The 72,089-nt window shown below is 39.0% G+C and overlaps 1 protein-coding gene across 1 annotated transcript; it reads left to right on the top strand.

Moving 5' to 3' along the window:
• Window positions 1–41,472: 41,472 nt before the first annotated feature.
• LOC100436300 (olfactory receptor 5AN1) lies at window positions 41,473–54,311 on the top strand. Its single transcript, XM_054526179.1, has 2 exons — window positions 41,473–41,850; window positions 47,029–54,311. Exon 2 carries the CDS (start codon window positions 47,042–47,044, stop codon window positions 47,975–47,977), a length of 936 nt encoding a protein of 311 aa, XP_054382154.1. The 5' UTR covers window positions 41,473–41,850; window positions 47,029–47,041; the 3' UTR covers window positions 47,978–54,311.
• The last annotated feature ends 17,778 nt before the right edge of the window (window positions 54,312–72,089 follow it).

Here is a 72,089-nt window from a genome sequence, read left to right as displayed (position 1 = left end):
TGGGTGTGGGACCCATTGAGCCAGGCACAGGATATAATCTCCTGGTGTGCCATTTGCTAAGACCATTGGAAAAGCACAGTGTTTAGGTGGCAGTGTCCCAATTTTCCTGGTACAGTCTGTCACAGCTCCCCTTGGCTAGGAAAGGGAAATCCCCAACCCCTCACACTTCCCAAGGGAGGTGATGCCCCACCCTTCTTCGGCTCGCCCTCCATGGGCTGCACACACTTTCCAACCAGTCCCAATGAGATGAACCAGGTATCTCAGTTGGAAATGCAGAAATCACCCATCTTCTGCATCAATCACACTGGGAGCTACACACCGGAGCTCTTCCTATTCAGCCATCTTGGAATGGAACCCTAACTTTTAAACATTAAGAAATATCAGGTTATACTTGGATTTTATTTAAATTTTTTAACTTTATTTTCAAAAATAATCAAATACAGAAAACAGCATTAAAATATTCAGCTTAATGAGTTATGAGGAACATATGCTTCACATCTAACAGTAGCCACTATTCTGATCTTGTGATAATTATTTCCTTACTTTTCCTTATAGCTTTATCACTCAAATGTACATACCTAAATGTCAAGTTGCTAAGACTAGTTTTGGCTTTTTAAAATGTGTCAGTTTTCTCCCTCTCTACCTCCCTCCCTGCCTGTCTCTCTCTCAAATCTATTTGTTTTTCCTTTGGAGTGTCTCACAATCTGAATTTTGCTGATTCTCTCCCTGTAGTAGTTTAATCTGATTTTCTGTCTTCCATATTTCCTATAAATTGGCAGTTGGATTTCCCTTTTTTTGTTTTTTGTTTTTTGAGACAGGGTCTCATTCTGTCACCCAGACTGCAGTGCAGTGGTGCTATCACAGTTCACTGCAACCTCAACTTGCTGGGCTCAAGTGATCCTCCCGCCTCAGCCTCCCAAGTAGCTGGGACCACAGATGCATGCCACCATGCCTGGCTAATTTTTGTATTTTTAGTAGATATGGGGTTGCATCATGCTGCCCAGGCTGGTCTCAAACTTCTGGGCTCAAGCAATCCTGCCTTGGCCTCCTGAAGTGCTGGAATTACAGGCAGGAGCCACCACACCTGACCTGGATATACTTAATATGATTCACTTTCGATATTTTTAGCAAGACTCTCTCATAGGTGATATTGCATACTTGTTTTTAATATCCAAATTTAGAAGATGCATGCCTCCACCTGTGTCAGTTTACAAGCCTGGCGCTTTGCTTGGATCCCCTTTCCGAGAGCCTATGGGAAGCCATGAGAAACGATCACAAGTCCTGTAGATTCATAGGTGGCTGTTAAATGTCATTCAGTGGATTTTTAAAAGCCTTTCTCTGCTTCTATTTTCCTCACCAGTAAGTACATTTCATAGGGGCTTATTCTGATTATTTAAATATATCTTCTGGCTTTAAACTTGTGCATCTTTCATGTGAGTGATGACTTTTCTTTCTCTCTCTCTCTCTTTTTTTTTTTTTTTTTCTGTGAGACGGAGTCTCACTCTGTCACCCAGGCTGGAGTGCAGTGGCATGATCTCAGCTCACTGCAACCTCTACCTCCTGGGTCCAAGCGATTCTCCTGCCTCAGCCCCCCGAGTAGCTGGGACTACAGGTGCATACCACCATGCCCGGCTAAGTATTTTTTTTAGTAGAGATGGGGTTTCACCATGTTAGCCAGGATGGTCTTGATCTCCTGACCTTGTGATCCACCCACCTCGGCCCCCCAAAGACTTTTCTCTCTTTCATTACCCTAGCATTGTTCATTGCTATGCGATGAGATGGTTTTGATTAGAGAATGTGTGCTGACCTGTTCAAATATTTCAGAACAATTAAGAGAAAAAGGAAAAAAGTAGGTGGGTTTTTTTTTCTTCTAGATTAGAGATACAGTTAATATTTTGTGTGGAATGAGGAGCAATCATGAGGCAACATATTGCCAGGCAGCATCTGAATGAAGAGTTAGAAGGTTCACAGATTGGGTGCCACATCAATAGCTGGGGCTACAACCAAAATTCTCAGACATAGGTGAGGCTCAGATGATCTGACAAGGTGGGTAAGAAGTATCCACCCTTTGTACCATTGAGACCCATTTACAGCCTCCCATTGTATCAGACTCCAATGCTACAGTATGGAGTTTCCATTTTTGCAAAAACTAGATGTCCTCACTTCTTCCCCAAAAGGTGAGGTACAATGAATTGGCTAGTTAAGCAGGTTATCATCCTTGCTATAGCAGGTGGTTCTGAGGTCAGAACTGATTAATCTTAACCCTCTCCACCACTGATTTCAGATTTCCCTCATTCTTAGCGATTGCTTAACCTGGTCTAGATTGTCTAGATTGTCTAGATGGTTAATCCAGACCCCACACCCCTGAAGAATCTGATCCCTTAGTTGCCTTGCTCTTAATAGTTACTGGTTGCTGCAATTTCTAATTAAATATTTGCCCCAAGCACCGAAATGTCCCAGGATATTCCAGTTAATCCTCTGGGCTCCAGACATGTTCTAGTCCCTTTGCATAAAAGCAACCTCAACTTCTCAAGTCAATTATACCCACCATACAGGAAGTCCTTTATTTGCCTGCTAGCCTGTTAGCATCAGGTGGAAGTCTCAGTTTCATGTTTACTGGAATCCTACTGTGTTGCCTGGAAGATGTTTTTGCCCCTGAAATCTAGAACCTCTAACTTAATGGAATCTAAATCTGTGGGGAGAGAAAGCACAAGCCATAGAAGTGAGTCATTGAGAATGACAGTCAAGGAGTAAAAATCTTGCTTGCATTCTTTGGTTCCTAGCTGCATATATTCTAGTTATTGTGGGAACAGCATCATATATTAACTGATTAGTGCACATACAGCTTCCTGGAGAATACTGTCTTAACCACAAATGTATGTTTTCTCTAGCTGACACCTTAATTGGGCTGTCAAGCCAGATACTTCTGGATAATAATATACAATATAAGATCAGTGGATCACATGGCTACATTGGCACACCAACACATCTGTAAATAAGTCCTGAATTATTTCTATACCTTTCAGTTGGTCATAGGTAATTGGCCTAGATGAGGCCATAGGTAGAATTGAAAGAGGTGACATCAGAGCTTGGGCCACTTATTCCTGTAATGTACATAAGCCTTCTGGACTTGCTTGGGTCAAAGCCTAAATATGAGCCCAGTTCCAAGTTCCATTCCACTACCAGCTTTATTATACAGAAGATAACCATCCCCAAGCTTCTCAAAGATGCATGAATACCCCACACCCATGCATTATTTAGTACCTTACAGAAAAAAGTATCCTCTGAAAACATACTGAGGTGGTGGGTTCTCAGCCGTTACCTGGTAAATTCATGCTGTCTTTGCTACTACTTTGGGCCTTGTGACCTATTTCTCAACACTATCCTATGAAACTTCAGGCATTTCTACCTCATGCATGTAAGCCATCAGATTGTCTAAATTCATTAAGCCATTTCTATTTTTTCTTTTTTTTTTTTTTCCAACTTTTAGTTTAGATTCAGGAGTACATGTGCAGGTTTGTTGCCTGGGTATATTTCATGATGCTCAGGTTTGGGGTATGGATCCCATCACCAAGGCAGTGAGCATAGAACCCAATAGGTAGGTTTTTAACCCTTGCCCCACCTCTCCCTTCCCAGTGCCTATTGTTGCCATATTTATGTCCATGAGTACCCAACGATTAGCTCCCACTTATAAGTGAAAATATATAGTATCTGATTTTCTGTTTCTGCATTAATTCATTCAGGATAATGGCCTCCAGGTCCATCCATACGGCTGCAAATGACATTTGTTTTTATGGCTGCATAGTATTCAGTGGTAGATGTATACCACATTTTCTTGATCCAGTCTACCATTGATTGATCACTAGGTTGATTTCATGGAGCCCTTTCTAATAGGCTATTAGCATCACTTCCAGGTGTATTTGTCAAAATATTGAATCCTGTCCATAAATTTTCCACTGATATTATATTCCATGCACCATGGTCCAGCATCTTCAAGATTTTCTTTCTTGTGATCACATATTTTCCATGTACTCCAAAACGTTTTGTATGTAATTTATTTCCTCTTAGATTTGGACTATTTATCCATTTGGGTGGTGATGAAAACTGACTATGGTTATTAACCTATAAGTAATGAGAGAGGGCGCAGCATATCTCAACATCAACAAGTGCCATTTTACAAGGCAGTTTCCTTAGATTGAAGTTATTGCTTGGAAAGCAGGCAAGGGGTGGCAACTCTTTTCCTTTAAAAAGAAAAGGCCAGCTTCTGCTAGAGGGTTCAGCAAAATCCGGGGGATCAGTACTGTTAGGCTCATATCCACAATTTTCCCCAAAGTGTTTTAAAGTACCAGTCTTTTCTGAAAGTACCCTGATGTTGATATAGAAGACTTAAGGCTGTTCTTTCAGTCTTCTTTGCAGCTCTGCTACTCTCAAAAATAGACTATATTTCTATTAATAACAGAGTTTATGCTACAGTTATAGGAAGTAACAGTTTTTATAGAAGCCAGAGAGGTCCTCTGGCTTTCACAACATAGCTTGTGTATTTGTTCATTCTCACACTGCTAATAAAGACATACCTGCGACTGGGTAATTTATAAAGAAAATAGGTTTCATTGACTCACAGTTCAGCATGGCTGGGGAAGCCTCAGGAAGCTTACAATCATGGCAGAAGGGGAAGCAAACACATCCTTCTTCATATGGTGGAAGCAAGGAGAAGAATGAGAGCTAAGCAAAGGGGGAAGCCCCTTATAAGACCATTAGATCTCGTGAGAACTTACTAACCATCATGAGAATAGCATGGGAAAACCACCCCCATGATTCAACTACCGCCCACCACATCCCTCCCATGACACATGGAGAGTATATCAAGATGAGATTTGGGGACACAGCCAAACCATATCAGCTTGTGTTGGTAATTGCCTGCTCTGAGTTTGTTATTTTCTTTTTATGTTTCCATTGTCATTGATAAAAGTCAGTTCATTCAACAAATCTTCATAATTACCATTGCCTCCACACCACTTCAAACCACAGCCATTGCATATTCAAATACCTCATGTTTCACTCAAACCTCATCTCTGCTAGCTACATGAATTTTATTCCACTGCAAGCCAGGAGTTATCACCATCCTGCTTACAGTACCACTGGTCTTAGAATGCTTTAATCTGGGTTTCCTAGAACACAAAAGCTGAGACAAAGTTTTATGAACCACTACTTTTTAGGGAATGAGACAGGAAAAGGAAGGAAACCAATACAAAAGTGCATAATCAAGTTGCTTATTGCAATATACAACTAATTGGTTGATCTCAGAGGACTCCTCTCAAAAAAAGCTGCACAAAGCATGTTTCTGAACAATGTGCCCTGGAAAAGTAAGGTAGAAGACTTTATCCTTCAGTTTCTTCTCTTATTGCTCAAAGATTTGCCTCATTGTTAATTTATTCATATTTCCATGTTAAATATGCATGGGTATCAATTGATTGGTGGTGGTTATCTTGGAATTAACAGAGAAGTCTCTAGGAAGGAGTAGTGACAGGTGAAGTTAAAAGAGTATAAAGTAGCTTATAAAATGTGCACAATAGACCAAGCAAGGTGGCTCACGCCTGTAATCCCAACACTTTGGGAGGCCAAGGTGGGCAGATCATGAGGTCAGGAGATCGAGACCATCCTGGCTAACCCGGTGAAACCCCATCTCTACTAAAAATACAAAAAAATAGCCGGGCATGGTGGCACACACCTGTAGTCCCAGCTATTTGGGAGGCTGAGGCAGGAGAATCACTTGAACCTGGGAGGCAGAGGTTGCGGTGAGCTGAGATCATGCCATTGCACTCCAGCCTGGGTGACAGCGAAACTCCATCTCAAAAAAAAAAAGTGTGCAATATCTGAATGTCTGCTAGCCATAGTTCTTTTAAAATTTAAATTTTAAGTTGTAATTGACAGATAATAATTGTATATATTTATAGAGCTCAATGTGATTTTTCAATACAAGTATACATTGTGTATTAAGCAAATCTGGCTAATTAATATATCCATCATCTAACATACTTATTATTATTCTTGCTAAGAACATTTAAAATCCACTGTTTTAGCAGTTTTGAAATATGCAACACATTATTATTAACCACAGTCACCTTGCTGTGCAATAGATCACCAGAATTATTTCTCTTCTCTAACTGAAACTTTGTGTCCTTTGGCCAATAGTACACCTTTCCCTGACCACCACCTCCCCAGCCTCTGGAAAGCACCATTTTACTCTCTACTTCTATGAATCTGACTTTCTTAGATTTCACATGTGAGATCATGCTAGATCCATCTTTCAGCGTCTGGCTTATTTCACTTAGCAAAATGCTCCCCAGATTCATCCATGTTGTCAAAAATCAGAGAATGTTATTCTTTTTAAAGGCTGAATAGTATTGCATTCTGTATACCCCCATTTTAAAACCCACTTAGGTTGCTTCCATATCTTGCACATTGTGTATAATGCTGCAATGAACATGGGAGTGCAGACAGCTCTTCAACTCACTGGTTTTAATTTCTTTGGATATATGCCCACAAGTGGGATTGCTTGATCATATGGTAATTCTATTTGTAGTTTTCTGAGGAACCTCTGTACAGTTTTCCATAATGGCTGTGCTCATTTTCATCCCCACCAACAATGTACAAGGGTTCCCTTTTCTCCACATCCTTGCCAGTGCTTGTTATCTCTTATATTTGTAAATAGCCATTCTAACAGGTGTGAGGTGATATCTCTTTGTGGTTTTAATTTGCATTTCCCTGATAATCTGTGATGTTGAGGATTTTTTCATTTTTCATATATCTGTTGGCCATTTGAATGCCTCCTCTTGAGAAATGTCTATTAGGGTCCTTGCCCATTTCTAAGTTGGGTTATTTGTTTTCTTGTAGTTGAGTTGTTTGAGCTCCTTATGTATTTTGGATATAAGCCCTTTATCTGATGTCTGATTTGTAAATATTTTTCCCAGTCTGTGGGTTGTGTCTTCACTCTGTTTTTCTTTTCTCTACAGAAGCTTTTTAGTTTGATATAATCCCATTAGTCTATTTTTGCTTTTGTTGCCTATGCCTTTGAGGCGAGAAATCATTGCCCAGACTAATGTAATGTAGCTTTTCTCCTATGTTTTCTTTTAGTAGTCTTACAGTTTCAGGTCTCACATTTAAATCTTTACTCCATTTTGAGATGATTCTTGTACAAGGAGTGAGATGAGGATCCAATTTCCCTCTTCTGCATGTGTATAGCCAGTTTTCCAACATCATCTATTGAAGAGACTGTCCTTTTCTCACTGTATATTCTTGACAACCTTGTCAAAAATCAATCTACTATAGATTTGTGAGTTTATTTCTGGGCTCTCTATTCTATTCCATTGGTTGATGTGTCTGTTTCTATGTTGGTATCATGCTGTTTTGATACTACAACTTTGTAGTCTATTTTGAAATCAGGTAGTATGATGCCTACAGCTTTGTTTTTCTGTTGTTGTTGTTCAAGAATGCTTTGGCTATTTTAGGATTTTTTTTTCTATTTCTGGGAAGAATTACATTAAATTTTGATAGGGGTCACACTGAATTTGTAGGTTACTTTGGGAGGTATGGACATTTTCACAATATTGATTCCTTCAATCCATGAACACAGGATATATTTCCACTTATTTGTGTTATCTTCCATTTCCTTTGTCAACATTTTATAGTTTTCAGTATACTGATATTTTATCTCCTTGGTTAAATTTACTCCTAAGTATTTTTTTAAGGTTTTGATTCTATTGTAAATGAGATTGTTTTCTTAATTTCTTTTTTGTTGTTTATTTTCATCTTATTTTATTTTATTTGAGATGGAGTCTTGCTCTGTTGCCCAGGCTGGAGTGCAATGGCATGATCTCAGCTCACTGCAACATCCACCTCCCAGTTTCAGGTGATTCTCCTGCCTCAGCCTCCAGAATAGCTGGGATTACAGATGTGCACCACCATGCCTGGCTAATTTTTGTATTTTCAGTAGAGATGGGGTTTCACCATGTTGGCCAGGCTGGTCTAAAACTCCTGACCTCAGGCGATTGTTTGTTCAGATTGTTTGATCTGTAACAAACAATCTGAAAAAGTATTTTGCAGCTAGTCATATAAATATGTGGGCATTCATTGATTAGGCTTTCACTGGTTTAAGGTAAAAGAAATAGTTAGAACTCAGAATCCATAATGTTTAGCTTATCATGAGCTTACAGTGTCAGACCATATTAACACCAGTTGTGTATGCTTTAACACAGGCTTGGTTCTGCTACAGCAGCAAACAACCAAAAATCTCAGTAGCTCAGAACAACAAAGGAAGGATTTACTTCTTACTCACACTACATTCCATCAAGGTTTGGTTAATTTTATCTCATCTTCACACCATGACTGATAAAGCAACCACCATCTGCAACACTGCCAGTCCCCGGGGCAAAAAAAAATACAGAGGTTCTATATACTAACAACAAGTTAGTATATAGAACTGCCACTGATTTTTATATGTTAATTTTATAATCTGCAACTTCACTGAATTTATTTACCAGTTCCACCAGTTTGAAGTACAGTATTTAGAGCTTTCTATTGATGAGACTATGTCATTGGCAAAGAGAAAAAAAAAATAGCTTTTTCTTTTGGGATGCCTTTTATTTCCTTTTACTGCCTAATTTTTCTGGCAAGAACTTCCAGTCTATTTTCAATTAAAGTGGTGAGACTGAGCATCCTTGTCTTGTTCCTGAGCTTAGAGAAAAAGCCTCCAACTGTTCACTATTGGGTATTATATTAGCTGTGGGTAGACACAGCTCTAATGGCTTTGGGGAACATAGATCAAATCTAGATATGAAAAATGTATGTCCTCAAATTTATGGGTAAATACTTCCCCATAATTTTTTGCACTAAAAGTTATTCAGTAATATTTTTAGAAAACTTACTGAAAGAACTTACTCAAATAAGATCCAGAAAAAAATTGAATAATATCAGTAAAATCTGTAGTTGTGTTTTCAGGTAAGGATAGTTTAAAGTCTCTTCCTACATTCCAGGTAAATGATAAACTTATTGGAAAAGTCTCACCCTTGAGTTGTTGAGAATCCATTTATCTTATACTCCTTGATATATTCAAGCGTAGGATAATTGATGACTTCATGAAATTCTATTTGTCTTTCTCCAACTACTAAAAAGATATTATAAGAGGTATTTTGCAGCTAGTCATATAAATACGTGGGCATTCATTGATTAGGCTTTCATTGGTATAAGGTAAAAGAAATAGTTAGAACTCAGAATCCATGATGTTTAGCTTATCATGAGCTTACAGTGTCAGACCATATTAACTCCAATTGTGTATGCTTTAACACAGGCTTAGTTCTGCTATAGCAGAAAACAACCAAAAATCTCAGTAGCTGAAAACAACGAAGGTTTACTTCTTACTCACACTGCATTCCATCAAAGTTTAGTAAATTTTCTCTCACCTTCACACCATGACTGATAGAGCAACCACCATCTGCAACACTGCCAGTCCCCATGGCAAAAAAATAACACACACAGAGCAAAGGATGAACTATTTATTAAGCCTTCTGCCTAGAAGTCTGCATAACTATTGTTCCTACTTCGTTGGCCTAAAAAAGCCTCATGATCAAAAGTAAGTTTGATCATTTTCAAAGTATAACCCTATCCCACAAAAGAAAGGAAAGCAAATTGAGGGATAGTAGTACAATCTACTACCATTTATCCTTCTAACCACATAATATTTTATTTCTTCCTGCTCCCCCATGCAGAACCTACTTATGTCCTCTACAAAAGAGGCAGTCCAAACTCCCCTCAAATACTGCTTCATGCTCAGCATTCAGAATCTTTGAGGGACTTCTAGAAGTCTCATAATAATGCCTGTGTGGTTCTTCTTGGTTTGGAGACCTGTGGACTAAAAGACAAGTTATGTTTCTTCCACACACCCAAAATTCAGTAGTGAAATGTGAGTAGGATAATGGCAACAAATGCTCCTCTTTAGAAAGTTAAGAATCAAAGACATATGACACTCGATGGTCTAGAGCAATCCCAAAATCCTACCAGGCAGATCTTATGAGGAACCCTACACTGGAGGTGTGGATTATTCCATGATTAGGCACTGTTTTCATTTTCCCCAATCTATTCTTTCCCATGACATGTAGTTGTTTCCTCTGTCAAGTTCTTACTTGGGCATTTATCCTCTTTGACTACATTTGAAGAGGAACCTGAAGAATGTCTCCTCCTTGGAAGCCTGGTTAGCTGCCTCAGTCTGCTTCTTGGCCATTGAAGACTGATGGCCCAGGGATTCTTTAAGTCTCAAATAGTGAAATTTTTATTAGTCCAGATTAATAGTTCACTTCTTACCTACTTATTCAAGTAAACTGCATAAATCAATAGCCAGCCACATCCATAATTTTTTTCCAGATCTATCTCTCTTTCTCTCTGTGTGTCTCTCTCCATCTCTACCTCTACCTCTCTGCCTATCTCTGTCTCCATCATCATCTCTATCTCTATCTATAGCTATCTTCTTTTAATTTGAAATACCCCAAGGCTATCAGCCTTCTCTGGGACAATCACTCTACTTAAACTTATTTTCTGTAAGCCATTTTGTCAAACTTAAAATATTTACTTCTTTACATCATCTTCAACCATTTAGAGCTTTTATCAGAGTACTCAGATGACCATAATCTTTCTTTGCTCCTTGCCATAAGTCTGAGTTTTATTGGTCTTTTTTACTTCGACTGGGTGGAAATGAAAATCAGTTTTCTCTTCTAACTCTAAAAGTCCCCAAATTTCTCAACTCCTTCTATATTTTCTTTCATTCTTGTTTACAAAATGACCAGTTGTTTTGTGTGCTTTTGTAGAACCTTGTTATATGCATCTGTGAACCACTTAATGCTACAAGCATTCTGTTTTCTTACATAATCTCCCTTCCAAGTTATCACAGGTAACAGTTGTACCAAACGTTTTATTGTACCAAACATGAATTGCTATGTTTCCAGTTGGCAATAACAGATTCTTTGACACCTACTGCTTGCCCCCAAAGAAACTTACAAGTGTTAACACTTTTTTTTACAATAGCACACTACTACCTATACAAATTTCCTTAACAGTTGTAATAGAGTATGCTATAGTAGAAAACAATCCAAAATAGATTTATTTCTTGCTAACACTACGTGTCCATGCTGGGTCCTCTGGGAGAGCTTCTCCTGCATCATCATCATGTTCCTTATGAGTCAGTTATGAATGGGGGCATTGGGAAAGCAGAAGGTATAAAACACAGACATATAAAGCCTCTGCCTGGAAGTGAGATGTGTCACATATTCTTACATTTCTTTTTCCAGAGCAAGTCACATGGACTTCAAAGATATGAAGAACTACAGTAAAATCTCAGGGAGTGGAAGGGAAGCAGATTTTGATGCAGAGCTACATAGTCTATTCCAGGTTTCATAAGTCTTATTTCCATTTTTCATTCACTATTCTCTGTGTGTTATGTCTACAGCTCCAAAAGGCACCCTATAATCAATAAGGCCAGGAGAACATTCTCTTCATCCATCTCTTTAGGGTATCTTTGATTTACTTGTCACTCAGGCTGTAGATCAATGGATTCAACATGGGGATCACCACAGTGTATACAATAGAATCCACCTTATTTCTACTCAGAGAAGCATCAGAGTGAGAGCACAAATAGACAAAGATTCTTGAGCAATAGAAGAGAGTCACCGCTATCAGGGGAGAACCGCCAGTGTTGAAGACCTTAGACCTGCCTTCAGCTGAGATGATCTTCAGAATGGTAGCAATGACATAGCCATAAAATATCATGATAACTAAGACAGATGTGAGTCCAAATACCACTGTAAGCATGGAGGTCATGACTTGACAGAAAAAGGTGTCAGAGCAAGATAGGATCAAGGGTTGGGGCAGGTCACAGAAGAAATGGTTGCTATTTGGCCCACAGAAATGGAGCTGAAGCAAAGCACATAGGTGGATAAATGAGCCAAAGATAATAGTTATACAGGTTCCAGCCACTGTGTGCACACAGAGGTTGAGGACATGGATGGCCATGTAGAGCAGAGGGTCACAAATGGCAGCATATCAATTATAAGCCATAGCTTCCAGAAGACAGCACTCAGTCAGACCCAGGCTAGAGAAGAAGTATTACATGGTGCATCCCATAAAAGAGATGAATGTTGGCAATGATATAACCATAAGATATCATGATAACTAAGACAGAGGTGAGTATAAAGGTTACTGTGAGCACAGAGGTCATGACTTGAGAAAAAAAAAACAGTATGAGAACAGGATAGAATCAGCAGTTGGGGCAGGTCACAAAAGAAATGGCTGCTATTTGACTCACAGAAATGGAGCAGAAGCAAGGCACAGAGTTGGATAAATGAGGCAAAGAATCCAGTTGTACAAGATCCTGCCACCATTGGCATACAGAGGGCAGGTGACATGATGGCCGTGTAGAGCAGAGGATCACAAATGGCAGCATATCAATCATAAGCCATGGCTGTAAGAAGACAGCACTCAGTCAGATTCAGGCTAGAGAAGAAGTACTGCATGGTGCACCCCATGAAGGAAATGAATTTATGCTTCTTGAAAAAGTCTGAGGGCATCTTGGGGGCTACAGTGGAAACAGAGCAGCTGTCCAGAAAAGACAGATTACTAAGGAAAAAGTACACAGGTGCATGTAGATAGGAGTCCATCCTGGTAAGGGCGATGAGACTCACGTTTCAGGACATGGTCAGGAGGTATATCCCTAGGAATATTGAAAAGAGAAAAATAGTGGTCTTTGGATATTCAGAGAATCCCAAGAGAATGAACTTTGTAATTGTCATACTACTCCCTTCCACAGTCATTGCACTGGTGATTCTGGAATCTGTATAAATCTCTAAGTCGGTTGTTACCCCAATTTCTATTGAAATAAACCACCATGTATCCACACTGAACACAGAACCAAGTGAAATACTGATCCAAGTTAGAGGCAATAGCCCTGATTAATGCTCCCCACAAACACACATTAACAAGTCAGTCAACCTAAAAGTCTCAGCCCAGTGAAAGTAACTTGAAGAATGAAGGGAAATACAGCATGTTTTCGGACAGGCCAAACAGAGACACTGACAAAAGGCATTCTTGGAGAAGTTTGTACTTTGGGCAAAAGGAAAGTGATTTTAAATGGAAGCTTATGAGAAGTAGTAAGAGTGAAAAGCATAGGAAGTAGAAATATATAATAAAGTTTAAAAATACATATTATATAAAACTGGTAATAAGATATTTTATGTGGTGAGAAAATTATATGAAATTAAAATACAAATTAAAATCATACACAAATTCAGGGGTAATTAGAATTAAAAATTTCAAAAGTCCTTGAGTCACACAGGAAAATGATAAAAGTATTGATTAAAGTTAAAATTTGATAAGATATACACATAACTAAGTTTCTGTGGTAATCACTAAAGGAATAGAAATAGAATGTGCAAATTCAACAAGTAGAGGAGAAAATGTAAAAAGATTTTTAATCTATCCAAAAAGACCAAGAAATAATGAAAATAAAAACAAAATAAATCTTTATAAAATTCATCAAAAATAACAAAAGAAAAATAAGGGAACAACTAAAACAAATGGCAAATGAAGAAAATACACCTAAAAATTATTGTCCAATAGCTGATGAAAACAAGGTTTCTACATATTGCCATGAAATCAAAACAGTTAATTTTTTAAAACCTATAATGCAAAAGTTAAAACAGAGATATGAAAGCTTAAGACAGAAATGAAAAGATAACAGAAGAGGATGAAAAATGCACTGGCATAGCTCAGCTATGAAGGAGAAAAAATTACACCACAGAAATGCAAAAATGAAATTTGTGTGGGAGTAGCAATGAGGACAAAAATAAGCTGCTAAAAACAGCAAATGATGTAGAAAATAGGCTGCAAGAAAAGTGAGAAAAATGAAATTTGGAAAAAAGAAAGAGCTTTTAAAAATAGAGGGAAAGAGGAGGAGGAGATTTAAGATGGCTGACTAGAGGCATCTGTTACTCTCCTCCACCACAGAGAAGAACCAAAATAGCAAGTAGATAATCACACTTCAAGAAGATTGTCTAAGAAAGAACACTGGAATTCTACAGAGAAGTAACAGGAAACACCTATGGCAAGGAAGGAGAGGGAAGCAAGGCCGTCTGCTCAGCTGGGATCAGCTGGGAGCCTGCAGAGGCTCCCCAGTGTGAGCAAAGCATAAGTGAGAGAACCCCAGTGATCCACATTTCCACCAAGAACCCCTGCAATCTTAACCACAAGAGAACCATCAATCTATGTGGGTCCTAGACTAACCTAGAGAGCTGCCTGAAGACCATATTATGGCATTGCTGCAGAGAGGGAGCTCACACTGGATCCCACATACTCCCTGAGTCCTAAGCAGCTACAGCACAGTGCCACCTTAAAAGCCCAGCCCCTAACAGATTGCATCCTGCCCTGGGCACAACAGCCCATGCATCTCCACATCCCTGGAACCCCATGGACATACTCCACCCCCAGCTACTGCCTCTGCTAGCTGCTGCCACCGGGTCAAAGTGTGAGCCATTGGTAGTGACCTTGATGCCCCCAGCAGTGGGGCCACTGATATGGTTTAACTCTGTGTCCGTACCCAAATCTCAACTTGAATTGTAATCCCCACGTGTCAGAGGAGGCACCTGGTGGGAGATGACTGGGTCATGGGGGTAGATTTTTCCTTTGCTATTCTCCTGATAGAGAGTAAGTTCTCACGAGAGTTGACGGTTTTAAGGTGTGTCACCTCCCCTGGCTTGCTCTGTCTCCTGCCACCATGTCAGATGTGCCTTATTTCTCCTTCTGCCATGACTGTAAGTCCCTTGAGGCCTCCCCAGCCATGCTTCCTATACAGCCTGTGGAACTGTGAGCCAATTAAACCTCCTTTCTTTCTAAATTACCCAGTCTCCAGTATTTCTTTATAGCAGTGTGAGAACGGACTAATACACGAAGTGACCAATTGTTGACAACTGATTCTGAAATGTACATGGAAAGAGACTTTATTTCAAGTGTTGATTCTGAGAATATTCCCCAATAAATGTCCTGCAGGAAAATTTTGGCCTCACAGCTTGTTTTCTGGAGTTCCTACCTAGGACAGCAACTTTGCAAAACAGGAAAGCTGAAAATTCACACAACATGGTTATTCCTTATGACTCAGTAATTCTACTTCTCCAGAACAACATTGTATTAGTCTCAAATACCCATCAATGTGGACTGGATATGTAAATTTTGGTCTATACACTGAAATGCTATATAAAAATGAAACAAACTATGGTTGCACGATTACATGGAAGAAAGTTGTAACTATAACAGTAAGAGAAGCAAAACACAAAAGGATATTTAAATAGGATTGCAAAAATTTAAAACTTAGGAAGAAGCAAAACTAAACTACTCTGGTTGGTGATACATACATACATAGCAAAATTATAAAGTAAAGCAATAAATGGTTACATCAGATGTGGAAAGAGGCTTTTGTGATTCAGAAAGACACAGAGGGCCTCTGGGATGATGGTGTGCTGTATTTCCTGATGTTAGTTGTGGTTACACTAGTGTTTTTCTATGCCATTATACTGTACATTTATACTTTATATATTTTGTACGTGTCTAAAAATTTTACAATAAAAAGCAAAAACAAGAAAAATTTAAAAAATAAATGATTTAAGTAAGATAATTTCCTCATTGCATAAAGACCAGTTTTGAAACAAAAAATTCCAACAGAATAAAGGAAAATAACTCAACTCATTCCAAAAGGGACCCATGTTCATTCCTGTAAATTTCTGTGAACGCTTCCAATAGTTCAAATACTCTAGAGCAGAGGAGATGCGTTTTTGCAAGAATCAACAGACTCCATCAGGACCTACAAAGCTTTGTTTAGGTTGAACCATTCCAATCTAAACAAACGGAAAGAACAATGTTGGATTTTCTTATTGCTGGAAAATACTATCACCTTCCTGGTATTAATGGGAATTTTCAGATGTTGTTTTGTTCATCTTCCTGCCTTTGAACAGACATAAATTAACACCATCCAAGATTTTTCTGGAAAAATATACATATTAGACATTTTGGGGGTCCAATAATATGTGAGGTTTTGGCTTTTTAAAGTTAAAAAATAATGTAAGCGGTCAAAAGGGGTATGCAGGCCCAATATCAATTATTGGCAAGTCACCTCCTATATCAAGAATTACAATACTTATTAATTGCCAGAGCCTACGAAAATAGCAACAAGCCATTATCAATATTTCAAATGCTAAGGGAAATATGTAAATTTATTCTAAAATACACTCTACAGAGAAATTAAACCATTAAATTCCTTTGCTTTCTATGAGAATAACAGCACTTTACTGTGGTTTCTCTATGTCAGACTAAGAATATTTTATTGTCTTTAATGAATAAAAATGGAGAAATTTATTATTAAGAGGAAAGTTAAATTTCATTATTTGTTTATGGTATGATTTTAGCTAGATTACTTAATTCCTCTGAGCTTTATTTTAATCTTATATAAAGTGATAATAATGCCTACCTCACAGGGTCATTTAAAGCTCTTAGTTAAGACAGGAAATAGTACCTAATACAAGAGCAGGCTCTTGATTAATAGTTGTTACAGTAAGAGTTTATTATTTTACTATTATTGTTAATAATTATTATTATTGCTTAAATGGTGTTTTGAGGGTAAATCTTTCAAGGCTGGGGTTAATAATAGCAAAAAGGGGAATCATTTGGCAATGTGGAATTTGTAACCATGGTCCTACATGGTGTGGTCTCAGGAAATCTCTACTCTCCATTACCACTCCACATCCTGGGTAATGCTTATAATTCCACACAACAGGTTTCACTTCTAGCTAAGAGATCTTGGTGTCTACTAAAACAAAAGTAACTACTTTGGAGAAGTGAAGGTAGTATGACAAAACAACAAATAATAGGTATTGGAAAAGGGAAGATAGTTAGATAATAAGAGGGAGGAGCAAACATCGTTACTTGAAGCCCACCCGTGGGTTAGGAGAGCAAGACAGAAGAGGAAAGGGAAAAGCAAAGAACAGTGTGGAGCAAGTGTTGATGGTGAATTGGAGACACTGAAGACAAACTGTTCTTGGATGCCTCTGCCAACATTACTTACAAAGATATCCTTCACATTTCTGTGCCTAAGTGGAACCTGGGAGTATGGCTAACACCGCTGGTTTATCTTGGTGCTATACCTCAGCCTTGCCCTTGGTCCTCAGAATAGCGTAGAGTTATTTTTCAGGAGACATGCCTTCCACTAGAGATTCTCTTAAATGTTTCCTTAGGGAAACAAAAAGACAAAAGAAGAAGCAATTATCAGAAGACAGAATTTTCCATTAATTATTCTCAGGAGTGTTGGATAAGGAAAATGAGTGGGAAATGTTCTCAGCTGGTCCCATCCGACCGTCTTTTATGGGCCCTTCATGAACCAATTAAGAGTCGTGGGCCAGGCGCAGTGGCTCAAGCCTGTAATCCCAGCACTTTGGGAGGCTGAGGCGGGCAGATCACAAGGTCAGGAGATCAAGACCATCCTGGATAACACAGTGAAACCCCATCTCTACTAAAAATACAAAAAATTAGCTAGATGTGGTGGCACACCCCTGTAGTCCCAGCTACTCAGGAGGCTGAGGCAGGAGAATCACTTGAACTGAAGAAGTAGAGGTTGCAGTGAGCCAAGATCACACCACTGCACTCCAGCCTGGGCAACAGTGAGACTCCGTCTCAAAAAATAAATAAATAAATAAAAGAGTTGTGAAGCATATTGAGTAGATACATAGTAATGAAATTGTGAAATCAAATGGTAGATCTACTTTTAGTTCTTTAAGGACTCTCCACACTGTATTTCATAGTGGTTGTACTAGTTTACATTCCCACCAACAGTGTAAAAGTGTTACCTTTTCACCACATTTGTGCCAACAACTATTTTTTTTTATTATGGCTATTCTTGTAGGTGCAAGGTGGTATTGCATCGTGATTTTGATTTGCATTTCCCTAATAATTAGTGATGTTGAGCATTTTTTCATATGCTTGGTGGCCACTTGCATATCTTCTTTTGAGAATTGTCTATTCATGTCCTTAGCCCACTTTATGAGATTGTTTGCTTTTTCTTGCTGATTTGTTTGAGTTCTTTATGTATTCTGGATATTAGTCCTATGTCAGATGTATAGATTGTGAAGATTTTCTCTCATTCTGTGGGTTGTCTGTTTACTCTGTTGATGTATTCCTTTTGCTGTGCAGAGGCTTTTTTGTTTAATTAAGTCCCATCTATTTATTTTTGGTTTTTTTTTTTTTTTTGCATTTGCTTTTGAGTTCTTGGTCATGAAGTCTTTGCCTCAGCCAACATATAGAAGGGTTTTTCCACTGTTATCTTCTAGAATTTTTATGGTTTCAGGTCTTAGATCCAAGTCTTTAATCCATCTTGTGTTGATTTTTGTGTAAGGTGAGATATGAGGATCCAGTTTTAATCTTCTACATCTGTCTTGCCAGCTATCCCAGCACCATTTGTTGAATAGGGTGTCCTTTTGCCACTTTATGGTTTTGTTTGCTTTGTCAAAGATTAGTTGGCTGTTAGTATTTGGGTTTATTTCTGGATTCTCTATTCTGTTCCATTGGTCTATGTGCCTATTTTTGTACCAGTACCATGCTGTTTTGGTGACTACGGTCTTATAATATAGTTTGAAGTGGGTAATGTGATGCCTCCAGATTTTTTCTATGTGCTTAGTCTTGCTTTGGCTTTGCAGGCTCTTTTTTGATTCCTTATGAATTTTAGGATTTTTTTTCTAGTTCTGTGAAGACTGATGGTGGTATTTTGATTGGAATTGCATTGAATTTGTAGATTGCCTTTGGCCATATGGTCATTTTTACAATATTGAATCTACCTATCCATGGGTATGGGATGTGTTTCCATTTGTTTGGGTTGTCTATGATTTCTTCTAACAGTGCTTTGTAGTTTTCCTTATAAAGGTCTTTCACCTCCTTGGTTAGGTATATTCCTAAGTTTTTTTGTTTGTTTGTTTTTGCAGCTATTGTAAAAGTGATTGAGTCCTTGATCTGATTCTCAGCTTGGCCACTGTTGGTATATGGTAGAGCTTCTGATTTGTGTACATTAATTTTGTATCCTGAAACTTTGCTGAATTCATTTACCAGTTCTAGGAGCTTTTTGGATGAAGCTTTAGGGTTTTCCAGGTGTACGATTTTATCATCAGCAAACAGTGACAGTTTGGCTTCCTCTTTACTGATTTGGATGCCCTTTATTTTTTTCTCTTGTCTGATTGCTCTGGCTAGGGCTTCCAGTACTATGTTAAATAGAAATAGTAAGAGTGGGTGCCCTTGTCTTGTTACATTTCTCAGGGGGAATGCTTTCAACTTTTTCCTGTTCAGTGTAATGTTATCTGTGGGTTTGCAACAGATGGCTTTTATTACCTTAAGATATGTCCCTTCTATGCCAATTTTGCTGAGGATTTTAATCATAAAGCGGTGCTGGATTTTGTGAAATGTCTTTTCTGCATTTATTTAGATGATGATGTGATTTTTGTCTTTAATAATGTTTATGTGGTGTATTATGTTTAATGACTTGTATATGTTAAACCATCCCTGAATCCCTGGTATGAAACCCACTGGTCATGGTGAATTATCTTTTCTATATGGTACTGGATTTGGTTAGCTAGTATTTCATTGAGGATTTTTGCATCTATGTTGTATTACTTCATTCTCATGCTGCTGTGAAGAAATACTCAAGATTTTTATTTTTAATTTATAAAGGAAAGGAGTTTAATTGACTCACAGTTCTGGATGGCTGGGGAAGCCTCAGGAAACTTACAATCATGGCAGAAGAGGAAGAAAACATGTCCTCCTTCAAATGGTGGCAGAAGAGAAAAGTGCCAAGCAAAGTGATAAAAGCCCCTTCTAAAACCATCAGATCTCATGAGAACTCACTACCACAAAACGAGCTTGAGGGTAACCATCCCCATGATTCAATTACCTCCCACTGGGTCCCTCCCACGACACATGGGGATTACAGGAACTACAATTCAATATGAGATTTCGATGGGGACACAGCAAAACCATATATCATATGTACATCAAGGATATTTGTCTGTAGTTTTGTTTTTTATTATGTCTTTTTCTGGTTTTGATATTAGGGTGATACTGGCTTTAAAGAATAATTTAAGGAGAATTCCTTCTTTCTCTATCTTGTGGAATAGTGTCAATAGGATTGGTACCAATTTTTCTTTGAATATCTGATAGAATTCAGCTGTGAATTCATGTGGTCCTGGACTTTTTTGTTGACCTTTTTTAATTACCATTTCAACCTCACTGCTTGTTATTGGTCTGTTCAGAGTTTCTATTTATTCCTGATTTAACCTAGGAGGGTTGTATATTTTCAGGAATTTATCCATCTCCTCTAGGTTTTCTAGTTTATGTGCATAAAGGTGTTAATAGTAACCTTGAATGGTCTTTTGTATTTCTGTGATATCAGTTGTAATACCTCCCACTTCATTTCTAATTGAGCTTATTTGGATATTCTCTTTTTTTCTTGGTTAATCTCACCAATTGGTCTATCAATTTGATTTATCTTTTCAAAGAACCAGCATTTCATTTCATTTATCTTTTGTATTTCTTCTGTTTGTTTCTATTTCATTTAGTTCTGCTCTGATCTTTGTTATTTCTTTTTTGCTGCTGGGTTTGGGTTTGCTTTGTTCTTATTTCTTTAGTTCCTTGAGTTGTGACCTTATGTTGTCTATTTGTGCTCTTTTGGACTTCTGGATGTAGGCATTTAGTACTATGAATTTTCTTTTTAGCACTGCTTTTGCTGTATCCCAGAGGTTTTGATTTGGTGTGTCACTATTATCATTCGGTTCAAATAATTTTTTAATTTCCATCTTGATTTCATTGTTGATCAATGATTATTCAGAAGTAGGTTATTTAATTTATATGTATTTGCGTGCTTTTGAGGGTTCCTTTCGGAGCTGATTTCCAATTTTATTCCACTGTGGTGTGAACAAGTACTTGATATAATTTCTGTTTTCTTAAGTTTATTGAGACTTATTTTGTGGCCTATTACATAATCCATCTTGGAGGATGTATTCTGTGGTTGTTGGGTAAAATGTTCTGTAAATATCTGTTAAGTTCATTTGTTCTAGGGTATAGTTTAAGTTCATTGTTTCTTTGTTGACTTTCTGTCTTGATGGCCTGTCTAGTGTTGTCAGTGAAGTACTAAAGTTCCCCACTGTTATTGTGTTGCTCTCTATCTTATTTATTGGGTCTAGTAGTAATTGTTTTATAAATTTGGGAGCACAAGTGTTAGGTGCATATATATATTTAGAATTGTGATATATTCCTGTTGGATTTGTTCTTTTATCATTATATAATGTCCCTCTTTGTCTTTTCTAACTGTTGCTGCTTTAAAGTTTGTTTTGCCTGATATAAAAATAGCAACTCCTGCTCACTATTCCTGCCCATTTGCATGGAATATCTTTTTCCACCATTTTCCCTTAAGATTATGTGAGTTCATATGTGTTAGGTAGGTCTCCTGAAGACCTCAGAAACTTGTTTGGTGAATTCTTATCCATTCTGTATCTTTTAAGTGGGGCATTTAGGCCATTTAAATACAATGTTACCATTGAGATGTAAGGTATTATTCTATTTATCATGCTATTTGTTGCATTAATACCTTGTTTTTTTTTCATTGTGTGATTGTTATAAAGGTCCTGTTAGATTTATGCTTTAAAGAGGTTCTATTTTGGTGTATTTCTTTTTTTTTCTTGTAATCCCTATTTATTTTTATTTTTTTCAATTATACTTTAAGTTCTAAGGTACATGTGCACAACCTGCAGGTTTGTTACATATGTATACATGTGCCATGTAGGTTGCTGCACCCATTAAGTCATCATTCATATTAGGTATATCTCCTAATGCTATCTCACCACACCCCATGACAGGCCCCAGTGTGTGATGTTCCCCTTCCTGTGTCCAAGTGTTCTCATTGTTCAATTCCCACCTATGAGTGAGGACATGCAGTGTTTGGTTTTCTGTCCTTGCAATAGATTGCTCAGAATGATGGTTTCCAGGGACATGATGGTTTCCAGAATGAAACCAGGGACATGGTTTCATCCATGTCCCTACAAAGGATATGAACTCATCATTTTTTATGACTGCATAGTGTTCCATGGTGTATATGTGCCACATTTTCTTAATCCAGTCTATCATTGATGGACATTTGGGTTAGTTCCAAGTCTTTGCTATTGTGAATAGTGCCACAATAAACATACATGTGCATGTGTCTTTATAGTAGCATGATTTATAATCCTTTGGGTATATACCCAGTAATGGGATGGCTGGGTCAAATGGTATTTCTAGTTCTAGATCCTTGAGGAATCACCACACTGTCTTCCACAATGGTTGAACTAGTTTACAGTCCCACCAACTGTGTAAAAGCATTCCTATTTCTCCACATCCTCTCCAGCACCTGTTGTCTCCTCACTTTTTAATGATCACCATTCTAACTGGTGTGAGATGGTATCTCATTGTGGTTTTGATTTGCATTTCTCTGATGACCAGTGATGATGAGCATTTTTCATGTATCTTTTGGCTGCATGAATGTCTTCTTTTGAGAAGGGTCTGTTCATATCCTTTGCCCACTTTTTGATGGGGTTGTTTGATTTTTTCTTGTAAATTTGTTTAAGTTTTTTGTAGATTCTGGATATTAGCCCTTTGTCAGAAGGGTAGATTGCAAAAATTTTCTCCCATTCTGTAGGTTGCCTGTTCACTCTGATGGTAGTTTCTTTTGCTGTGCAAAAGCTCTTTAGTTTAATTAGATCCCATTTGTCAATTTTGGCTTCTGTTGCCATGGCTTTCAGTGTTTTAGTCATGAAGTCCTTGCCCATGCCTATGTCCTGAATGCTATTCCCTAGGTTTTCTTCTAGGATTTTTATGGTTTTAGGTCTAATATTTAAGGCTTTAATCCATCTTGAATTAATTTTTGTATAAGGTGTAAGGAAGTGGTCCAGTTTCAGCTTTCTACATATGGCTAGCCAGTTTTCCCAGCACCATTTATTAAATAGGGAATCCTTTCCCCATTTCTTATTTTTGTCAGGTTTGTCAAAGATCAGATAGTTGTAGATGTGTGGTATTATTTCTGAGGGCTCTGTTCTGTTCCATTGGTCTATATCTCTGTTTTGGTACCAGTACCATACTGTTTTGGTTACTGCAACCTTGTAGTATAGTTTGAAGTCCCGTAGTGTGATGTTCCGGCTTTGTTCTTTTGGCTTAGGATTGTCTTGACAATGCGGGCTCTTTTTTGGTTCCATATGAACTTTAAAGTAATTTTTTCCAATTGTGTGAAGAAAGTCATTGGTAGCTTGATGGGGATGGCATTGAATCTATAAATGACCTTGGGCCGTATGGCCATTTTCATGATACTGATTCTTCCTATCCATCAGCATGGAATGTTCTTCCATTTGTTTGTGCCCTTTTTTATTTTATTGAGCAGTAGTTTGTAGTTCTCCTTGAAGAGGTCCTTCACATCCCTTGTAAGTTGGATTCCTAGGTATTTTGGTGTATTTCAAGGATTTGCTTCAAGATTTAGAGCTCCTTTTAGCAGTTCCTGTAGTGTTGGCTTGGTAGTAGCAAATTCTCTAAGCATTTTTTTGTCTTAGAAAGATGAACTTTCCTTCATTTACGAAACTTAGTTTTGCTGAATTCAAAATTTTTGGCTGACGATTGTTTTGTTTATGGAGGCTAAAAATAGAACCCCAATCCCTTCTACCTTCTAGGGTTTCTGCTGAGAAATCTGCTGTTACTCTGATAGGTTTTCCTTTATGGGTTACCCAATGCTTTTCCCTCACTGCTCTTAAGATCCTTTCCTTTGTCTTGACTTTAGATAACCTGATGACTATGTGCCTAGGCAATTATCTTTTTGTGATGAATTTCTCAGACGTTCTTTGAGCTTCTTGTATTTGAACGTCTAGATCTCTAGCAAAAGCAGGGAAGTTTTCCTTGATTATTCCCTCAAATATGTTTTCCAAACATTTAGATTTCTCTTCCAGGTCAGTAACAACAATTATTCTTAGGTTTGGATGTTTAACATAATCCCATACTTCTTGGAGGCTTTGTTCATTTTTTTAATTCTTTTTTTTCTCTTTGATAGATTGACTTAATTTGAAAACCTTGTCTTCAAGCTCTGAAGTTCTTTCTTCTACTTTTTTAATTCTATTTCTGAGACTTCCCAGTACATTTTGCATTTCTCTGAGTGTGTCCTTCATTTCTGGAAGTTGTGATTGTTTTTTATTTGGGCTATTTCACTGGAGATTTTTCCATTCATATCCTGTATCATATTTTTATTTCTTTAAGTTGCACTTCACCTTTCTCTGGAGCCTCCTTGATTAGCTTAATAATGGTCCTTCTGATTCTTTTTCTGGCAATTCAGAGATTTCATCTTGGTTTGGATCCTTTGTTGGTGAACTAGTGTGATCTTTTATGGGTGTTAACCTTATTTTGTCATGTTACGGGAATTATTTTCCTGCTCCTTCTCATTTGGGTAGACTGCCAGAGGGAAGATCTGGGACTCAGGGACTGCTCTTCAGATTCTTTTTTCCCACAAAGTACTCCCTTTATGTGGTTCTCTCTCCCTTTCCCTAGGGATGGGGCTTCCTAAGAGCAGAACTGCAATAATTGTTATTTTTCTTCTAGATCTAGCCACCAAGCAGAGCTACTAGGCTCCAGGCTGGTACTGGGGAGTTTCTGCAAAGAGTCCTTTGATGTGATCCATCTTCAGGTCTCTCAGCCATGGATACCAGCACCTGCTCCAATGGAGGTAGCAAGGGAGTGAAGTGAACTCTATGAGGGTTCTTGATTGTATTTTTGTTTAGTGCACTGGTTTTGTGTTGGTTGTTGTTCAGCCAGGATGTGGCATTTTCAAGAGTGAATCAGCTGCAGTAATACAGGCAGGATGCAAATTTGCCCTAGGGTTGACTGGGTAAGTCTTCAGGATTCTCAGATAGTGGACAGGGACATAGAACTCTCAAGAGATTATATACTTTGTCTTCAATTTCAAGGGTGGATAGAGAAAGACCATCAGGTGGAAGCAGGGATAGGCATGTCCGAGCTCAGACTCTCCTTACGCATGGCTTGCTGTGGCTGCTGTGAGGGATGGCAGAGTGATTTTTCAGGCCAATGGGATTTTGTTCCTAGGGGGATTGTTGCTGCCCCTGCTGAGTCATACAGGTCACCAGAGAAGTGGGGGAAAGCTGGCAGTTACAGGCCTCACCCAGCTCCCACACAGCCCACAGCCTGAATGGCCGGTCTCACTCCCACTCTGCGCCCCCAACAGCACTGAGTTATCTCCAGGCAGCCTGTAATCAGGGCTTAGAACTTGCCCCAAGCTACAGGCCTTTCCACTGAGAAAACAAGCTGACTCACAGTTTTTTGGCATCTTGTGGAGCCTGCAGCAGTCATCCAGTTCCTTCTAAGGATCTGTGGAATCTCTCAGCCCTCCTGGTATGTTTCTGTGGTAGTTCTTGGAGCAAAAGTTCATTACATGAGTCTCTACATGTTACTCTGTCTCTCTGAGTGGGAGCTGCAAGTTAGTCTTGCTTCCTATGTGTGATCATTTTTTTTCTATAACCAAGTTTTAAATATTACAAACAGTATCCATATGTCTTTGATCTCACCAGCCTGTGGCTACAATTTCTTTTCATGTACAATTTTTAAAGTGCAAGTTTACTTCCTGCATAACTGCATAAGTCCAATATTTTCCTGGGTTCCCTCTAATGGGACCTAGGAAAATATTCCTGGGAAGCCCCAAGAAATCTTGGTGTTCTCCAGGTTATTTCAAGTTGTCATTGCCTTCACAGTCAGAAATCAGGCTGTAGATTGCTGCCTTGCTTTTCAACAAATCTCTCCCATTTGCTTCTCCTCTACTTTTTCATTGCCTTAATCCCAACCGAGATTGCTGATTTTAAGCCTGTAATATAACTACCAAAAATTTGTAAAAGCCTCACAAAATTCTCTCAGCATTTGTTTGTCTGAGAATCTGAACAGCAGCCCCTGAGTCCCAGATCTTCCCTCTGACATAGTCTACCCAAAGACTGGCAAAGAACAAAAGGAAATGTTGATTTAAAGAGTAGCCAAAAACTGCAGATGAGATATGAGTGGTCTCACTTCTCTAGGCCATGCCCATCCACAGTGGTCTTACATAAGCTATTTTAGCCCTATCCTCTAGGGTCCTGTTGGGTAGCACAAGCCAGATGACTTCCTTCCAATGTGACTGCCTGGAATATGACTCCCCAGCTAATGCTTTAGTTTCCAAATGCCCAAGGTTGAGAAAAAAAATATTTCGCCAGCTATTAACTGAGTTCTTAATTTCTGCTTTAGGATTGAAGGCCAGAACTAAAATGAGGTAAGTGAAACATTCATTTTAAAAACTTTAAGAAGACACTCACTTTCAGGGTCATACAAGTACAGAATCCCTTGTTCTAGCCCTGCTAGAAATGATTTCTTCCTTTGATGATTTGTACATTAGTCAGCATTCTCCAAAGAGACAGAAACAATAGGATGCATATCTATCTACCTCTCTTTATTTCTCTAGATAGATGATAGATAGATTAGATAGAGAGATAGACAGATAGATAGGAATTTACTGGGGGAATTGGCTCACATGACTATAGAGACTGAGAAGTCCCATGAGAGGCCATCTGCAAGCTGGAGACCCTGGGATTTGGTAACATGATTGTCTGAGTCCAAAGGACTAAAACCCAGGGAAGCTGACGGTGCCATTCTCAGTCTAAGGCTGAAGGGCTAAGGAACTAGGGGGCCACTGGCTAGTCCTAGGGTCCAAAGGCTGGAGAATCTGGAGTTCTGATGTTCAAGGGCAGGAGAAAAAAGAGCATCCCAGCTCCAAAAAAAAGGAAAGGGAAAATATAAGCAAATCAAATAACTTTGAGTTTTTTAAAAAACTAGCCAGTAATAAGCTGAAATAACCAAAACTTTCATAAAACCATTGTTTTTGGATTTGCTCCTGGGAATATGGTAAGTTATACATTCATAGAAGCCACTAAAAATGCTACATATCTTCTAAATCACATTTTTTCATGTCTTGGCCAGTGAGAAATGAATAAATTCCTGAAAGTACAGAGATGACAAGGAAGTACAAACCTAAGAAGGTAGTGGAATGTGGCCAACATTTTCCCAGGAGGGATCTACTAAACCTTGGTGGCCTTACACTTGGTTTTGTTAAAGAAAAAAAATATTTAATGATACTTGTAAAAGCACACTAAGGAAGAATTTATTCAGGACCATTGCTATAGGTATCAGACCACTGCAATGGGGTTGTGCACTGGGGAAGAGGGATCAGATTCAATTTCCAATACAGCATGGACAAGTGGAAATGTATAGCCAAAGAGCCATGGAGATCAGTGGATGGAAAACTAAATGGAAACAATTCTGTGTTAAGGGAGGTTCTGACTAAACTGACCTAACAGAATTCTTGCTTAGGATAGGTCAGGATGATTACACATCAACTGGGGGATGATGAAGGATGGCAGGATCAATTTCACACATAACAATATTAACCTTAAATGTAAATGGGCTAAATGTCCCAATTAAAAGACACAGACTGGCAAATTGGATAAAGAGTCAAGACTCATCAATGTGCTGTATTCAGGAGACCCATCTCACATGCACAGACACACATAGGCTCAAAATAAATGGATGGAGGAAGATCTACCAAGCAAATGGAAAACAACAAAAAGCAGGGGTTGCAATCCTAGTCTCTGATAAACAGACTTTAAACCAACAAAGATCAAAAGAGACAAAGAAGGCCATTACATAATAGTAAAGGGATCAATTCAACAAGAAGAGCTAACTATCCTAAATATACATGCACCCAACACAGGAACACCCAGATTGATAAAGCAAGTCCTTAGAGTCCTAAAAAGAGACTTCAACTCCCACACAATAATAATGGGAGACTTTAACACCCCACTGTCAATATTAGACAGATCAATGAGACAGAAAGTTAAAAAGGATATCCAGGATTTGAACTCAGCTCTGCACCAAGTGGACCTAATAGACATCTACAGAACTCTCTACCCCAAATCAACAGAATATACATTCTTCTCAGCACATCGCCCTTATTCTAAAATTGACCACATAATTGGAAATAAAACACTCCTCAGCAAATGTAAAAGAACAGAAATCACAACAAACTGTCTCTCAGACCACAGTGCAATCAAACTAGAACTCGGGATTAAGAAACTCACTCAAAACTGTACAACTACATGGAAACTGAAAAACCTTTTCCTGAATGACTACTGGGTAAATAATGAAATGAACGAAGAAATAAAGATGTTCTTTGAAATCAATGAGAACAAAGAAACAACGTACCAGAAACTCTGGGATACATTTAAAGCAGTGTGTAGAGGGAAATTTATAGCACCAAATGTCCACAAGAGAAAGTAGGAAAGATCTAAAGTCAACACCCTAACATCACAACTAAAAGAACTGGAGAAGCAAGAGCAAACAAATTCAAAAGCTAGCAGAAGGCAAGAAATAACTAAGATCAGGGCAGAACTAAAGGGGATAGAGACCCAAAAAACCCTTCAAAAAAATCAATGAATCTAGGAGCTGATTTTTTGAAAACATCAACAAAATTGATAGACTGCTAGCAAGAAAAGAGAGAAGAATCAAACAGATGCAATAAAAAATGATAAAGGGGGTATCACCACCGATCCTACAAACTACCATCAGAGAATACTATAAACACCTCTATGTGAATAAAATAGAAAATCTAGAAGAAATCAATGAATTACTGGAACCATACACCCTCCAAAGACTAAACCAGGAAGAAGTTGAATCTCTGAATAGACCAATAACAGGTTCTCAAATTGAGTCAATAATAAATAGCCTACCAACCAAAAAAAGTCCAGGACCACAGGGATTCACAGCCGAGTGCTACAAGAAGTACAAAGAGGAGCTGGTACTATTCTTTCTGAAACTATTCCAATCAATAGAAAAAGAGGGAATCCTCCCTACTCATTTTATGAGGCCAGCATCATCCTGACACCAAAGCCTGGCAGAGACACAACAAATAAAGAGAATTTTAGACTAATATCCCTGATGAACATCGATGCAAAAATCCTCAATAAAATACTGGCAAACTGAATCCAGCAGCACACCAAAAAGCTTATCCACCACGATCAGGTCGGCTTCATACTTGGGATGCAAGGCTGCTTCAACATATGCAAATCAATAAACATAATCCATCACATAAACAGAAACAAAGACAAAAATCTCATGATTATCTCAATAGATGCAGAAATGGCCTTCAACAAAATTCAACAGCCTTTCATGATACAAACTCTCAATATACTAGATATTGATCGAATGTATCTCTAAATAATAAGAGCTATTTATGACAAACCCAGAGCCAATATCATACTGAATGGGCAAAAACTGGAAGCATTCTATTTGGAAACCAGCACAGGACAAGGATGGCCTTTCTCACCACTCCTATTTAACATAGTGTTGGAGGTTCTGGCCAGGGCAATCAGGCAACAGAAAGAAATGAAAAGTATTCAATTAGGAAAAAAGGAAGTCAAATTGTCCCTGTTTGCAGATGACATGATTGTATATTTAGAAAAACCCATCATCTCAACCCAAAATCTCCTTAAGCTGATAAGCACTTCAGCAAAGTCTCAGGGTACAAAATCAATGTGCAAAACTCACAAGCATTCCTATACACCAATAAGAGACAAACAGAGAGCCAAATCATGGGTGAACTCCCAATCACAATTGCTACAAAGAGAATAAAATACCTAGAAATCCCACTTACAAGGGATGTGAAGGACCTCTTCAAGAACTACAAATCACTGCTCATTGAAATAAAACATGACACAAACAAATGGAAGAACATTCCATGATCATGGATAGAAAGAATCAATATTGTGAAAATGGCCATACTGCCTAAGGTGATTTATAGAGTCAGTGCCATCCACATCAAGGCACCAAATTCTTCACAGAATTGAAAAAAACTACTCTGAAGTTCATATGGAACTGAAAAGGAGCAGGAATAGCCAAGACAATCCTAAGCAAAAAGAACAAAGCTGGAGGCATCATGCTGCCTGACTTCAAACAATACTACAAGGCTACAGTAATCAAAGCAGCATAGTACCAAAACAGATATACAGACCAATGGAACAAAACCCTAGCCTGAGGAATAACAACACACATCTCAACCATCTGATCTTTGACAAACCTTACAAAGACAACAAATGGGGAAACGATTCCCTATTTAATAAATGGTGGTGGGAAAACTGGCTAGCCATATATAGGAAGCTGAATGTGGATCCCTTCCTGACAACTTATACAAAAAGTAACTCAAGATGGTTTAAAGACTTAAATATAAGACCTAATAGCATACAAACCCTAGAAGGAAACATAGGCAATACCATTCAGGACATAGGCATGGGCAAAGACTTCATGACTAAAACACAAAAATAATGGCAACAAAAGCCAAAATAGACAAATGGGATACAATTAAACTAAAGAGCTTCTGCACAGCAAAAGAAACTATCATCAGAGTGAACAGGCAACCTACAGAATGGGAGAAAATTTTTGCAATCTACCCATCTGATAAAGGGCTAATATCCAGAATCTATAAAGAACTTAAACCAATTTAAAAGAAAAAAACAACCCCATCAAAAAGTGGGCAAAAGATTTGAACAGACACTTCTCCAAAGAAGGTATTTATGCAGCCAACAGACACACGAAAAAATGGTCATTATTACTGGTCATTGGAGAAATGTAAATCAAAACCACAATGAGATACCAACTCACACCATTTAGAATGGTGATCATTAAAAAGTCAGGAAACAACAGATGCTGGAGAGGCTGTGGAAAAATACAAATGCTTTTACACTGTGGGTGGGAGTGTAAATTAGTTCAACCATTATGAAAGAGAATTTGGTGATTTCTCAAAGATCTAGAACTAGAAATACCATTTGACCCAGCAATCCCATAACTGGGTATATACTCAAAGGATTAAAAATCATGCTACCGTAAAGACACACGCACATGTATGCTTATTGCAGCACTATCCACAATAGCAAAGACTTGGAACTAACTCAAATGTCCATCAATGACAGACTGGATTAAGAAAATGTGGCACATATACACCATGGAATACTATGCAGCCATAAAAAAGAATGAGTTCACGGCCTTTGCAGGGACATGGATGAAGCTGGAAACCATCAATCTCAACAAACTATCTCAAGGACAGAAAACCAAACACCGCATGTTCTCACTCATAGGTGGGAATTGAACAATGAGAACACATGGACACAGGGTGGGGGGTATCACACACCAGGGTCTGCTGGGGGCTGGGGGGAGGGGGGAGGGATAGCGTTAGGAGATATACCTAATGTAAATGAGGAGTTAACGGGTGCAGCACACCAACATGGCACATGTATACATATGTAACAAACCTGCATGTGTGCACATGTACCCTAGCACTTAAAGTAAAAATAATAATTACAAAAAAACTCTATAGAAAAGAAATTCAGGTAAGGCTATGAAGGCTAAAATATACGTGATAAATGTTAAAAATATATATATATGCACCTCCGAGGAAGAGAGCATAATGGCTTTCAGCTTTGTCTTACCTAACTTCTCAGGAACCTTCCTAGAGTAATTAACTTGGTTAAACCACATCAGTTTCCAAGTTGCTTCTTTCTGTTTGACTCTGCTACCATTCTGCTACATTGTTCTTATATCTCTCTAGACTTTATGCAAGCAAAAAGACAGTTAAAGAATTGTCAATGTTTCCTGATTATACATTCATTGAATGTCAGTTATCAAGGAGATTTTTAAAAGCAACTACTCCACCATCTCCATTTTACACATGTGCCTCAGCATGAGTCAGTGCCTTCTCCAATTATTGAGTGAATGGCAGAGCCATGCCTGAGCAGAATCTTCCTTTTTCATCATACAGAGATGACAATATTTTCCTAATGTGGCCTATGTCCACAGTCACATATATTTGCAAATTCTGATATGAGAAAACATGAAATTAAATCATTTTAAGAGATATTATACTAATGATACCCATCAATCATTATTACATAAGTATTATTGGAATGATAATATTTTTAATGCTCTCCCTCAGCAAAATTTACAATGATAATATTTATCAAAGAGAATTTTTCAGTTAAGTTTGATGATTGTACATGCAAGGTGTAAATTAACATTGATGATTCAATGTTTTATATTTAGCTGGCTTCACGACTGAAGAAAAATAAAGTTTCTTTTTTTTGGAAATAAACCCATCTCCTTCTTTCCCCTTTTTTTCAGCAAATGGCACCAAGCAGATCCGTGGAAGGCAGTGGAAACCACACCTGTGTAGCCATGTTTGTTCTCCTGGGACTCTCAGACGAAAAAGAACTGCAGCTCATCCTCTTTCTAATCTCTGTGGGGAACTACCTCGTGACCCTGATTTGAAACCTGACTCTTATCATCCTCATCAGGATGAACTCTTACCTGCACACACCCATGTACTTTTTTCTCAGTTTCCTGTCATTTATAGACATCTGCTATTCTTCTGCCATCAGCCCAAGGATGCCTTCAGACTTCCTAAAAGATGAAAAAATTTCCTTTCTTGCCTGTACTACTCAGTATTTTGTTGGGGACTGGATGGTCTGGATGAGTGCTGCCTGTTGGCCACCATGGCCTAAAACAAATATGTGGCCATTGGCAACCATCTGCAGTATTCAGCATTGATGGCATCCTGGGGTCCTTAGTAGCTTAGTTCAAGTGAACTCTTTTTCTGTTTTATTTTCATTTTAGGTTCAGTGGTACATGTGCAGCTGTGTTATAGGTAAATTACATGTCACAAGAGTTTGGTTTACAGATTACTTTGTCACCTAGGCAATAAGCATAGCACCCAATAAGTGGTTTTTTATCTTTCCCTCCTCCCATCCTCCACCCTGAAGTAGGCCTTGATGTCTATTGTTCCCTTCTGTGGGTCCGCTTGTTTTCAATGTTTAGCTCCCACTTATAAATGAGAACATGCAGTATTTGCTTTTCTGTTTCTGCATTAGTTTGCTTAGGATAATGACCTCCAGCTCCATCCATGTTCCTGCAAAGGACATAATCTTGTTCCTTTTTTATGGCTGGATAGTATTCTATGGTGTGTACATACCACATTTTTTAAATTAAGGCTACTGATGATGGGAACTTTTATTGCTTCCATGTCTTTACTATTGTGAATAGTGCTGCAGTGAACATATGTGTGCATGCGTCTCCATGGTAGAACAATTTATATTCCTTTGGGTATATACCCAATAACGGTATCGCTGAGTCAAATGGTAATTCTGTTTTGAGTTCTTTGAGAAATCACCACACTGATTTCCACAATGGCTGAACTAATTTATATTCTCTCTAGCAGTGTATAAGCATTCCCTTTTCTCTGCAACCTCGCCAGAATCTGTTATTTTTTGACTTTTTAATAGTAGCCATTCTGATTGGCATGAGATGATATCTCATTGTGTTTTTGATTTGCATTTCCCTAATAATTCATGATGTTGGGCATTTTGTCATGAGCTTGTTGGCTTTATGTGTGCCTTCCATTGAAAAGGTCTGTTTATGTCTTTTCCCACTTTTTTTTCTTTCTTTTTTTTGTTTATTATTATTATTATACTTTAAGTTTTAGGGTACATGGGCACAATGTGCAGGTTAGTTACATATGTATACATGTGACATGCTGGTGTGCTGCACCCATTAACTCATCATTTAGCATTAGGTATATCTCCTAATGCTATCCCTCCCCCCTCCCCCCACCCCACAACAGTCCCCAGAGTGTGATGTTCCCCTTCCTGTGTCCATGTGTTCTCATTGTTCAATTCCCATATATGAGTGAGAACATGCGGTGTTTGGTTTTTTGTCCTTGCAATAGTTTACTGAGAATGATGATTTCCAGTTTCATCCATGTCCCTACAAAGGACATGAACTCATCATTTTTTACGGCTGCATAGTATTCCATGGTGTATATGTGCCACATTTTCTTAATCCAGTCTATCATTGTTGGACATTTGGGTTGGTTCCAAGTCTTTGCTATTGTGAATAGTGCCGCAATAAACATACGTGTGCATGTGTCTTTATAGCAGCATGATTTATACTCCTTTGGCCAGGGCAATGAGGCTAGGAGAAGGAAATAAAGGGTATTTGATTAGGAAAAGAGGAAGTCAAATTGTCCCTGTTTGCAGATGACATGATTGTATATCTAGAAAACCCCATCGTCTCAGCCCAAAATCTCCTTAAGCTGATAAGCAACTTCAGCAAAGTCTCAGGATACAAAATCAATGTACAAAAATCACAAGCATTCTTATACACCAATAACAGACAGAGAGCCAAATCATGAGTGAGCTCCCATTCACAATTGCTTCAAAGAGAATAAAATACTTTGGAATCCAACTTACAAGGGACGTGAAGGACCTCTTCAAGGAGAACTACAAACCACTGCTCAATGAAATAAAAGAGGATACAAATGGAAGAACATTCCATGCTCATGGGTAGGAAGAATCAATATCGTGAAAATGGCCATACTGCCCAAGGTCATTTATAGATTCAATGCCATCCCCATCAAGCTACCAATGACTTTCTTCACAGAATTGGAAAAAACTACTTTAAAGTTCATATGGAACCAAAAAAGAGCCCGCATTGCCAAGTCAATCTTAAGCCAAAAGAACAAAGCTGGAGGCATCATGCTACCTGACTTCAAACTATACTACAAGGCTACAGTAACCAAAACAGCATGGTACTGGTACCAAAACAGAGATATAGACCAATAGAACAGAACAGAGCCCTCAGAAATAATGCTACATATCTACAACCATCTGATCTTTGACAAATCTGACAAAAACAAGAAATGGGGAAAGGATTCCCTATTTAATAAATGGTGCTAGGCAAACTGGCTAGCCATATGTAGAAAGCTGAAACTGGATCCCTTCCTTACACCTTATACAAAAATTAATTCAAGATGGATTAAAGACTTAAATGTGAGACCTAAAACCATAAAAACCCTAGAAGAAAACCTAGGCAATGCCATTCAGGACATAGGCATGGGCAAGGACTTCATGTCTAAAACACAAAAAGCAATGGCAACAAAAGCCAAAATTGACAAATGGGTTGTAATTCAGCAAAACAGCTTCTGCACAGCAAAAGAAACCACCATCAGAGTGAAGAGGCAACCTACAGAATGGGAGAACATTTTTGCAATCTACTCATCTTACAAAGGGCTAATATCCAGAATCTATAATGAACTCAAACAAATTTACAAGAAAAAAACAAACAACCCCATCAACAATGGGTGAAGGATATGAACAGACCCTTCTCAAAAGAAGACATTTATGCAGCCAAAAGACACATGAAAAAATGCCCATCATCACGGGGCATCAGAGAAATGCATATCAAAACCACAATGAGATACCATCTCACACCAGTTAGAATGGCGATCATTAAAATGTCAGGAAACAACAAGTGCTGGAGAGGATGTGGAGAAATAGAAACACTTTTACGCTGTCGGTGGGACTGTAAACTAGTTCAACCATTGTGGAAGCCAGTGTGGCAATTGCTCAGGGATCTAGAACTAGAAATACCATTTGACACAGCAATCCCATTACTGGGTATATACCCAAAGGATTATAAAACATGCTGCTATAAAGACACATCACACGTATGTTTATTGCAGCACTATTCACAATAGCAAAGACTTGGAACCAAGCCAAATGTCCAACAATGATAGACTGGATTAGAAAATGTGGCACATATACACCATGGAATACTATGCAGCCATAAAAAATGATGAGTTCATATCCTTTGTAGGGACATGGCTGAAGCTGGAAACCATCATTCTCAGCAAACTATTGCAAGGACAAAAAACCAAACACCGCATGTTCTCACTTGTAGGTGGGAACTGACCAATGAGAACACATGGACACAGGAAGGGGAACATCACTGGGGCCTGTTGTGGGGTGGTGGGAGCGGGGAGGGATAGCATTAGGAGCTATACCTAATGTTAAATGACGAGTTAATGGGTGCAGCACACCAACATGGCACATGTATACATATGTAACTAACCTGCACGTTGTGCACATGTACCCTAAAACTTAAAGTATACTTAAAAAGAAAAAGAAATATCTTTTTCATTCTTTCATTTTCTGCCTATGTGTGTCCTTAAGCTAAAATGGCAAGTTTTCAACACTTATGTTATTAAATAAGACTTCTGAGAGTTTTTCTCTTCTCTTTGTGGACCTTCCATAATAAAAAAAAAAGTTTACTTAATGATATTCCATAAGTCCTGTAGGCTGTCTTCACTTTTTTTGTTTGTTTGCTTTTTTCCCCCATGATTGGGTTATTTCAAAAGACCTTTCTTCAACTTCACATATTCATTTTTCTTTGGTCAAATATTCTGTTGAAGCCCTGAATTGTATTTTTAGTTGTATTCATTCAATTTTTCAACCCCAAGATTTTAGTGTGTTTTTTTCTTAATGATATCTATCTCTTTGTTGAATTTCTCATTTAGATCATAAATTGTGTTCCTGATTTTACTGAATTATATATCTGTATTCTCCTGTACCTTGCTAACTTTCCTTAAGATCTCTATTTTAAATTTATTTTCAGCCAATTCATGTTTTTATTTCTCTGGAGTCAGTTTCCAAAACTTTACCATGTTACTTTGGTGGTGTTTTGTTTCTCACTTTTTCATGTTTCCTAATTCCCTCCATTTTCGTCTGACCATCTGGTGGAAAAGTCACTTATTCCAAATTTATAGTTTATGTGGAGTTTCACCTGAAGATGGGCCCTAGGGTGTCAGTTGGGAGGGTGTGTTGGCTCTGGTTCTGGATAGGCCCAGTAGTGTAGTCTGTGTACAGCTTCTTCAACTATAGTTAAGATCAGTAAAGACTGCAGGTGTCTCAGTGGCCTGGGGCACAGGTGTTTTGAGCAGTGGTTTTGGCAGTGAAGATTATTAGAGTTCTTGGTGGCAAAGGTGTTAAGGATCCTCCTGTTCTTACTTTCCCCATGGTGAAGAACCTTAGCGAGAGAATCACTCATGGTGTTGGGTCTGACATGAATCACAAGCAGACTCAGTGAAACTGTGTTCCAGGGCTCAAAACAATTTTGAAATGGCTGTGGACCCGGGATTCTGTGCTCAGTGTCTTGCTGAACTACTGTGGCACCTGTAATGTGGGCTCAGTTTCCCGATCTGGAACATAGGCAAACACAGCTCTCCAACAAATCTAGGGACTGTGACTCTGAGGCATTCCCCAATAGCCTAGTCCCAAAAAGCAGGGATGTAGTTGTGACTCTGATCCTGGGAATCAGGCTACAGCACTGACACAGCTCTAAGGAAGAAGGGGTGTTCCAGAGGCTCAAGCCCTGGCTAGCAGGGCACAACTCTCAGTCCCCACACTAATGGGGCACAGTATCAACTTGGGCACCAGGGGAGTGGGTATCTTGTAGTGATGACTCTGGAAGTAGGAAAAGGCAGTAGCCTAGGCTCCATAAGGCTCGGTGCAGCAGTAGCAAAAACTCAGGAATGATGAGGTATAGCTGTGATTTGTTCTCTGGGGCTTGGGGAGCAGGTCAACAATGGTCCTACTCCCTAGGGAGGCAGGGAGCCTCAGCATGTCAGATTCTAGAAGGGAATCCAGATTCCGGGAAGTGGGGATCTGGGGCTGTTTGATCCAGAGAGCACGAGTCACAGCTCAGCCAAGGCTCTGTTTCCCTGCAGACCAGCACACCACATCAGCTCAGGTGCCTGGGAGGTGGCTGCTTCACTGGGCCCTAGGCCTGGGGCCCCATGGGGCTGGGTGTGTGACTAATCCACAGGGCCAGGATTGCTGGTCCCCAAAGGACAGGATTCTGTCTTGACTCAGGCAGGGTGGCTCTGCTATACTGGACTCTGGGTAGCCAAAGGACAGGCACCACATGAGCTTAGTTGCTGGGGTACAGTTGCTCTGCTATAGGGGCAGAAGGTCAGATTCCTGAAGGAGCAGGAGCCACTAGGCAGAGGTGCAGGACTGTGACTGCTCCACTGGGCCTGAACTTCTGGTTCCTGGCAGGCAACATGCCACATCAGCTTGGGCACCTGGGGCATGTGGCTTCTCTGCTGGGCACAGGCTTTGAGTAGCCAAGGGATGAAATGTAGCAGCAAATGGGATGGGGGAGATTGTCAGCTTGTTCCCAGACAGTATGAAGCTGCAGCAGCTTGTTCCTAGGGCATAGGAAGATTCAGCAGCTTGTTCTTAGGTGACAGGTAGCTGCAGCAGCTCAGCTGGTAAATGGTGCACTGCCGTGTGTGAGCGAGTGTGTGTGTGCACTGCCGTGTGTAAGCAATAATGGCAGAGCCTGAGGGATGAAGGGGTGCAGTGGCTATGGGCCCTTGGAACAATAGCTCCAGTATCAAGGTTGCACAGTAGCAGCTTGGACCACAGAGAGTACATATGAGATGGGCTCCATCTCTGGAGTTGTGCAGCCTTTGGAACTCCAGGCGGCCTCCTAAGCTGGGCACAGGGCCTATGAGGACTGCAGGACTCATAAGCAGTGAAAACTGTAGGTGTCCATGACAGTGATGGGGGCTGCTGTGGCCTTCTGCTTACCTTTTCCTCACCGGGAGAAACCCACTCCTGGTTCCGAGCTGATCCCCACTGGAGGGAATTGGTGGCAGAAGCAAGGTGGTTTCTTCCTGCTCTAGGTGGCTATCCTGAGTTACTGTGCACCGCAAAATTTCCACCACTCCCTTGCTGTACTCCAGCATTCTCCTTTAGTCACTCTGGTCAAATTGTGGCTGCTTGTTGTTTTGGTACTTTTTTATGGGGGTGATGAACAGTAGCCACCTGTAATTGACCATCTTGCTAACATTACTCTGAATCTGTTCATTTATTTTATTTTTAATTGTTAAGCATTTATTTATATTCCAATACAAATAAAATAACACAATGTGTAAAATAAAATATTTACATCCAAGCAAAGACAGAAAGAGAGTAAGTGAATGAAAGAGAGAAATAGAGAAGAGGAGAAGAGGGCATGAAAGGGGAGCAGAGAGGAGAGGAGAGGAGAGGAGAGGAGAGGGGAGGGGAGGGAAGGGGAAGGGAGGGAAGGGAAGGGGAGGGGAGGAAAGGGAAAGGGAGGGGAGGGGAGGGAAGGGAAAGGGAGGGGAGGGGAGGGAAGGGAAAACGAGAGGAGGTGAGGGGAGGGGAGGGAACCATGGTGCAGGAGGGCAATATTTGTTTGGGTTTATTCCCAAATAATCCAGTTCCTTGCACCTTACCCTTTGAGTCTACAGAAGGAGGTAAATTTTTTTAAAAAGAAGTAGGGGAGAAAAAAATGGTAGGTGGAAAGGGCCACTTTTAAGGTGAAGAGTTGGGGAGATTCCTAGAGGTGCAAGGAAGTCAAAGCCAGCAATTTCTTGGCAAAGGTGCACCTGGAGCATGCTTCACAGTAGCCTCCCAGAGACTGCACAAAATCTCAGAAATGATGGCTGTCATGGTATGTCTAGCGAGGCTGGACCCAAGTACCTGAGGCCTGAGCCTCCCAGGGATTCCAGGGCCTTAAATTTGACCAGGGAGCAGCCGAAGGACCAGATCTAGGGGTATCATGGAGGCTTGGAGACTGACCAAGATAATTTTTTTAAATGTGTAAGAGATATTTCTCTACTCTAGAGTTTATGTACTAAATTTCATTTTATTACATTAGCATTTATACAACATTTTACACTTCCTGTAGTTGCATCATGTAGATTTGATTTTTCCTATACCCATATGAGATTGGCAGGTGAGAAATTATCCCAATTGCAGATGGAACGTTTAGGCATACTGAGGCCTGTCGTGCTCTTCTCATTGAAGGTAACAATACATCTCGAACCTCACAAAGTGTGAGTTATGGAATATAATAGTTCTTATTGGTCCAAAATAATCCCTCTATTGGTTAGCCACTGTGCCCAAACTCAATACTTTTGGTGTTATTCTTAAGAATAACAGCAAATCTTAAGAAGCTATTTATTTTAAGGTTCCACATATAAGTGAAATCTGTAGTTAATACTATTGTACTTAGGGTTTTTGCTAAATGAGACTTTAGCTGCTCTTGCCACACACACAAACACACACACACAAACTCTGGAACTATGTGTGATGATGAGTATGTTAATTTGCTTCACTATAGTAACCACTTTACTGTTGATATGTATCTTATAAAATCATGTTGTACACTGTGATTATATACAATAAAATTTATTTTTTTAAAAAAAACTATTCAGTTTAAAGGATTATATTCTTATAGTCCTTATCGGGGGAAAACATATAAGTACTAGTTCATTAACAAGAGTTAGATCATTAACTTATTGCCCCCACCCATCCATTTCTTCCTCTAAGTAAGATTGGTTGAGGTAGATCAAACCAAGAATGGGACCTTGTCCAAAACATTTCTGTATCCCTTGCAACTGCAAAGACAAATGAGCTTCCTCTCCCCACCCCCAAAGAAACCCAAAATGTTTGTAGAAATGACCGTAAGTAGATATTTTTAATGAAAAATTTTAACAAAAGATAGAAATACAGCATAATATGTTGGAAAGATCCCCAAATCAAAACATGTAAGTTATATCTACTATTAAACAGAAAGCATGATTTATACTACACACACTGATAAGTGCTTTATAGTCTTTATCCAATTTAATTCTCAATGAAAAACTACTCTGTGAAGTAGCTATTACTGTAAGCCCCATTTTATAGGTGAAAACACTGAGACTTAGAGAGGTTAATTTACTCAAGGTCACACAAGTAGCAAGTGGCCAAGCCAAAATTCAACCCAAATTCTATGATATCAATACCCACAGTCATAACCAAGAGAAGCCATGGCTTTGTTATGAATTAATCTTATTGTATTCCTTAGTGCCTCAATTTCCTCACTTATGCATGGGAAATAATGCCATGTCTGCCTTGCAGGACTGCCGTGATAATTGACTCAAGTCAGGTATTTGAGGAAATAAGTATGTAATTGCCTAGAATGAAAGCATTTTGTAAGCAGAGAAGCATATACATATTGAATTTATTGCTATCAAGCTATATTACTGGGCAAACTCTTCAACACTCTGGGCTCAGATTTTTCACCCAGAAATTGAGAGTTTTGGACTAGAAGATCTCTATCTTCTTTCCAGCTCCAATGACTTCAAGTTTTGTAAAAAGTTGCAATCCTGACATCATGATAGGATGATAGGGAAATAGGGAATTGACCCACAAAGCAAAGTGGGGCATGAGATCAGCAGGGACAAAAACTCCATGACAACCATGGCACCAGAGAGCAAGTACCTGGCATGCTTTCTTCCTCTAATTGGCTTTTCTCCTCTCATCTCTGCTCTCAGAGACACATTTAAAATGATCCCCACTTGAGGCCATCTCTCTTGCTGTGAGTGGACAGCCAATTTTGTGGTCAAACATGTCCATCTTGGAGTGTGATACGCCCACCTGAAAAATTCCGTTGGAAAAGAAATAAGCAATTTCAACCTTTGGCAAGAACTCTGTCTTCTTGGGGTACCTGGGTCAAGGTCACAGGACAAGACTTAGAACACTGGATTCTGCACCGTCTCAATATCCATGTAATTCTTCCAGTAAGGACACACATGGAACAGAGTTTATGGTCCTCAGTCTCTCTCATTCTTCAACTCTTCCCTCTTCCTCACTTCCACATTCTGTACCTGAAGCTCTTCGTTGGATTCTCTTTCTCCTTACTCAACCTTCTGTAAAAAGAAAAACCTCAAACATAAAATTTCAGGTATTATTCTGGAGTGAGGGATGGGTATTGAATTCTTAAGGTTGTGAACTTGAACACTGCTATCTTCTTTTTTTTTCACCTGTAAAATGGGGATGTTGGGATAATCTATAGTCAAACATATGTTGTCTATAAAGCCTGAAAGATGAATCAAAAATAATAATTTACTGAGTTTTAGAGGAATTTCCTAAGATCAAAACCTGATGGGGTATGTTTCCCAGTTTTCTCCATCCCAAGGACCCTTTTAATTTAATTTTTGCCCTTCAGGATTCTGTTTTCAAAATGCTAATGATTAACTTGATTCTGTTTAAATACATAGCTTTGATTTATGATCTCTGAATAGCAAGAGACACACTGAGTCTTAATGATATGATGGAGTACTCATATATAGTGCTATTAGAACTTCTGAAATACTTCAAATTGCTCTCTGTTGTAATTTTTGGAGACCCTGGGATCTGCAGACACCGTCCTGGGCAACACAGATGTCAGAGATACCCACTCCAAGCACAAGAAGTGTTGGTTTCAATATTCCTTGTAACCTTCTTGTACATATATTGTTCTTTATTCAGCAATGTTTCTGGCTTTACCTGATTTTGCACCCTGCACAACTTTGCGAACTGACCATGTCCTTATTAGATTAGCACTGGGTAGGATTTTGATCACCTACATTCATCTAGCAAAATCTTTAACCAATATTTACATCAATTATCTTTTCCTCTGCGAATTGTCTCGGGAGACGGTGAACATATGCAAGGAATTAATCAAAGAGAGTGAATGTATCCAGTTTTTTCTCTTTTTCTTTAGCTTATCAAATGTCAACAAGGTAAGTTTTCAGGATAAATTTTATCATAAATGAGAAAAGCAATCCACAACTCCTTGTTCTTTACTGGAAATGGTAGATTACATAGAGTACATTTAATTATGTCTGCCTGTGTCACCAGAATGTAATAAAAAAGTAAAGAGTTTCAGTGCAACCAATCGATCAACAATTTGACTTATTTTCACTCAATTGACCAGTTACATTTATGTTTGGGGGATGTTATCTGTGAGAACTTATATTTTAAAAATTTTCCATTAAATCTAACTCACCTTGGATAACATATCTGAGATACTGTATTAGATGGTTTTTTTATTTTTAAATCTATTTTTCATTTTTATTTTTATTTTAAGTTCTGGGGTACATGTGCACGATGTTCAGGTTTGCTACACAGGTAAATGTGTGTCATGGTGGTTTTCTGAGCCTATCAACCCATCACCTAAGTATTAAGCCCAGCATGCATTAGCTATTTTTCCTAATGCTCTCCCTCCCCCCACTCCACCCCCTGACAGGCCCCAGTGTGTGTTATTCCTCTCCCTGTATCCATATGTTCTCATAGTTCAGCTCCCACTTATAAGTGAGAAGATAAGGTGTTTGGTTTTCTGTTCCTGCACTAATATGCTGAGGATAACGACTCTGCATTCATTTGCTGAGGATAATGGCTTCCAGCTCCATCCATGTCCCTGCAAAGGACATGATCTCATTCCTTTTTATGGCTATTCTAAGAGTAAACAGAAAGATTTCCAAGTTAACAAAACCATAATGGAAATAAAACAAAAATAAGATTTTCTTAGTTTGACATCCAAGCCCGAGTGAAAGAACCATTTATTAATGTGTTAAACACAAACTTGTTGAGTTCTGCAAATATTAGTATATACAATGATTAGCATTAAGTAACCAAATGTCTCTACTTATCGGTGTGCTCTGTACAGTCAGCGTTCTCAGCTTCAGGGTACTTGGTGGTGCTGGAACAAAAAGCAGCATCAGCAATTGACAATTCAGCTGTGTGGGAGATAACACAATACTACAAGATAGAAAGAAATACAATCATTTGTCAACAATATTCTTTAGTCTGGTTTAGAAATCATAAATAATTGTATTAAGAGCTCCTTGATACTTCAGTACTAGTTCTTCCTCTATTCCCCTTTAAGAGAGAAGTGATGATGGGAATGATCATTGCTAACATTTTTTGAGGCCTTATGGGTTTTGTTTTTTGTTTTGAGATGGAGTCTTGCTCTGTTGCCCAGGCTGGAGTGCAGTGGCACAATCTCGGTTCACTGCAACTTCCACCTCCCGGGTTCAAGCAATTCCCCTTCTCAGCCTCCCAAGTAGCTGGGACTACAGGTGTGCACCACAAAGCCTGGCTAATTTCTGTATTTTTCATAGAGGTGGAGCTTTACCATGTTAGCCAGACTGGTCTCAAACTCCTGACCTCAGGCAATCCACCTGCCTCAGCCTCCCATAGTGCTGGGATTACAGGTCTGAGCCACCGCGTCTGGCCAAGGCCTTATTGTTTTAAGCCCTTTATGTCATTCCATCCTTGCAACAACCCTTTGAGGTTTAATGATTATCAGCTTCACTTATAGATGAAGCAACTGAGGTACAGAGAGGTTAATCATGTGCTAAACATCACACAGCCTGCAAGTAAGATTCAGGAAAGTCTACTCTCTCACATTCTATCTCTTTCTCCCCCTTTTTCTCTGTCCTCTCTCTTTTCCTTCCCCCTCCCCCTTTCTCCACCCTATTAATGATTTTTACATTTAATAATATTTTTATCATAAACGTAGAAGCTGTAAGAAAGCAAGAGAATACAGATAAGTATAAAGAAGAAAATCAAAATGATACCATCCATTACTTTTAATGTTTGACATTATAAATGGTTTGTAAGGGGTGTGTGTGTGCGTGTGTGTGTGTGTGTGTGACAGAGAGAGACAAGAGAGCCGGGGAAGGGAGAGAGAGTTCATGCATGCAGAAGAGTTTACAAAAAGCAAATAATTTTTTTCCAGAAAAGTAGAACTACCTTGTGCACTCATCCGTGGTCATATGAGTGCCCATTACTTACTGATTTATACAATATCTTATATATTAAGATAATAATTATATTGTCTTTTTCTGATTTATCACTATTTTCCCCCATTCATCAATTGTCTTTCAAATATGCTTTATACAAGGATTTTTCTGCCGTAACCAAGTTTTAAATTGCTTTGCCATATTTTTTGTCTTATAGTTTCTGTTTTATTGTTATTTTTCAGGAATATCACTTCCATCCCAAGATTATATAAATGCACATCTATTTATTCCTCAAATACTCTTTTACGCATAGTGAGGCAGGTCTCACAGACCATTTATAGAAGAGTTTGTTCTTTCACTATCAATTGAAAATACTTTTTCATATATAAAATTCTTACCAACACATATTTATTTATGAAATTTTTATTTGTTCTTTTGGCACATGTCTATTATTATAAGAGTAATGAATTATCAATGTTCATAATACTTTTTAATATCTGAAAGTTAAAATCCTTTCTAATTATTTATCTTTTTCAAAATCTTCTTGGCTATTATCATTGGTTTCCCTTTGATCTCAAGAAAGGACAGTCTGAGTATGGAGCAGAGTGAATGTACATTATCTATGCATACCTTTGGTTGGTGCAATTACTTTTACACCAACCTAGTAGTATAAGTCTGTTGGTAGGCTCTAACTTGCTGATTGTATCTATCAAAAAATAAAAAGGTATACCTCTGTATTATTAGAGATTTGAAATATTTACTTTGACCTTTTCTCTAGTTCAAGATCCATCATAATTTGATGCTGGTTTTCCATCGACCTAGTGTACCCAAAGTCAAGCAAACTGAAGAAAAAATAGCTTATGTGGCTTATATCATCATGGCTTTAGGTGGCTTGACTGGCATGGACACTAGGTCTGAATCTACACCTGCCTAGAGGCCATGATGCCTGGCTGTCTATAGGGCTGATGCTGTCTCATGAATTTCCTGAAATTAACTCATGAAAATATTACTTTTCACGTTCCTACCCACAGGTATACCTGCCACTCACGGTTATCTGTAAGCAATCCGTGATAACAATAGCCAGTCTCTACTGAACAATTGCTGTATACCTAACTGTGTGCTAAGTTTTTGCATGAATTTTCACTTATAACCTTCCCAGTAAACTGGGAATTTAGAAGCTTTTATTGTCCTTACATTATTAGTAGTAAATTAAGCTTAATGTTTTTATGTCACTGGTACCAGTTAATAGAAGGAGAAGGTATTGGAAATAAACTCCAAAGTCTGAACCCTTAGCCACATTACTATGCTGTTTCCCAGATACCCTAAAATTGAGACAATAGTTGGGGCCAAGAGTGAGCTGCACTAGCCTCCTTCTGGAATGCTTTGTATGAAGGCTTCCCTGAGAAGACTTATTCCAAAACTTTATTGGACATCCATGCTGTGTCTGCCTCAAAATATTATCAGAATTTATGATATTATTGTTAAGGCCAGTTTGGATATGTTATATTAAATACATTTTTATTAAAATAGGAGAAGTTATCATAAACAGGGAAAATAATTTTTCTAAAGGGTAAAATAAAAGTATTTTAAATCTACTTAGATAACAATCCAGGACAGGACTGTTGTCCATCAAATATATTTTGGAAGGATGCCATTTAAGCTTTCATAATTTTTATTGTTGTAGTTGAGACGGAGTCTCACTCTGTCGCCTAGGCTGGAGAACACTGACATGATCTCACCTCACTGCAACCTCTGCCTCCTGAGTTCAGGTGGTTCTCCCGCCTCAGCCTCCCGAGTAGCTGGGATTACAGGCCTGCGCAACACGCCTGGCTAGTTTTTGTATTTTTAGTAGAGACGGGGTTTTGCCATTTTGGCCAGCCTTGTCTCAAACTCCTGACTAAAGGTGATCCACCCACCTCAGCCTCCCAAGGTGCTAGGATTACAGGCGTGAGCCACCACACCCAGCCTAAGCTTTCATAATTTTAAAGCAACAGTTATATAATGAATCACCAGAGGTCTTTTTGAAGAAAAATGATTATCTTAATTAGTGATCTTTGCCTTATACCTAATACTCTCAGCTTTTCTATAGCATATTTTTTAAAAATTACCAGTCAACTTTTAAAATATATTTTTTAATTCGCATGATACTCCATGAATTAATCAAGAACCTGAAGCATTGTGCAGGTACATGCTGACAATTCAAGAAGAAAAGTTGGGGTCTTTCCATCAGAAGAGTGAAACATTTCTCCTTTTCCAGTGCTTGCTGGAAGAAAAGATGTACACATATGAAGATGGTAATGTTATCATTTCACCTGAGTTAGCAATCCATTCTCTTGTCTCCTTTCTGATATTAGGAGCACCAAGCCAATGACTGGGGGAGGAAATATTACAGAAATCACCTATTTCATCCTGCTGGGGTTCTCAGATTTTCCCAGGATCATAACGGTGCTCTTCACTATATTCCTGGTGATCTACATTACATCTCTGGCCTGGAACCTGTCCCTCATTGTTTTAATAAGGATGGATTCCCACCTCCATACACCCATGTATTTCTTCCTCAGTAACCTGTCCTTCATAGATGTCTGCTATATCAGCTCCACAGTCCCCAAGATGCTCTCCAACCTCTTACAGGAACAGCAAACTATCACTTTTGTTGGTTGTATTATTCAGTACTTTATCTTTTCAACGATGGGACTGAGTGAGTCTTGTCTCATGACAGCCATGGCTTATGATCGTTATGCTGCCATTTGTAACCCCCTGCTCTATTCATCCATCATGTCACCCACCCTCTGTGTTTGGATGGTGTTGGGAGCCTACATGACTGGCCTCACTGCTTCTTTATCCCAAATTGGTGCTTTGCTTCAACTCCACTTCTGTGGGTCTAATGTCATCAGACATTTCTTCTGTGACATGCCCCAACTGTTAATCTTGTCCTCTACTGACACTTTCTTTGTACGGGTCATGACTGCTATATTAACCATGTTCTTTGGGATAGCAAGTGCCCTAATTATCATGATATCTTATGGCTCTATTGGCATCTCCATCATGAAGATCACTTCAGCTAAAGGCAGGTCCAAGGCATTCAACACCTGTGCTTCTCATCTAACAGCTGTTTCCCTCTTCTATACATCAGGAATCTTTGTCTATTTGAGTTCCAGCTCTGGAGGTTCTTCCAGCTTTGACAGATTTGCATCAGTTTTCTACACTGTGGTCATTCCCATGTTAAATCCCTTGATTTACAGTTTGAGGAACAAAGAAATTAAAGATGCATTAAAGAGGTTGCAAAAGAGAAGGTGCTGCTGAGTTTACAGATTCTGAGATTTCTGCCAGATATGGCCCATCAGAATCCCCTTAACCCACAAAATATAATCATGAATGGACTATAACAAAATTCATGCTGCCTACTGCCTTTGGACAAAGAAGGCTTGATTTGATGCAGAAAATATGCCAATATGGACCAACAGATGACTTGATGCCACAGACATCAGGATCTTTAGGTCCTGGAGGTTCATTATTTTTATCCTACATCAGGTGTGGCCTCATCATTTATTAATCTATCCAAAAGTATTTGTGAAACAACAAGATTTAGAATTCTTTTGTTTCCTGTGGATTCTCAGGTCAAAGATGGCTGAATGTTAGGACTTCACCACTAGAGAAATGAGGCCTGGCACAGACCCCCAGGAGTTCAGAAACATCATCTTCTCCCATATATACTGATACAGCATAATAAAGACATGGTGGTAACCATTGATTATTCTGTGTTTCTGGACAGGAGAGAATAAACAGACAGAGGGGTTCTGCCATTGGAAAGGGAAAAAAGCAATATATTGGCCTGGTTGTGTCTTTAAGAAAGAGCAACCTGAAATAGCTGCAGTTTGCCTAAGATCTCTCTCAGCACTAATCATCTAATACATTTTTGGCAATTTCCTTGCCTACACCAGCTGTAGCATAAGAAAGAAGGAGATGATTTTAATCATGAAGTGGGATAGAAACAAGGATATGGTCCCTGCAATGACATTTACTTATGAGTCTGATTATTTGATTTCTTGTATCTAGAGTCTAGTGGGAAATTATAATGGAGATGATATTCAAAGTTCACAGCCAATAGCAACATCTGATACTGTGGGACTGAAACTTTCTTTTTCTCCGCCATTAAATTTAGAAAATTTACTCTTGTTTGACTGGGTAACTATTGAATCCAGGAGAGGATGAAAGAAACATGGGTCAAAGGTATTTCAGTCAAGCTCAACCTAGACAAGCTAACCTGCAGTCATGTTCAGAGAAGTCATGCATTTAAGCCTACTCTACATCAGCCAGTCCCAGCTGATTTCCAGGGTGATCTGAGGATACTTGAGTGGCAATAAATGAATGTTGCAGCCAGCACTGGATTCTGCGGTTTGCTATACAGTAGTAGTTAACCAATATACTTCATAATTTAAAATTAAAAATTTTCTCCTTGACCAAACTGCCTGGCTTCAAATTCAGGCTCTGCCACCCCCAAGCTGTGTGATGCTGGGCAAGCCACACAATCTTTTGTGCATCAGTTTTCTCATTTGTAAAATTGAGATATTATATATCTATTTTGGAGTTGTTTAGGATGATTGAGCTGATACTTATTCAAAACTCAGAATAGGGACCTCAGCATATAATAAACGCTATACATGATCATGTATTATTATTTATTGAGTGCTTTCTATGTTCAAAGAATTTAAATGGTTTCAGCTGAGCTAAGTTTTATTGTTATACCAACTTCATAGATGAATAAACTTAGGCCAGAGGAATTCAGAAACACAGCTAGTAAGTGAAGGGGTGGGAATCCAAACTAACGTTGCAGATATCAAAGCCTCCTCCCTTCTTCAATACCCCTTAATGTATAAGGTGCCAAATTGCTTATTAATATACAAGGTAAATATGAATAAAATAAAGCAATATTTATGAGATGTAGTCAATGCTAAAATCAGAAGTAACAATCTTTCTAAAAGAAATACAATAAAGCAACAAAGCTGTGAATTGGAAAAAAATTGAAAAAAGAATGCCAATTCAAACCTTAAGAAAACTAGGGGAGGAATGGAGGAGTGGGCAAGATGGCTGACCAGAAGCAGCTAGTGTGTGTGGCTGTCATGGAAAGGAACAGAAGGGGTGAGCATTAGGTCTTTGCAATCCTCAAGTCAGGAGATCTCCTTGTGAACCCACTCCACCAGGGCTTTCAGTCTTCAGTCTAACACACAGAGCTATGTGGAGTCTTGGCAGAGCAGTCACTCAGGCCAGCATGGAGACCTTGAAGGCTTAGATACTTGAGTTTTCTGGTAAAAGTAGCTGCAGCTCCAGCAAAGTTGGAGGTTAGACTCCTGTATATACCCCTAGGAAAGAGACTGAATCCAGGGGTGTTAACAGCAACAACCCACAGGCCCCACTTCCATGGCACCTCACAAGATAAGATACACTGGCTTGGAATTCCAGCCAGCTACCAGTAGCGGCATTACACCTCCCTAAGAAGGAGCTCAAAGTGAAGAGGTGGGCTGTTATCTTTGCTGTTCAGATGCCTTAGCTGTTCCAGCCTTTGGGCTTTGAAGAATCTGAGCTGACCCAGGGTGGAAGGGAACCCCCAGCCTAGCACAGCACAGCTGCTCTACCCAAAGATAGCCAGACTATGCTTTAGATGGGTGTCCAATCCCATTCCTCCTCACTGGGCAGGACCTCCCAACTGGGGCCTGCAGCCACCCCCACCAAGCTCTCCAGCTGACAAAGATGTGAATTATCCCTGAGATGGCACTCCCAGAGGGAGAAGTGGGTTAACATCTTTGCTGTTTTGGTGACTTAGCAACTCCAGGCTTTGGGCTTTGAAGTGTCTGAGATGACTGAGGACTGAAGTAGACCCCCAACACAGCACAGCTGTTCTACCAAAACGTGGCCAGACTGCTTTTTTAAGTGGTTCCTGACCCTGTTCCTCCTCACTGGGTGGAACCTCTCAACTAGGATCTCCAGCCACTTCCTACAGCAGCTTTGGGCCAGCAAAAGCTGCATACCTCCCTGGGACAAAGCTCTCAGAGGAAGGGACAGGCCACTATCTTTGCTGTTTCGCAGCCTTCACTGGTGACACCTCCAGGTTCTGGGAAATCTGAGGTGACTAGGTACTGGAGCAGGCCCCAAGCATATAACAGCAGCCCTATGGAAAAGTGGCCAGAGTGTTACGTGGGTTTCCATTCCCATATCTTCTCACCAGAAAGATCCTCAGGCCTGGGCTTCCAGCCACCACCAGCCAGAACTATCAAGCCAGTATCAAATCAGCAACTCCCTAGACAGAGCTTCTGAGGTCAACTGAAAGTTTCTATGCCACTGCCTCTGCAGTGGAACTGCCCTTGACACCCTCTGACTAATGAAGGAGCAAAGACACTAAGTGCTTTATCCACACCTCTAATAGTCTGCAGTAAACCCAAGGAGAAGAGGCTGGTCTGTCTCCCATGGGTCCCACACACCCCCCTACCACTCATTGCCAGACAAAGAACCCCTGGCTTGGGCCTACAACACATACCCTCTATCTTGGGCTGGCTGCACTGAGTGATTGCTGACCTGCCTCTCTCTGGGGTGGAGCCCCCAGGAGTCAAACAAATGACCCTTAGCAACAACCATTACAAAGATCTCTTCCACTGCTGTCTCTAAGCTGGGGAAGGAATATAAACACAAAGATCTCCCCAGAGCTGCAGTGGGCAGCCCAGGATTGCTGAATCAGGAACTACAGCCGGCACTCAGGGGGAGAGGAACCCACACTTTCAAAGCACTGAGAGGGAACACAGCTGCAACGGTGAGGAAACACAGGGGAGCCACACAACAGAGCAAGAGTCTTCCAGATGGCCTCTAAGCCTAGGTGTCACCTGCTGAATCACACCTCAAAGCTTTAACACCAAAAATATCTCACTAGCATATCCCCCTCTGAAACCAGAGATAAGACGTGAGCTTCAAATAAAGACCCTACACAAAGCCTTGGCCTAGTGAAAACATCCAGAAAATAAGTCGATTGACTGTACTCAAACTACTCTGCAGTTAAAGAAATACCCACATGCAGAGATGAGAAAAAAAACAATGTAAGAACTCTGGTAACTCAAATGGCCAAAATATCATATGTCCTCCAAATGATCACACCAGTTCTCCAACAAAGGTTCTTAACCAGGCCAAACTGGCTAGAATGACAGAAATAGAATTCAGAATATGTATAGGAAAAAAGATCATTGAAATTCAGGAGGATGGCAAAATCCAATCCAAGAAAAATAAGAATCACAATAAAGTGACACAGAAGCTGAAAGAAAAATAGCCAATATAAAAAAGCACTTAGTGGGTCTGACAGGGCTGAATAACACAATACAAGAATTCCACAATACAATCAAAAGTATTAAGAGCAGAATAAACCAAGCTGAGGAAACAATCTCAGAACTTGATGCTTGATGCTGGTTCTCTGAAATAAGCCAGTCAGACACAAATAAAGAAAAAAAAAAGAAATCAACAAAGCCTCCAAGAAGTATGGGTTATGTAAAGAGGCCAAATCTACAAGTAACTGGCATCCCTGAAAGGGAGGGGAAGAAAGAAAACAACTTGGAAAATATATGTCAGAACATTGTCCATGAAAATATCCCCAACCTTGCTAGAGAGGACAACAGTCAAATTCAGTAAATACAGAGAAGTCCTGCAAGATTCTACACAAGAAGATAATTGCCAAGACACATAATCATTATATTTTCTAAGGTCAAAATAAAAGAACGTTAAAGGCAGCTATAAGGAAAGGGTGAGTCATCTACAAAGGGATCCCCATCAGGCTAACAGCAGGCCTCTCCACTGGTACCCTACAAGCCAGAAGAGTTTGGGGTTTTATTTTCCACATTCTTAAAGAAAATAATCTTCAACCAAGAATTTCATATCCAGCCAAACTAAGCTCCTAAGTGAAGGAATAATACAATCCTTCTCAGATAAGCAAATGTTGAGGGACTTCACTACCACTGGACCTGCCTTACAAGAGATCTTGAAAGGAGCAGTAAATAAAGAAAGGAAAAACTGCTACCAGCTAGTACAAAAACACAGTTAAACACAGAGACCAGTGTCACTATAAAGCAACCACACAAACAAGTAAACATAATAAGCAGCTGACAGCACACTGACAGAATCAAATGCACACATATCAATATTAACCTTGAATGTAAATGGGCTGAATGTAAATGGGCTAAATTCCCCACTAAAAAGGCACAGAGTGGCAAGTGGGATAAAAAAGCAAGACCCAATGGTATGCTGTCTTCAAGAGACCCATCTCACATGTAAGACACACATCAGCTCAAAATAAAGGGAAGGAGAAACTTCCATGGCTGATTTGTTACTGTTGCTGCCAAATGTCACAGACTGAAAGAATCAAAATTGTAAAAATTTCTATTCTAACCAATTAATGTATGAATTATGTGAAATGCCAATCAAAATCACAACATATTTGCTTGTGGAAACTAAAAGTTGATTATAAAATTAATACAGAAAAGAGCAAAGCATATCCAAGATATTCTTGCTCTTACAAATATCAATGTATTCAGAAGCTATATAAGTGACATAAGCAAGATAGGGAGTCAGGGATCTCAGCCCTCATCACACACAGAAAACAATTGGACAGCTATCTGTGCATGAAAATTGCTGTAGGAAAGCTCTGGAGTCCAGTTAAGAAGCTGCAGCAACACGGTGAAGACAAGAGAATGAACATGTTAGTCAGAGTTCTCCAGAGAGACAAAACCAATAGGATACATCAGAGGAGTTCCTGAACTCATTAAAATTGTTGGGAAAATATTCTGTATATATACATCTTTTTTGATGAAAGCTTTACATCATTTGGATTCACAAGAAGGACCATAAAATAACGACTGTGATAGCTCTAGGCTGTTATCTTGTAGGCTTTTTCTTTTCACATGTCCATGTGTTATCTACACACAGTTTGGTTCTTTTGTTTTGATATTTGCGTATATGTGGTGTATTCCTCTTTCTTTTAAACAAAGGTTAAGACTAGACTTTCTCTGAAAATGCTATTTTGCAACTTTTTTTTTCCACTAAAGATAGCCTTCCAGGTCAGCACATAAAGATAAACATTTTTAATGTTTTCATAGTGTCCCTGCTTAATATTACATAGAGTAGCTGGGTCATAATTATTTAATCACTACTCAAAAACATAGTATGAGTGCAAAAATGTTCACTGATTTGGAGAAAAAGATTGTGTTATGGCAAGTTAGAAGAAACAGGATATGTGAAGGTGAGGAATTCAGAGGAACCTCTATAGGTCACCACCTTAGGGAAAAAAAGACAAAATAAGGATTGGAAAACTGCAGAATGTTTAAATTTGTTACCACCAAAGCTAAAAGCACAACTTGTGCAGGAGGAGTTACCAATGCAGCTGAGGCTATCCTGCATCTATGCTCCAGCTTCCAAGACTCCTTCCGATGCCAGAGACATTATATTAACAGAGAAAACAACAACAACAACAACCTACAAATAAAGGTTGTAAAATAAATTATAATACAAGGCAAGGCTGCATGTAGTCTAGCTAAGCCCATTTTGAGGAAAGGTTCAGGGACAAATTTGGAAAAAATTATAGGATAGGCAACAGATAAAAGTATGAAGTCATAAAGGAAAGAATTTGAGCAACGTATTAAAGAGCAATACTGGTAACTGCCCTGGTTGTGCCTGCCTACCAGACACCCAATCTTGCAAGACTGACATTAAAAGTCTTGCTTCCACTGTTCTTTGTATCTCCAAGTCCATTCTTTGAGTTTGGACAGGTGACTGTGTTTCTTGCAATCACTTTCTAAAGAAGGCATAAATGAATATTGCTGCCATTCTCCAGCCTCTGTCCCTATGATCCACCTCTAGCCTACATGCCTTGTTCTGGCCAAAGAGAAAAGAAGGTTGAACTCCAGGGAATGAAAAGCATGGTGGACTTCTGTTCCAAGATGGCTGAATAGGAACAGCTCTGCTCTACAGCTCCCAGCATTATCAATGCACAAGATGGTTGATTTCTGCATTTCCAATGGAGGTACCTCATTCACCTCATTGGGAATGGTTAGACAGTGGGTGTAGCCCACGGAGGGTGAGGCAATGCAGGGTAGGGCACCGTCTAACCCGAGAAGTGCAAGGGGTTGGGGGATTTCCCTTTCCTAGCAAAGGGAAACCATGACAGACTGTACCTGGAAAAAGGGGACACTACCACCTAAATATTACACTTTTCCAATGGTCTTAGCAAATGGCACATCAGGAGATTATATCCTGCACCTGGCTCAGTGGGTCCATGCCCAAGGAGCCTTGCTCACTGCTAGTGCAGCAGTCTGAGATCGACCTTTGAGGCAGCAGCCTGGCAGGGGGAGGGGTGTCCACCATTGCTGAGGATTCAGTATGTAAACAAAGCAGCTGGGGAAGCTCAAACTGGGTGGAGCCCACCACAGCTCACCAAGGCCAGCTGCCTCTGTTGACTCCACCTCTGGAGGCAGGGCATAACTGAACAAAAGGCAGCAGAAACTTCTGCAGACTTAAACATCTCTTTCTGACAGCTCTGAAGAGAGCAGTGGTTCTTCAAGCATGGCACTTGAGCTCTGAAAACAGACAGACTGCCTCCTCAAGTGGGTCCCTGATCCCTGTGTAGCCTAACTGGGAAACACCTCCCAGTAGGGCCCAATAGACATCTCAAACAGGCAGGTGCCCCTCTGGGACAAAGCTTCCAGAGGAAGGATGAGGCAGCAATATTTGCTGTTCTGCAATATTTGCTATTCTGCAGCTTCCACCATTGATACCCAGGCAAACAGGGTCTGAAGCAAGAGCAAACAAATTCAAAAGCTAGCAGAAGGCAAGAAAATAACTAAGATCAGAGCAGAACTGAAGGAGATAGAGACACAAAAAACCCTTCAAAAAATCAATGAATCCAGGAGCGGGTTTTTTGAAAAGATCACCAAGTTGATAGTCCTCTAGCAAGACTAACAAAGAAGGAAAGAGAGAAGTATCAAATGGATGCAATAAAAAATGATAAAGGGGATATCACCACTGATCCCACAGAAATACAAACTACCATCAGAGAATACTATAAACACCTCTATGCAAATAAACTAGAAAATCTAGAAGGAATGGATAAATTCCTCAACACATACACCCTCCCAAGACTAAACCAGGAAGAAGTTGAATTTCTGAATAGACCAATAACAGGCTCTGAAATTGAGGCAATAATCAATAGCCTACCAATCAAAAAAAGTCCAGGACCAGATGGATTCACAGCCGAATTCTACCAGAGGTACAAAGAGGAGCTGGCATCATTCCTTCTGAAACTATTCCAATCAGTAGGAAAAGAGGGAATCCTCCCTAACTTATTTTATGAGGCCAGCATCATCCTGATACCAAAGCCTGGCAGATACACAACAAAAAAAGTGAATTTTAGACCAATATACCTGATGAACATCAATGCAAAAATCCTCAATAAAATACTGGCAAACTGAATACAGCAGCACATCAAAAAGCTTTTCCACCACAACCAAGTTGGATTCATCCCTGGGATGCAAGGCTGGTTCAACATATGCAAATCAATAAACATAATCCATCACGTAAACAGAACCAATGACAAAAACCACATGATTATCTCAATAGATGCAGAAAAGGCCTTCAATAAAATTCAACAGCACTTCATGCTAAAAACGCTCAAGAAACTAGGTATTGATGGAATGTATCTCAAAATAATAAGAGCTATTTATGACAAAACCACAGCCAATATCATACTAAATGGGCAAAAACTGGAAGCATTCCCTTTGAAAACTGGCACAATGCAGGGATGCCCTCTCTCACCACTCCTATTCAACATAGTGTTGGAAATTCTGGCCAGGACAGTCAGGCAAGAAAAACAAATAAAGCATAGTCAATTAGGAAAAGAGGAAGTCAAATTGTCCCTGTATGCAGATGACATGGTTGTATATTTAGAAAACCCCATCATCTCAGCCCAAAATTTCCTTAAGCTGACAAGTAACTTCTGCAAAGTCTCAGGATACAAAATCAATGTGTAAAAATCACAAGCATTCTTATACACCAATAACAGACAAACAGACAGCCAAATCATGAGTGAACTCCCATTAACAATGGCTACAAAGAGAATAAAATACCTAGGAATCCAACTTACAAGGGATGTGAAGAACCTCTTCAAGGAGAACTACAAAACACTGCTCAATGAAATAAAGGAGTACACAAACAAATGGCAGAACATTCCATGCTCATGGATAGGGAGAAGCAATATAATGAAAATGGTCATACTGCCCAAGGTCATTTATAGATTCAATGCCATCCCCATCAAGCTACCAATGACTTTCTTCACAGAATTGGAAAAAAACTACTTTAAAGTTCATATGGAACCAAAAAAGAGCCCACATTGCTGAGACAATCCTTAGCAAAAAGAACAAAGCTGGAGGCATCACGCTACCTGACTTCAAACTATACTACAAGGCTACAGTAACCAAAACAGCACAGTACTGGTACCAAGACAGAGATATAGACCAATGGAACAGAACAGAGCCCTCAGAAACACCACACATCTACAACCATCTGATCTTTGACAAATCTGACAAAAAGAAGAAATGGGGAAAGGATTCCCTATTTAATAAATGGTGCTGGGAAAACTGGCTAGCCATATGTAGAAGGCTGAAACTGGATCCCTTCCTTACATCTTATACAAAAATTATTTCAAGATGGATTAAAGACTTAAATGTTAGACCTAAAACCATAAAAACCCTACAAGAAAACCTAGGGAATAGCATTCAGGACATAGGCATGGGCAAGACTTCATGACTAAAACACCAAAAACAATGGCAACAAAAGCCAAAATGGACAAATGGGATCTAATTAAACTAAAGAGCTTCTGCATGGCAAAAGAAATTATCATCAGAGTGAACAGGCAACCTACAGAATGGGAGAAAACGTTTGCAATCTACCCATCTGACAAAGGGCTAATATCCAGAATCAACGAAGGGCTAATATCCAGGATCTACAAAGAACTTAATCAAATTTACAAGAAAAAAAACAACCCCATCAAAAAGTGGGCAAAGGATATGAGCAGACACTTCTCAAAAGAAGACATCTATGCAGCCAAAAGACACTTGAAAAAATGCTCATCATCACTGGTCATCAGAGGAATGCAAATCAAAACCACAATGAGATACCATCTCATGCCAGTTAGAATGGCAATCATTAAAAAGTCAGGAAACAACAGATGCTGGAGGGGATGTGGAAAAATAGAAATGCTTTTACACTGTTGGTGGGTGTGTAAATTAGTTCAACCATTGTGGATGACAGTGTGGTGATTCCTCAAGAATCTAGAACTAGAATTACTATTTGACCCAGCAATTCCATTACTGGGTATATACCCAAAGGATTATAAATCATGCTACTATGAAGATACATGCACACATGTGTTTATTGTGGCACTATTCACAATAGCAAAGACTTGGAACCAAGCCAAATGTCCATCAATGATAGACTGGATTAAGAAAATGTGGCACATATACACCATGTAATATTATGCATCCATAAAAAGGTTGAGTTCATATCCTTTGCAGGGACATGGATGAAGCTGGAGACCATCATTCTCAGCAAACTATCACAAGGACAGAAAGCCAAGCACCACATGTTCTCATTCATAGGTGGGAATTGAACAATGAGATCACCTGGACACAAGGTGGGGAATATCACACACCAGGGACTGTCTGGGGGTGGGGGAATGGGGGAGGAATATCATTAGGAGAAATACCTAATGTAAATGATGAGTTAATGGGTGCAGCACACCAACATGGCACATGTATACATATGTAACAAACCTGCACTTTGTGCACATGTACCCTAGAACTTAAAGTATAATTTTAAAAAAAGAAAGAAAATGATTCACCAAAAAAAAAGAAATGGATAAATTCCTGGAAACACACAAATTCCCAAGTTTGAATTAGGAAAATTTTGAAACCCTGAACAGACTAATATTGAGTTCTGAAATTGAATTAGCAATAAAAAACCTACCAACCAAAAAAAGCCCTGGACCAGATGGAGTCACAGCAGAATTCTACTGGATAAATAAGGAAGAACCAGTACCAATTCTACTGAAACTATTCCAAAATACTGAAGGGGAGGGACTCCTCCCTAACTCATTCTATGAAGCCAGAATCACCCTGATACCCAACCCAGGAAAATGCACAATGAGAAAAGAGAACTATAGGCCAATATCTCTGATGAACATCAATGCAAGAATCCTCAACACAATGCAAGTAAACTGAGTTCAACAGCAGATCAAAAAGTTAACTCACCATGGTCAAGTAAGCGTCAGTCCTGGGATGCAAGGTTGGTTCAACGTGCAAATCAATCAATGTGATTCACCACATAAAAAGAATTAAAAACAAAAACAATATGATCATCTCAATAGATGTAGATAAAAGCTTTCAGTAAAATCCAACATTCCTTCATGATAAAAACCCTCAAGAAATTAGACATTGAAGGAACATATCTCAAAATAATGAAAGCCATCTATGACAAACCCACAGCTAGAATTATACTTAATGGGCAAAAACTGGAAGCATTCCCCTGGATAACTGGAACAAGACAAGGATTCCCACTCTCACCACTCTTATTGAACATTATTGGAAGTGCTAGCCTGAGCAATTAGTCAAGAGAAAGAAAGAGAAGGCATCCAAACAGGAAAAAAAGAAGTCAAACTATCTTCTTTCACAGGTAATACAATCCTACACATAGGAAAAATATGTAAAGGCTTCACCAAAAGGCTCCTGGAACTGGTAAATGACTTCAGTAGGTTTCAGGATACAAAATCGATGTCTAAAAATCAGTAGCATTTCTATACACCAATAATGCTCAAGCTGAGAGCCAAATCAGAATGCAATTCTATTTACATTAGCCACACAAAAAAAATAAAATATCTAGGAATACATCCAACCAAGGAAGTGAAAGATCTCTACAAGGAGATCTGCAAAACACTGCTAAAAGAAATCATAGGTGACACAAACAAATGGAAAAAAACATTCCATGCTCATGGATTGAAACAATCAATATTGTTAAAATGACCATGCTGCCCAAAGCAATCTATAGATTCAATGCTATTTCTATCAAACCACCAGCATCATTTTTCACAGAACTAGAAAAGACTACTCTTAAATTCAATGGAACCAAAAAGGAGCCAAACAAAGAACTTCAAAGTAGACTACAATGTTACAGTAACCAAAATAGCATAAAAAGGGACAAAAATAGACACATAGGCCAATGGAACAGAATAAACACAGAAATAAAGAAGCATACCTACAAACAACTGATCTTCTACAAAGTCAACAAAAATAAGCAATGGGAAAAAGACTCCCTATTCAATAAATAGTGCTGGGATAGCTGGCTAACCATATGCAGAACAATGAAACTGAACACTTACTTTTCACCACATACAAAAGTTAACTCATGATGGATGAAAAATTTAAATGTAAGACTCAAACAATAAGAATCCTGGAAGAAAACCTAGGAAACACCATTCTGGACTTTGGCCTTGAGAAAGAAATTATGACTAAGTCCTCAAAAGCAATTGCAACAAAAACAAAAATTAACAAGTGGAACATAGTTAAACTGAAGAGCTTCTGCACAACCAAAGAAACTATCAGCAGAGTAAACAGACAGCCTACATGGGAGAAAATATTCATGAACCATGCATTGATAAAGGTCAAATATCCAGAATCTATAAGAAACTGAAACAATTGAACAAGCAAAAAACAAATTAAAAAATAGGCAAAAGACATGAATAGACACCTCTCAAAAGAAGACATAGAAGCAGCCAACAAACTAAAAAAAAGTTCAACATCACTAATCATCAAAGAAATGCAAATTAAACCCACAATAAGATACCACCTCACAGAAGTCTGAATGGCTCTTATTAAAAAGTCAAAAGAACACAGATGCTAGCAAAGCTTCAAAGCAAAGGGACTGCTTATACACTGTTGGTGGGAATGTAAATTAGTTCAGCCACTGTGGAAAGCAGTTCTGAGATTTCTCAAAGAACCTAAAACAGTTACCATTCAACCTAGCAATCCCATTACTGGTTACACATTCAAAAGAAAACAAATGGTTCTACAAAAAGACCTATGCACTTGTGTGTTCTTTGCAAGTTGCAAGACTTGACTCACTATGGGTAAAAAGTATTAGAGGGATAATAGATAAGTGTTTATATAATCTTGAGATGAGAAAGATATCTCTGAAACATAACATCAAATAGAAACAATAGGAAAAATATACAATAAAACAATTTAAAACTTGGTTATGACAGAAAAATCCACTTGTATAAAACATATTTGAAATTCAATTAATGAACTGGGAAATAATAAGCACAAAATATTTTCAAAGACAATGTAGTAAGGCCTTTATGGTTTAAGAATAACTTTAAAATTACCAGTGATTCATGCACAAAATGGTTCTACCTTTCTGGAAAAAATTTGGTTTATATTATCTCTCTCACTTTCTTTCTTACACACACCCCCACCCCTATATGAGCCAGCTATAATGCCAAATGTTAAAAGTAATGAATGGTATTATTTTTATTTTCTTCTTTATAATTACCTGTATTTTCTCAATTTTCTACAACTCCTATATTTATAATTAATTATTAAGATATATCAATCCTTAATATTTAGTAGAGGGTGGAGAGAATGAGAGAGAGAGAATGAGAGAGAGACTTTCCTGAATTTTACTTGCTAGCTCTGTGATGTTTAGCAAGTTATTAACCTCTCTATGCCTCAGTTGCCTCATTTACAAGGGAATCTGTTAATAGTTACTGCCTTGTAGGGTTGTTGCAAGTGTTGAATGACATGAAGGGCTTAAAACAGTAAGGATTTAATAAATGTTAGCAATGATCATTCCCATCACCACTTCTCTCTGCAAAAAAGGAAAAGGGAGAAATTAATGCCCAAGTGTCAAAGAGTTCTTAATAAAATTACTTCCCAAATTAGACTGTCTCCAAGCCTACACTCAAGAATATGATTAATAAATGATTGCATTTGCTTCTATCTTTTATTATCGTGTTATTTCACACTCGGCTGAATTGTAAATTCCTGATGCTTCTTTTTAAGTTGCACCATCACCAAGTGCCCTTAAGATGACAACACTAACTACATATAGCACATGGACTACTGGAGATATTTTACTACTTAATGCTAAGCATCATGGATACTGATACTAACACATTAATAAATGGTTCTTTCACCCAGATTTAGATGTATAACTAAGAAGATCTTATGTTTATCTTGTTTTCATTGTGGTTTTATGAACTTGGAAATCTTTCTGTTTACTATTAGAATAAAGTGTTGTCAATAAAATTTCTCAGGTATTTTATCCAAGATGAGTTATATTTAATGAAAATACTTTGAAAATATAAGCTGTCATTGACAACATCCCCCAAACACAAAAGTAATTGGACAGTTCAATGAAAAAAGTCAAACTGTTGATCAATTATTTGTAATTTGTAATTTGCAATTCTTCAAATTTTTATTACATTCCAGTGACACAGGCCATAATTAAATATATTCTATTTAATCCACCATTTCCAGAAAAGAGCAAAACCTTATAGATTGTTTTTCTTATTTATTATAAAATTTGTCCTGAAAATTTATCTTTTTAAAGTTTGGTAAACTAAAGAAAAAGGATGAATGCTCTCATTCTCTTTCATTACATTTCTTGCATGTGTTCACCATCTCCCTAGAAAACTTGCAGGAGAAAAAGAGACTAATGTAAATATTGGTTGGGGATTTTGCTAGATGGTTTTAGGCAATCAAAATCTTTTCTAGTTCTGATCTAATAAGAAGATGGTCAGTTTGTGGCATTGTGCAGAATACAGAATCAGGTAAAACCAGGAATGTTGTTGAATGAAGAGCACTGTAAGTAAAAGAAGGTAAAAAGGAATACTTAGACCAACTAAGACAAACTACCTGTGTTTAGAGTGGGTATTTCTGATTTCTACATTATGTAGGCTGGTGTCTCCAGACCTCCAAGGTCTCCAAAAACAACAATGGAGAGCCATTTGAAGTATTTCAAAAGGTCTAATGGAATTGTACATGAGTACTTTCTCATATCATCTTGCAGTGATGCAATTGGGCTCTTACTACTCAGAAATTATTAATCAAAGCTGTGTATTTAAATAAAAATTAAATCAATGTTATTTCAAAACAGAATTCTTTTTTTAACAGGTGAAAAAAAACAGAAAGTAACAGAGGTCAAATCATATCCTTAAGAAATTGCAGAACTGGAATTCAACACCTATTTTTCATCCCAGAGTAATAACTTGAAATTTTATGTTGAGATTATTATTTTCATTAAGGTCAGAAAATTTCAATAAGGAGAAAGAGAACGCAAAGAAAAGCCCTAGGTGGGGGAAATGGAAACAAAGAAGAGAGAAGAGTTGAATAATGGGAGAGACTGAGGACCATAAACCTCGTTTACTGAAAGAATCAGAGATAATGAGATATCAGAGAAGCAACCATTCCAAGTCTTGCCCGGTGACCTTGACCCAGATCCCTCAAAAAGACACATTTCTTGCCAAAGGTTAAAACTAACTATTTCTTGTACAAAGGAATTTTCCAGGTGGGCCCCATTGCACTCTAAGGTGGGTGCTTTTGGCCACAAAACTTGCTGTTCACTCACAGCAAAAGAGATGACCTCAACTTCAGATCTTCTTAAACGTGCTGTTGAGAGCAGAGAATAAAGGAGAAAAGCCAATTCAACGGAGAAAACATTCCAGGTACTTGCTCTCTGGTGTCATGGTTGTCATGGAGTTTTTGTCCTTGCAGATTTCATGCCCCACTTTGCCATGTCCCAACTGGATTCATTCCCTACTTCCCGATGATCTATATGATGGTCTCATGACTGTAGATTTTCTTTACTAACTTTGGAGTCATTTGAGCTGGAAAGGATATAGGAATCTAGGGATCTTATAGCCCAAACTATCAATTTCAGGTGGAGAACCTGAGGCCAGAGAAGCTAAGGGATTGTCCCAAGATAGGGCAGCTTACAGGTAATACAGCTTGATAACAATAAGTTAAATACATGTACGTATTTGTATTTCTGTGGTATTACTTATAATATCTCCTTTTTCATTTGTGATTGTCTTTATTTGGGTCTCCTCTCTTCTTGATTAGTCTCACTAATGGCTTATCAATTTTTGTTTATTATTTTAAAAACCAAAATTTGTTTCATTTATGCTTTATATCATTTTTGGTCTCTATTTCATTTAGTTCAGCTGTAATCATTGTTATTTCTTTATTTCTGCTAATTTTGCATTTGGTTTGATCTAGCTTTTCTAGTTCCTCATTTAGAATTATTTTCTCTTGCTGAGTTGATACCTTTATCATTATATAATTACCTTCTTTATCCTTTTATTGTTTTTAATTTAAAGCCTGTTTTATCTAATTATAGCTAATTCTGCTTGCTCTTGGTTTCCATTTGTGTGAAATATCTTTTTCCACTGCTTTACTTTCAGTCTGTATGTGTCTTTACAAATAAGATGAGCTTGTTGTAGACAGCTTATGGTTAAGTCATGTTTTTTAACCCATCTTACCAATGTATACCTTTTAAATGCAGTGTTTAATTCTTTTACATTCAAGGTTAGTATTGATAGGTGAGGTTTTGTTCCTGTCATATTATTAATTGTTGTCTAGTTATTTTATACATTCTCTTTTCTCTGTTTTTCTCATTGTTCATTTTTGCTTTTGTGGAATTCTGTAGTGGTGTCATTTGGTTCCTTTCACTTCCTCCTTTGTATTATTGCATTAACAATGAGTTTTATGTTTGTGTGTTTTCATGATGGTGAATACCATTCTTTCACTTTCAAGTTTAGGAATCCTTTGATCATTTCTTCTATTTCCAGTCTAGTCGTGGCAAATTCTATCAGCATTTGCTTAACTGGGAAAGAGTATTTCTCCTGAAGCTTAATTCTTGCTGTATATAGAATTCTTGGCTACTAGTTTGCTTTTTTCTTTCAACACTTGGAATATGTCATTTCACTACCTTCTTACCAGCAAAGTTTCTGCTGATAAGTCTGCTGTTATTCTGAAGTAGTTTCCTTTGTAGATGACTAGATGTTTTTCTCTTGCCAATTTTAGAATTTGTTCATTCATTTGATTTTACACAATCTAATAATAATATACCATGGCAAACTCATTAAGGCATCGTATTTTTCTGGGGATCAATGAGCCTCTTTTATTCAGATGTCTAAATTTCTTGATATACTTTGGAGGTTTTTATACATTATTTCATTAATAGATTTCCTAAACTTTTTTCCTCAGCAATACCAATAATTTATTATTTAGGTCATTTTAGATAGTCTCAAAAGTCTTGAAGGCTTTGTTTATTCTTTTTTATTTTTTTCAGACTGTATTATATTTTTAAAACCTATCTTCAAGTTCTGATTCTTCCTTCTGCTTAATCTAGTCTATTCTTGAAGGCTTCAAATGTATTTTGTAATTCTTGCAATAAAATTTTCAGTTCCAGAATTACTGATTTTTTATGATATCTATCTCCTTGGTAAATTTCTCATTCATATCTTAAAATGATTTTCTGATTTGTTTGTATCAATTTTCAGATTTCTCTTGAAGTTCATTGAGCTTCTCTAAAATCAATATTTTGAATTTTTATCTGGAACTTTTAGAATTTATTTGTGTTTAGCCTTTATTGCTGGAGAATTATTGTGGTTTTTTGAGGGTGTGGTTTTTTTAATTATACTTTAAGTTTTAGGGTACATGTGCACAACGTGCAGGTTTGTTACATATGTATACATGTGCCATGTTGGTGTGCTGCACCCATTAGCTCATCATTTAACATTAGGTATATCTCCTAATGCTATCCCTCCCCCCTACCCCCACCCCACAACAGGCCCCAGTGTGTGATGTTCCCCTTCCTTTGTCCATGTGTTCTCATTGTTCAATTCCCACCTATGAGTGAGAACATGTGGTGTTTGATTTTTTGGCCTTTCGATAGTTTGCTGAGAATGATGGTTTCCACCTTCATCCATGTCCCTACAAAGGACATGAACTCATCATTTTTTATGGCTGCATAGTATTCCATGGTGTATATGTGCCACATTTTCTTAATCCAGTCTATCATTGATGGACATTTGGCTTGGTTCCAAGTCTTTGCTATTGTGAATAGTGCTGCAATAAACATACATGTGCATGTGTCTTTATAGCAGCATGATTTCTACTCCTTTGGGTATATGCCCAGTAATGGGATTGCTGGGTCAAATGGTATTTCTAGTTCTAGATCCCCGAGGAATCACCACACTGACTTCCACAATGGTTGAACTAGTTTACAGTGCCACCAACAGTGTAAAACTGTTCCTATTTCTCAACATCCTCTCCGGCACCTATGGTTTCCTGACTTTTTAATAATCACCATTCTAACTGGTGTGAGATGGTATCTCATTGTGGTTTTGATTTGCATTTCTCTGATGGCGAGTGATGATGAGCATTTTTTCATGTGTCTTTTGGCTGCATAAATGTCTTCTTTTGAGAAGTGTCTGTTCATATCCTTCACCCACTTTTTGATGGGGTTTTTTTTTCTTGTAAATTTGTTTGAGTTCATTGTAGATTCTGGATATAAGCCCTCTGTCAGATGAGTAGATTGCAAAATTTTTCTCCCATTCTGTAGGTTGCCCATTCACTCTTACGGTAGTTCCTTTTTTAATTAGATCCCATTTGTCAATTTTGGCTTTTGTTGCCATTGCTTTTGGTGTTTTAGACATGAAGTCCTTGCCCATGCCTATGTCCTGAATGGTATTGCCTAGGTTTTCTTCTAGGGTTTTTATGGTTCTAGGTTTCACATTCAAGTCTTTAATCCATCTTGAATTCATTTTTGTATAAGGTGTAAGGAAGGAATCCAGTTTCAGCTTTCTACATATGGCTAGCCAGTTTTCCCAGCACCATTTATTAAATAGGGACTCCTTTCCCCATTTCTTGTTTTTGTCAGGTTTGTCAAACATAAGATGGTTGTAGATATGCAGCATTATTTCTGAGGGATCTGTTCTGTTCCATTGGTCTATATCTCTGTTTTGGTACCAGTACCATGCTATTTTGGTTACTGTAGCCTTGTAGTATAGTTTGAAGTCAGGTAGCATGATGCCTCCAGCTCTGTTCTTTTGGCTTAGGATTGACTTGGCAATGTGGGCTCTTTTTTGGTTCCATATGAACTTTAAAGTAGTTTTTTCCAATTCTGTGAAGAAAGTCATTGGTAGCTTGATGGGGATGGCATCGAATCTATAAATTACCTTGGCAATACCTAATTTATTGAGAGTTTTTAGCATGAAGGTTGTTGAATTTTGTCAAAGGCCTTTTCTGCATCTATTGAGATAATCATGTGGTTTTTGTCATTGGTTCTGTTTTTATGCTGGATTACGTTTATTGATTTGCATATGTTGAACCAGCCTTGCACCCCAGCGATGAAGCCCACTTGATCATGGTGGATAAGCTTTTTGATGTGTTGCTGGATTGGGTTTGCCAGTATTTTATTGAGGATTTTTGCATCGATGTTCATCAGGGATATTGGTCTAAAATTCTCTTTTTTTTGTTGTGTCTGTGCCATGGTTTGGCATCAGGATGATGCTGGCCTCATAAAATGAATTAGGGAGGATTCCCTCTTTTTCTATTGATTGGAATAGTTTCAGAAGGAATGGTACCAGCTCCTCCTTGTACCTCTGGTAGAATTCGGCTGTGAATCCATCTGGTCCTTGACTTTTTTTGGTAGGTAAGCTATTAATTATTGCCTCAATTTCAGAGCCTGTTATTGGTCTATTCAGAGATTCAACTCCTTCCTGGTTTAGTCTTGGGAGGTTGTATGTGTCAAGGAATTTATCCATTTCTTCTAGATTTTCTAGTTTATTTGCATAGAGGTATTTATAGTATTGTCTGATGTTAGTTTGTATTTCTGTGGGATCAGTGGTGATATCCCCTTTATCATTTTTTATTGCATCTATTTGATTCTTCTCTCTTTTCTTCTTTATTAGTCTTGCTAGTGCTCTATCAATTTTGTTGATCTTTTCAAAAAACCAGCTCCTGGATTCATTGATTTTTTGAAGGGTTTTTTGTGTCTCCACTTCTTTCAGTTCTGCTCTGATCTTAGTCATTTCTTGCCTTCTGCTAGCTTTTGAATGTGTTTGCTCTTGTTTCTCTAGTTCTTTTAATTGTGATGTTAGGGTGTCGATTTTAGATCTTTCCTGCTTTCTCTTGTGGGCATTTAGTTCTATAAATTTCCCTCTACACACTGCTTTGAATGTGTCCCAGAGATTCTGGTATGTTGTGTCTTTGTTCTCATTGGTTTCAAAGAACATCTTTATTTCTGCCTTCATTCTGTTATGTACCCAGTAGTCATTCAGGAGCAGGTTGTTCAGTTTCCATGTAGTTGAGTGGTTTTGAGTGAGTTTCTTAATCCTGATTTCTAATTTGATTGCACTGTGGTCTGAGAGACAGTTTGTTATAATTTCTGTTCTTTTACATTTGCTAAGGAGTGCTTTACTTCCAATCATGTGGTCAATTTTGGAATAAGTGTGGTGTGCTGCTGAGAAGAATGTATATTCTGTTGATTTGGGGTGGAGAGTTCTGTAGATGTCTATTAGGTCCACTTGGTGCAGAGCTGAGTTCAATTCCTGGATATCCTTGTTAACTTTCTGTCTCATTGATCTGTCTAATGTTGACAGTGGAGTGTTAAAGTCTCCCATTATTTTTGTGTGGGAGTCTAAGTCTCTTTGTAGGTCTCTAAGGACTTGCTTTATGAATCTGGGTGCTCCTGTACTGGGTGCATATATATTTAGGAGAGTTAGCTCTTCTTGTTGAATTGATCCCATTACCATTATGTAATGGCCTTCTTTGTCTCTTTTGATCTTTGTTGGTTTAAAGTCTGTTTTATCAGAGACTAGGATTGCAACACCTGCCTTTTTTTGTTTTCCATTTGCTTGGTAGACCTTCCTCCATCCCTTTATTTTGAGCCTATGTGTGTCTTTGCACTTTAGATGGGTCTCCTGAATACAGCACACTGATGGGTCTTGACTCTTTATCCAATTTGCCAGTCTGTGTCTTTTAATTGGGGTATTTACCCCATTTACATTTAAGGTTAATATTGTTATGTGTGAATTTGATCTTGTCATTATGATGTTAGCTGGTTATTTTGCTCGTTAGTTGATGCAGTTTCTTCCTAGCATTGATGGTCTTTGCAATTTGGCATGTTTTTGCAGTGGCTGGTAGTCGTTCTTCCTTTCCATGTTTAGTGCTTCCTTCAGGAGCTCTTGTAGGGCATGCCTGGTGGTGACAAAATCTCTCCATATTTGCTTGTCTGTAAAGTATTTTATTTCTCCTTCACTTATGAAGCTTAGTTTGGCTGGATATGAAATTCTGCGTTGAAAATTCTTTTCTTTAAGAATGTTGAATATTGGCCCCCACTCTCTTCTGGCTTGTGGAGTTTCTGCTGAGAGATCAGCTGTTAGTCTGATGGGCTTCCCTTTGTGGATAACCCTACCTTTCTCTCTGGCTGCCCTAAACATTTTTTCCTTCATTTCAACTTTGGTGAATCTCACAGTTATGTGTCTTGCAGTTGCTCTTCTCGAGGAGTGTCTTTGTGGCATTCTCTGTATTTCCTGAATTTTGATGTTGGCCTGCCTTGCTAGATTGGGGAAGTTCTCCTGGATAATACCCTGCAGAGTGTTTTCCAACTTGGTTCCATTCTCCCTGTCACTTTCAGGTACACCAATCAGACGTAGATTTGGTCTTTTCACATAGTACCATATTTCTTGGAGGCTTTGTTCATTTCTTTTTATTCTTTTTTCTCTAAACTTCTCTTCTTGCTTCAATTCATTCATTTGATCTTGCATCACTGATACCCTTTCTTCCAGTTGATTGAATCAGTTACTGAGGCATGTGCATTCATCACGTAGTCCTCGTGATGGTATTCAGCTCCATCAGGTCTTTTAAGGACTTCTTTTCCTTGGTTATTCTAGTTAGCCATTCGTCTAATTTTTTTTAAGGTTTTTAACTTCTTTGGATGGATTCGAACTTCCTCCTTTAGCTCAGAGTAGTTTCATCATCTGAAGCCTTCTCTCAACTCATCAAAGTCATTCTCCATCCAGCTTTGTTCCATTGCTGGTGAGGAGCTGCATTCCTTTGGAGGAGGAGAGGCACTCTGATTTTTAGATTTTCCAGTTTTTCTGCTCTGTTTTTTCCCCATCTTTGTGGTTTTATCTACCTTTGGTCTTTGATGATGGTGATGTACAGATGGGGTTTTGGTGTGGATGTCCTTTCTGTTTGTTAGTTTTCCTTCTAACAGTCAGGACCTCAGCTGCAGGTCTGTTGGAGTTTGCTGGAGGTCCACTCCTAACCCTGTTTGCCTGGGTATCAGCAGCAGAGGCTGCAAAACAGTGAATATTGGTGAACAGCAAACGTTGCTGCCTGATCGTTCCTCTGGAAATTTTGTCTCAGAGGATTACCCAGCCATGTGAGGTGTCAGTCTGCTCCTACTGAGGGGTGCCTCCCAGTTAGGCTACTTGGGGGTCAGGGAGTCCTTGAGGACTCCCTTGACCAGGCTACCTGAGGAGGCAGTCAGTCTGTTCTCAGATCTCCAGCTGCGTGCTGGGAGAATCACTACTCTCTTCCAAGCTCTCAGACAGGAAAGAACATTTAAGTCTACAGAGGATTCTGCTGCCTTTTGTTTGGCTATGCCCTGCCCCCAGAGGTGGAGTCTACAGAGGCAGGCAGGCCTCCTTGAGCTGCGGTGGGCTCCACCCAGTTTGAGCTTCCTGGCCACTTTGTTTACCTACTCAAGCCTTGGCAATGGTGAGCGCCCCTCCCCCAGCCTCACTGCCACCTTGCAGTTTGATCTCAGACTGCTGTGCTAGCAATGAGTGAGGCTCTGTGTGTGTAGGACCCTCCAAGCCAGGCATGGGATATAATCTCCTGGGGTGCCATTTGCTAAGACCATTGTAAAAGCACAGTATTAGTGTGGGAGTGACCCGATTTTCCAGGTGCCATCTGTCACCCCTTTCTTTGACTAGGAAAGGGAATTCCCTGACCCCTTGTGCTTCCCAGGTGAGGTGATGCCTCACCCTGCTTTGGCTCATGCTCAGTGTGCTGCACCTACTGTCCTGCACCCACTTTCCAACACTCCCCAGTGAGATGAACCCAGTACCTCAGTTGGAAATGCAGAAATCACCCATCTTCAGCATCGCTCACACTGGGAGCTGTAGACTGGAGCTGTTCCTATTCGGCCATCTTGGCTCCACCCCTGAGGGTGTGGTTTTGAGGGTGTGAGGGTTACCTAGCTTTTTCATGTATCTCGTGTTTTTAGGTTGGTTTCTGCACACCTGATGTAACAGTTCTTTTTATTTTTGAATTTACTTAGGGGAGAACTTTTTTCTTAAAGATGTGACAACTCTGTTGATTGGGTGTAGCCTTCTGGCTTTACTCCTGGGTGTATGCAATAGTGAAGATGCTGTATGTTATTTGGCTAGCCTCAGTGTGTTAGGGTACAGTTATTTATGGGGGCAGTGGTGAACTTGTGCTCCAGTTTGAATGCCAGATTCATCCATCTTCAGATTAAGTGATGGTGAATTAAGCATGTCTATCCTTGTGACCTGGGGAAGCATATCCTAACACCTGTGTTGGTGGATCCAGGAAGATCAGTTCTGTGGCCTCTGAATGATGTTTCTGGATTCTGGTTGTAATAGCAGTGTACTGGGTAAGTGAGTGGGTTATTTTGCTCCTGGGTTGCTTGGGTATAGTGGATGATGGTGGTGGCAGTGGTAGTAAGATGTCCTTCTAGTTTCCATACACTGTACTTTTTTATTGGAAGTGGTTGCAATGGACTGCTCAAACCAGCCTCCAGGCCAATAGATGACAGTTGCAGGTTGGAGCTAGCCAAGCTGGTAGCAGTATTCCAAGCTTTGTGCCCTGGGAGAAGTACTCAGGTGTCTCAAGTGGTGGACTGAGCTGTGAAACATCCAGAAGCCTAGATCCTACAATCTCAGGGGGTATTAAAACTGGGTGGACCCAGACCAGGCAGTCTTGCTCTCAGGTTCCCTAACAGGGTGTGCATGCACCAGCTGTGACTAGGGAGTGGGATGGTCCTCAGTCCTCTGGTGAAATGCTTGGGTGAAAGGTGATCACTGCTGTGTTGATGTTCTGCCACTGGGGGATGGTGCTGGTACCTATAATTACTGCTTTGACCAGTGAGTTGGGGGCTTGTGCCCTCTCATGCCCCAGTCCCAAAAGGGCCTCCTCCCCTGTCCTGGCTTTTGTAGCTGACCCAGCTGTTTAGTCAGTCCTAGCAGTTCTCACCCACCCTGTAATTCAGCCCCAAGCCACAGGAGTTGCTGTTGAGCTCAGTA

This window comes from Pongo abelii, chromosome 9 (assembly GCF_028885655.2).
Source record: "Pongo abelii isolate AG06213 chromosome 9, NHGRI_mPonAbe1-v2.0_pri, whole genome shotgun sequence".
NCBI lineage: Eukaryota > Metazoa > Chordata > Mammalia > Primates > Hominidae > Pongo > Pongo abelii.
Note: the sequence above shows the minus strand (reverse complement) of the source record. Positions and strands in the feature narration are given on the sequence as shown.

Excerpts from the sequence above, each read along its gene's own strand:
- LOC100436300 (XM_054526179.1), top strand. The coding sequence starts at position 47,042 with ATGACTGGGGGAGGAAATATTACAGAAATCACCTATTTCATCCTGCTG.